The sequence below is a fragment of the Gopherus flavomarginatus genome, chromosome 19 (assembly GCF_025201925.1).
Source record: "Gopherus flavomarginatus isolate rGopFla2 chromosome 19, rGopFla2.mat.asm, whole genome shotgun sequence".
NCBI classification, from domain to species: Eukaryota; Metazoa; Chordata; order Testudines; family Testudinidae; genus Gopherus; species Gopherus flavomarginatus.
In genome coordinates this window covers 18715023-18787111 of record NC_066635.1, presented here as the reverse complement: position 1 = coordinate 18787111, position 72089 = coordinate 18715023, and the positions used below count along the sequence as shown (strand labels likewise).

Sequence of the window (72089 nt, the reverse complement as noted above, 5' to 3'; positions counted from 1 at the left end):
CATTAAGTTTCCTGGAGTCAGAAGTGCTTTGTGGACTGCTAAAGAGTTTGGAACTCTCTTTTTTGCAGAGATCATTGTAATTCATGTGGCTGATTCAGGTGTGATTGATGGGTACTCCCTACCAGTCAATCAAAAAATATAAGAAAAATCTTATCGTTAGTACTACTTAAGCAGTGTTTGATAACTTCAGTGCGATTAACTAATTCTCACAGTACCCCGATGAAGAATGCTGGTATTATCACTTCCACCTGGAAGTTAAAGTGAATAGATTTATAAACTGTAATTCTGAATAAGCCATCGCTTGTTGCTAAATTTACCCATACAAAGAAAGTATCTACATACTGGGAATCAATCTGAGGATAGTGTAGGTATGTTTACATACTATTGCCTGTACATTTTTATTAATGAGAGAATCATTTTATAGCAAAAACAAATCTAACAATTTCAGTGTGAATATAACCTGCATTAGTAAAATGGACATTAAAAAAATTAAAATCACAAAATATCAAAAAATCTAAACTTCCTCCAACTTAATTTTCTAGGGAAATAAATTAAACCCCAGTATAGTAACTAGAATCTACTTATTCACACCCCCCAGTAAGCAGCAGTTTTCAGTTTAATTAGAAGAGATTCACTACAATCACTTTGTTACTCTGATGTACACTCTGGCACATCTAGTCCACTTACATGGCATGTCTGCTGTTACTTTCAGGACTGTTAATTCAAGTTTGCAGACATGCATTGGTGTTGGGCAGTGTACATTTCCCTCTGTTCAGTATTAGTTCCTTTCAAGCTGCTTCCCTGCTCTATTATGTTGACTGAGCCTTTTCTTAAGTATAATATTTAACATGTTTTAATGTATTTTGCCTCTGCTTATTTCTAAATCTGTTCATTAGTCAATCTCCTACCTCATATGGTGGTGATGTTTGATCCTCCCACTGAAGAGTTTCTGAACAATGGTGTGAGGGAGGACTTGTGTCCATCTGTAAAGAATTTAACAAGCTCCTCTCATTTGTGATTGATGTATTTTTCAGGGGGGATAGAGCCATATCCTTTGTTACACCAGTGTAAATCCAGTGTTTACTTCACTGAAGGTAGCGGTTGTCTTACTTATAGTAGAATAAATTACAGTATAATTTAGACCCAAACAAGAGTGTTTTTTGGACTCTGACAATCTATTTGTCTTTTTTCTTTTTGGCTTTGTACACAGATTCCCAGTCCTGAGTGTTACACCTTTTATAAATTTTAACATGCCCCATACCAAAAGTTTTCTGATCTCCCAATTAAGGAATTTGGCCTGTAGTTTGAAAATAGGTCTGCTATCACAAGTCTCACCGCAGATGCATAAAAACTGCACTATTAAAAAAAAAAACACAAACCCCATCCAACTGAGTTAGTCATCTATTATTTATTAAATGAAAATCAAAGTCAGCACTCTATCTAGTAAGCTTAATTAATACTGCTTTACTTTTTATGGCAGAGTGTACTTTGAATGCATAATATATAGACAGCCAGGTTTTTTTTTTTAACACTTAAGCATAATGGTGCTATATAACAGTAATTGCAAATGGATAGTGTGCTACATAAAAAGATAGAAACAATGGGAGAGACTGTGGTGACCCTTTGGCTTTGTACTGAGAAGTCCATCCTCCCATAAATATTAGTATTTTTAATCATACACACGTCAGTGTCTATTTTCTATGTCCCTGGTGGCTCATCTAGTCCAATCTGCATCCTGACAGGACTGATTTCATTACCTCAGATTGTTTTTAAGTCCATAAATCGATATATAAAAAGAGAGAAGGTGATTTCACATACTCCTTTGGCAGGTTGTTCCATTTCCCACCAGGTCCATAGTTAACGTTTTCCTCTAAAATTATATTTAAACTGCAATTTCTTTGCTGTGGCATAAACCCATTATTTCTTGTTCTGCCTTCATTTACAAATAAGAATAATTCATCATGAGGAAGGATGGTCTAGTGCTTTAGTTCTCAACCAGGGAGACATGTATCCCAGGGGGCACATGGCTGTTTTCCAGGGGGTTCATCACCTCATCTAGATATTTGCCTAGTTTCACAGCAGGCTACGTAAAAAGCACTCTCAAGGTCAGTACAAACTAATATTTCATACAATGACTTGTTTATACTGCTCTAGATGCTATACACTGAAATGTAAGCAGAATATTTACATTCCAATACATTTATTTTGTAATTACATGGTAAAAATGAGAAAGTCAGCAATTTTTCAGTAATAACGTGCTGTGACACTTTTTTTTATTTTCATGTCTGATTTTGTAAGCAAGTAGATTTTAACTGAGGTGAAAACAAATCAGACTCCTGAAAGGGGCACAGTAGTCCGGAAAGGTTGAGAACTACTGGTCTAGTGACCAGAGCACTGGTCTGGGAATAGTGGTATGTGGTTCTTTCCCTGGCTAAACTACAGACTTTCTGTGTGACCTTGAGCAAAACCTGCCACCTCTGGGAGCCTGTTTTCTTGCCTAGAAAGTTGTCTCCATCCTTGTTGCTCTACGCTAAGCTTCCTAATTCCCTTAATCAGCCTTCCTATTATTTTCCCAAATCTTTTTTCCTTTTTCTTTTCCTTTCCTCTGAATTCTCCTACTTCTGTGTTTTTAGAACGTCTGGGAAACTCATTTTAACAAGGATGGCAAAGTGCACAGAGTCCCATAGTCACCTTAAACATCACAACTTGCATTTTTCTGAGTAATAAAATATGCTGTGAACATCTTAGTTTTATGAGGTTGGATAAATGTTAATATCAGTGTCCCTGACAGCCCATTGGTGAATAACAATATTTATACTGAGACTTGGTGAAATGTTCAGTATCACTGAACAGGGCTTTGCAGATAAAACACTCCAAAGTAAAGAGAAGATAAATCCTTTGAAACATTCATATCTTACAATAAAGCTTTTTAAGACTTAGTGAGTGGGAGAAGTACATATTGCATGCACTGTAGCAATAAAACATTTGTGCATTCTTGCTCCTTTTTTTGTATTGTTCAGACAACCTGGTTAACTAGCTACAGTTGTGAAAGTGTAAACAGACAATTCCCAGTTGTCCTCACCCCCACTGCTTTCAGCCTACAACCATGTTGTCACCTTTATCGTGTTATTTCACCCAGTTCTACAGTGCACATGCCTCCACCTCTATAGAAAACAAAGTGTTGCGGAAATGTATGGTCCATCTTTATGAGCAGGCACGATCTTCTCTCCTAGAGTCCCTTTTTTAATACCATTCCGAGTACAACAGCTTGGCCACTGAACAATGAGTCCTAAGAAAGGAGGAGATTCTCCTGGCTTTCCACAAATCTTCCCACATACTTGGCCTATGCAAGGGTATGGACAAAATTTTTCCCAAAGCTTCAAAAAGTGAAAGAGAGGTTGTGGCACATACAACATATCAGAAAAGTACTTAAAATAAACTGAAGTAGAATTGATTAATTCAGGAAAACCTTTGCATTGATTTCATTCCACCCTAAATCCCTTGTCTTGCAGGCAGCCAAGTTCTCAATTGGTAGGAAGCTCAAAACCTTTATTACTAAACCATAGTCAGCTGTAGATATACTGCTCCAAGAAGGGCTTTAATCAACAGAGCCCACTCAGTTCATTCCAAAGCAGTATCCTGGGAAGAAAGGAAGTTAGTCACCACAGAAGAAATCTGTAAAGCTGCCACCTGATCGTGTATCAGTGTGTTCATAAAGGCTTTCACTGCAGATGTCTTCTTTGGGAGGAAGGTGTTCTAAATTGTAGTCCCAAAATACAGTAACATTGTTGATAGAGTAGAGAGGACATTCTCTTCTGTTCAAGCTATTTCTGTCTCCACCACCTTCTAACTTTTCCTCCCTGCTTGCCACATCCCAAATGTCTGGAGGCGGAGGTGAGGATTTTCCAGAATGAAAAATTTACTTAATTTTCTTCTTTCAGGACTGAGTTCTCTCCCAATCCAATCTACGTCATGTAAAACAAGTTCTTTGGGAATCTTTAAGATGCCTTCTTAAGAGTCTATGCTTATAGCTGAACTATGTGTTTGCCTTCCATTGCAGAGGTGGAGAATAAGTGCCATAGCATAGGGATTTGAGCTACATAACTAAAATACATTCAAAGCAGGACATTCAACTGAATTATAAGTTTAAGCCTCCCCTAATGTCCCCTGCTTCCGGGGGAGGGGGGAAGATATAGGATACTGCTTATACAAATGTCTTAATCAAAGTTATTACAATATTTTCATTAACTTGGTGGCAATTATTTTACACAAACTTGTTGTCAGAGTCTTCAAGGGTTTTTTTAAACCAACATTACCAGCAGCAAGTCTATTTTACAGGTACATGACACAAGCACGAGGCATATTTTGGTCCATAAATGTTATCTGTTGATTTCAAATGTATGCCAGACAAGTGTGTGTTTTCAGACTCCATTGCAAAGTCATATTTAATTGACTAATTTTGGTTTTTCCTTATATCTGGTACAAGCATAAAATGGGTGTCCAAACCCCATGACAACTATGGAAGTCCTCTTGTTTTTGAACAAAGAGGCGTAGCCCAAATATTTTGCAATAGTAATGAGGTCTGTCCCAGAAAGGAAATGATCAGCTAAGAAAATTTTCAATTTGTAAATGTTTTCATTCAAAAAAAAAGTTACACGGAAAAATCAGTTGTCTTGGGGAATTGTTATGCCAGATTTAGAGATTAAATGCAATCATTTAAGTGTGAAAAAGGAATTTTAGTTATGCTTCAAGTGCAAATCTCAGAGCAACTTTACTCAAGGACTTATTGGCCCATAACTGGTGACTGTGTGCAGCTCAGTCATGTGATAGGATTGATAAGTCAATAAATCACAAACATTTAAAACATACACCACAAATTGATAACATTTGTACCTAAGGTAACCAACATTGTCATATTTCACAGGTACATGATGTGAGCATGAGGCATATTTTGGCTCATGACTGTTATCTGTTGATTTCAAATGTATGAAAAATCAGACTACCTATATCATATAAGGGGTCAGCTCAAGACTCACCAAAACCCTAATTCGAGAAAACTTTAGCATTTAGGAAAGTACCTAAGCAAGTTCAAGTCCTATTTAAGTCAAAAGGATTTAAGCACGTGTTAAGTGCCTTAATAAATTGAGCTCATAAATGTTAACTTTCCCTACAGTAAGATTTATCTGCACTTTTGCTAGTAGGTTAATGGTAGGTCTTCCTTGGGAAAATAAGGATATAATATGCATGGGTTGAGTAAAAGATGTGAAGAAGGCAACAGACTGGCCATTATGTACATATTTAAAATGGCTACTTACACTATTGTCTTGCCATTAGAGATATGTCAAGTAGGGCTGTCGATGAATCACAGTTAACTCATACAATTAACTAAAAAAATCATGATTTAAAAAATTAATCAGAGTTTTAATTGCATAGTTAAACAATAGAATACCAATTGAAATTTATTAACTATTTTTGGATGTTTTTCTACATTTTCAAATATATTTATTTCAAGTAAAACACAGAATACAAAGTGTGTACTGTGCTCACTTCATATTATTTTTATTACAAATATTTGCACTGCGTAAAAGATAAACAAAAGAAATATTTTTCAATTCACCTAATATACGTACTGCAATCTTTTTATCCTGAAAGTGTAACTTACAAATGTCGATTTTTTTTGTTTGTTACAGAACTGCACTCAAAAACAATGCAAAATTTAGAGCCTACAAGTCCACTCAGTCCTTCTTCTTGTAGCTTCAAGTTTGTTTACGTTTATGGGAGATAATGCTGCCCACTTCTTATTTACTGTGTCACCAGAAAGTGAGAACAAGCATTCACATGGGACTTTTGGAGCTGGCATTGCAAGATAGTTATGTGCCAGTTATGCTAAACATCCGTATGCCCTTTCATGCTTCGGCCACCATTCCAGAGGGCATGCTTCCATGCTGATGATGCTCATTTAAAAAAAAAAAAAAGTTAATTAAATTTCTGATTGAAGTCCTTGGGGGAAAACTGTATTTTTGGATGTTTTCTACATTTTCAAATACATTTATTTCAGTTACAGGACAGAATACAAAGTGTGCAGTGCTCACTTTATTTTTTATTACAAATATTTGCACTGTAAAAAAACAAATTGTTTTTCAATTCGCCTAATACAAGTACTGTAGTGCAATCTCTTTAATAAATGGTATACTATTATTGTTTAACAGTGTGATTAATCGCAATTAATTTTTTTAATTGCTTGACAGCCGTAATGCAAAATAATGTTGTTTGCTGAAAATACTAGCAAAAAATCTATGGTTGTGAAATAGTTTAAAGATTTTAATTTTGTTGCAAGTATTTCATATTTTTTTTGTACCACTAGACAGTGACACAGTTGGAAATAGAACCTGAGAGCCTTGACTGTTAGTCATTACAATCTAGCTACTAAACAGTCTTTCTTCCCAAGTTAGATGTGTGAAAATCTGTTTCATTATTAAAATAGTCACGTTTTTATTGAAATAACAGATTTCAGCATGGGATAAACTCACAAAAATTCACATGTTCACAAAAGTTTAGCCCTGCTCTTAATATTGAATAATAAATCTTATTTACTGGCAAGTATACAAAATCCCTAAGAAGAGACTAGACTGTTTGACTTCATTCATTTATAAATACAATTATTGTACTGTTGCAGATGGCGTGAATGTGCTGCCTGCAGCCACCTTTCCACCACCATCTTAGGAAATAAGATAGAATCTCAATGGGTTCCTTCCTGTCAGAGCAGAGAAGAAATAAACTGAACTGAGAAAAAATGTGCGTTCTCTTCACCACAGTCAGAATATTTGTGTCAATGGGAAGGTGGTCGTAAATTACACAAGCATCAAGTTTGTATAGAAGTCAAAATGTATTTAGCAATGCAAATTCCACAAGGGTGTTGGTTCATTGTTGTATTAAAGCTTCTTCAGCAAACACGCTGCATGTGTTTCGAATCTAGAATACAGATAGGATTTAATTATTTTTTAAAAATCTCTATTTGAAAAACTATAATGGTGGTATGTCTACTTGTGCAGAACTGTGCATAAGGTTGCCTCAGATTTTTCACTTCTCTGATATTGTACTGGCTGTATTTCAATTATATTTTCAGTACTACTTTGTGCATGCTACAGTCTATTAGAGATTGCTTACATGGGTGAGGCAAAGGCTATATTAATATATAATTTTCACTGAAACCATGGAAAGCTGTGGATTTTACCAAAGCATGAGGTGAACATAGGGGCAGAAATGAGAGTTCAAACTCAAACTCAGTGTTACTATTATCTTACATTAATTTCAATTTTGGTATAGACAGTGGCTGTTGTGAATGTGAAGACAGATTAATTATGCAGTGGAAAAAAAACACGTTAGGACAGTAGTTTAATCCAAGATTCCAACTATTAGTGGGTGTTTAAAATCTCATGGAATTTCTCAAAAAAGTAGAAGCCTTAACTCCAGTCGTCCTGGTCATAATCCAGCTTTGGTAACAACTGTGCAATCTACTTATCTGAGATTACCCCATTAGTTATAAATTGCATGGATTTATAATTTTCTCATGGAACCCACTGCATAGTGCTGCTGGCAGTGCTAATGTGTGTGTTTAATCTCAGGGGTTACAGCATTTCAAAGGTAGATCAATTGAATTTTACCGAGATGAAAATGTTGCACACATAGTGTCTTTCATCTGAGGATTTCAAGATACTTTATGTGCAATTTTTATTATCTGATGTCTTGAGATATGTCATTTCGCTACTGCTGCTTCTGGGACTATGCACCCATGAGCACATATTTTCGTCTTCCCTGTATACAGTGTTGAGAGATTTTCTCAGAGTTGGTTGAGAATGGGTTTGAGAGCCACACTGGAGCTACAAGCAGCTCTGCCAGAAACGAAGTCTGGTTGTGCTGGCAACTGGACCAAAGTCCATAATACAGCAGGTCTGACAGGAGGCACAAATGACATGTTTGTTTAAAATGTTGTCTAAAAGAGAGTAGCTGCATTTGGCTTCAAATTAGTCTGTTGTTCATTGTTTATGGTTCTTGCATGGATCGTTGTGCATCAGCATCACCAAGGAGCTTCTAAAGATGGTGCCAGAGAAGTTGGTATATTAGCTGACATATGGGACCCTCATGCTCAGAAAGCATGCATGGAAACATAGCTACAATTCATGTTAGTATAATCCACACCCCTGCTCGACGGAATTACACCAATCTAATCCCTGGTGTAGATAGCACTCTGTTGACCCTTCAGCCTGACACACCCTGGTGGACGGAAAATAATGGGGAAAAATTATATTAAGGGTCCAAAATATTTAAATAGCAATATTTCAGCAACAAAGCAACAGGAAATTATTTACTTCCAAATTATAATGCTAGATAATGTTGTTTCTTGGCATTCCAGCTTGTTTGCAGACTGAAGACAGGAAAATGTTCTTGGACCCATTTCGTCTATGGAACTTTAAGTGAGAATTTAGAGGGAAAGCAAACCTTAAAGCTTGAAATTACCATCCTTCTGAGCACATAAATTCCATTAATACTACTTGGCAGTCTATATCACCTTCCACCCCAGAATTACAAAATAAAATAGGTAAGTATTATTCTCCCAGTTTCTCAGTATTAGTTCAGTTCAAATGTTTAATTCCCAAACAATGTTTCTCAGTTTTGGTTTTTAGAAGGATGGGATTTCCACTCGAAACCTGCATAGGAAACTTGGCCCCTGAAATTCTGCAAAATCATTTTTAGCAGCCAAATTAATCACATCTTAAAACTTTTCTTGTGCTATGTGAAGATAGAGCCTTTATATCAAGTCCTCAAGGTTATTTAGGAAAAAGTTAATGGTTTGTTGCTAATCCACTAAAATAAATTGATCTACAAGAAATTTCCTTATGAATTCATAATGTGGACTAAAGTATTACAGAGCACTTAGTTTTTGGTATCTTGGTGGAAAAACTCCTATAGTAATATGTGAAAGAAAATCCTTTTGATGAGCAGGTGCCTTCACAAGGTGTTTGATTCAGATAACAGATCAATATTTGGCAATTTGCGCTTTCATGTTATATTAAAAGATATTTGCACAGTGCAATCCTCTCTACCCTCTAACAATAAATTTGCAGAACATTCAGTACAATCTTCAGATGTGGGATAATTCCATAGTGATATTCAAGATAAACATTAACATGTTGATCATAAATAATGACAAATGTGATTGTACTATTGTTTAAATCAAAGAATGCAAACGACAGTCAATTCTACTTTGAAGTTGCACAGATAAAGCTTTTATTTGTATTGAAATTAAAATATTGATTACGATTTTAAAAAATTAAACCTCCTGAATTTGTAATAATCAAGGATTTCTATGTGAATGTATGCAGTGCTTTTTAATAATAATATTACTACCTTAAATTTTATTTCAATGAATTCCAAGGAGGCCTCTACAAATATTCAGGAATTATTTCATTACCAATGAAATGCAGCTACCTCTCGTAATTAATGGCGTTAGCTTCCCCAGCAACACTACAAAAGATTAGGACAGGACATGAAGACTAAAATCATGACCAACTGGAAATACAAGGGGAATTATGCTAGGCATCATGTAATTAGCTATTCTGGAATTTTTCCAGGATACTTACATATAGTTTTTGTTGTTGTTCACTAACTCTGGGTTTGTACGAACGCTTTGGTTTTCCCAACTTTAATTAACCAAAAAATCTCCTGCTCTTCTTAGTGATCTGGTGGCCAGTATAAAAGCTAGTTAGTGGTGCTTCTGTAGGTATAACTTATGTCACTCCAGGGGTGTTTTCCACACACTCCAGAACATATGAATATAAATCCCCAAAAACTGGTTAACTATAATTGTTTTCCTTTGGGGCCATTTCACAATCCCAAACTCTACTCTTCTCATGGCTTTCATACTCTGTTAGACTTTCAAAAGTCAGATGCTTTTTAAAATTAGGTACATTTCATAGTTTACTGTACATCTATAACTGTCATCCTACTTATTTTTATTTTCTTTCTGATTTACAGCATACACACCTTTCATGTACACATCATTGCTTTCCTCCCCTTCAGCCTCTGGGACAGTCATGATCAAATTAATGTAATCATATAAAATAGAGGGTTTTTTTGCCCTATTGGTTACTGTTGTCTATGGACTGCAGTTGCATACAAGCAGCTTTTGGAACCAATTTCAGATTGAGTTTTTTTCTTTTAAATCACATGGTGAAGGCTGCATATGTTTTCGACTGTCAGTATTGAAACTGTGAAAACACAGCTACCATAGTCGGAGCTTCCCTGTCACACAATCTGATTTATTGACCCTTGCATGCTAGATTTTAACACCTCATTTAAAAACATAGTTACAGAACAAACAAATCTGCTTTGATAAAGCAAAACAAGCCGATGATGATTTATTACAATTCGAGTTATTTTCTCCCATGGGAAAAATACACCAATGTGCAATGAATTTTCATAATCTTTATTTTCAAAGGCCATCCCAACACTTTAAGCCACAACCTTAACACCTAAGCAATATTACGTTTTTCATAAGTGTCATTAAAGTTACTTTTTCAATGTGCTGTATTTTTATGGGGTGCAGAGTCTAAGTGAGATAGCGAGTGCTTATATAATTCTCCATGTGTAACAACTAGGCAATGAAGTTTTATAAAAGTAGCATTGACTTCAGCCCCAGTAATACACAGTATAAACTGTAATCATCCATTACAGCTGGTCAGGACTCACCACTGTTTTTTAGTATTTTCTGTTGGTTATTTTCTAGTTACATCTAACATATCTGGAAATTAAGTGGGTTCAGGTTACATGCTTCCTTGGATTCAGTGAGGTCTGCATTCCCTTTGGGGAGCAGAAAGGGGCTTCCAGGAGGCAGACCCCAACTTTCTCTGGTGAAAGACGCAATAACACCCTTTTGTTAACAAGTCTCTCTCTATCCCTTCCAATCCTGATCCCTCTTTTTTGAGTAATATACTGAGCTTCTCTGTAGTTAACTAAATGAAACATAGACCTTGTAAAAGTGAAATAGTAACTAATTTATTTTTTCTTTTTTTAACATACTCTAATAGTTGCAGGTTTAGTTGATATAAAAGTTGGATCACTCACTGACTATCTTCTCTTGCAATAACTGACCATTTATGGGCACGATGATACTGAAATATTGTACACTCTGTCTACCATAGGACCTCTCTCTGCACTTTCTAAAAATACTCTGTTTGGCATGTCAGCTTTCTCTGCTGAAGCCCATACAATTTAGAAGAGACTTTGTTTTTCCAGCTCAATTCCTTTAAAATCTCAACTACACTGCATATCTGAAAGCATGTCTTTTCTCCCTTACATGAGCTATGTACATACCAATTATCTTCAAGATAACTTGCAAACTAAATTATCCTTCTGGATCCAAGAGGTTAAATGACTTGCCCAGTCAGATTTCAGCTCTTTGTTTTAACTTTAAAGTCAGAGTGCTCCTTCCATTGGTGTTAATAGCTGCTACACAAAAACTGCACACATCAGTGGCATTGCACCATTTGTAACCAACCTTCTTAGTAATATCAAATACAATGCTTATACTTTCCCCCTAAACTCAGGGAATCTGGCATAGTCTCGCTGGCCTATGGCCCTGTTGAACTGGTAGAGGACAAATTGAACTGAATAGAAAAGAATTTGGTGACCTGGTGGTGGATTCAGTGCTGGTTGCTGTCGGAAGTTAAAAGAATAGCAGAGGCAAAGGACATCATGCAGATCTTAAGTTTATATGTAAAAAGAAATGGAGAGAGTTGGCTGTCCCAGTTGCACAGAAATTCTCAGGCCTTCCTTGTGTAAGAGGAGCTCAGACGTGCTACAGAAATGACCCTTTGACTCTTTTAACACCCCCAGCTGGCTGGTCTATGTGATGGCTTGCCTACAAGAGTTATCCCTTCTTTCCTATTAGAGGTGAATGTAGAGATGTGGTGGAGAAATGATGAATAAAGGGATGAGAGGCTACAGGAAAACCTGAAGAACCTTCCGCCTCAGCTCTCAAGATGTGGGGAAGAAGAGGGAGGGAAGCCTCTGCTCTGATGCCGGGGACAGGATCCAGCACCTCCACTGCCAAATTAAGCAGACATTAAAATAAACCAGGGAGCGTGCTCGTGGAAAAAAAACAAAACAGTGACACAAGGTGAAGACCAAGGAGATCTGATGCTATTTTTACTTCTAAGGAAGTAACAGCTACAGTAACAGCAGCAGCTGCTGCCTTGTATCACATTTCAGTACTAATGCTGCATAAAAATCTACTGTATATTCAGTAGCTCCTCCAGATGACCTCCAGCTAGCAATTCCTTGTGGGGCTTCTAAAGCAAAGCTAACTGCTGCTGAGTGGGCAGTTAACATGAGAAGGCAGAAGATTCTTTTAAGTTTTGCGCACACAAACGGAACACACACTTTGTTTTTCTGTCTAGGGTAACTTCTTTGTCTCTCCCTCTAGCAGTTATAGCTGCAGCTGCTCAGATTTTTCTGTTTTCATATATTGAATTAAACATCTTTCACATTGAGGTAAGCAGTTCCTGGTTAAAATGTCACCAGCAAACTGAACAGAAAGTTGAATGAAAGGGTCTATTACTGCTAAATCACCCATGCCAGAGATCACTTATCCCCTGGTCCATATGCAAATATTTTACTGCACCATATCAGCATTTTTAAAAAAAGATATGGGGAACGTGCACGCACACACACACACAGAAATGATACAAACTGATCATTGTGTTCCATTCTCAATCTATTCAGCATATTTTTTACTTAAAGTATAAGCATTTCCAGCAAGTACAATTAATAGACATTTGTTCGCCAAGTGCTCTTTCCTTGTTCCTCGGTTGTAACTATAACAATGTGTTCCTGTTTAAAGGACAAAAACAGAATAAATCCCTCAGCCTCCCACCAGTACTTACTGCAAACACTTGCATCCCCAGAATGTAATTTATCACAAGGGGAATTTTTGTAAGATCCCCTTGATAAAATATTGGCAGCATGTCACTGCACAGATCCAACTGTTCTTGGTCGGTGGCCCAAGATGGGATTGAGGGTATCACACTGAGTATTATATTCCATACCCTTCTTTCTACTTTTATTTATTTTTAATTTAAATTACTACTAGTGAAATATGAACCAGGGGGAAAAAGTAGCCTTTGAAGCATATAAGGTTTTCAGACAGAGCTCACCAATTAGAGAAATAATGAAGGATTGCTTTCATAATCTTCCAGGGATTTGATTACTCAAGATACAGGAGGCAAAGAAAACTGGCAGTGGCGTGGGGACATGTAATGAGGATTGTCAATGACCAGAAGAATATGGGGTGAGGTCTTGGGACCAAATCTGAAGGAATATGAAACATATGTTGAATTAAATATCTTTCACATTGAGTTAAGCAGTTCCTGATTAAAATGTCACCAGCAAACTGAACAGAAAGTTGAATGAAAGGGTCTATTACTGCTAAATCACCCGTGCCAGAGTGTGCCTCTAAATATGTTTTCCTCCCCAAAATAAGATCCAGAAGTATTTTTATGGACTTAAATCATTCTCAATAGCTACGGCAATTCTATCTCAAACAACTTAATGCTTGGTATACGTAAGTTTTACACAAGAAAACTAGAGAGAGTTCAATATAACACAAACTTCAGTAAACGTTTTTGTTTCAAGAGGCAAGAGTCTGAGTCATGAGCAGAGCTAGTTTATGCAAGTCCTCATTGCTCGTGCAGCTCGGGAAGACGTATGGCAGATTGGAAGATACATATTCAGTTCTCAGGCGAGCTGGATTAGCTGTTTTCCTGAGGATTTTACACACTCTGAAGTGTGGTGGTTTGTTTTTCTTTTGGTGGTTTTGTTTTTTAATACTCTTCATGAATGTTGTTCTTGCAATGACTATTATACGTGTTAGCAAAGAGGCAGAACCAAGTATCGCAGGTTAACAGAGATGACAGTAAAAACATAATTAATTATTTGATTTGTAGATGAAAGCTAAGAAAACATCCTCTCTGGTTCTAAACAGTCAAATTCTCAGCCAAGGAAACAATCTGCATTCTCTGTATATGTTTGTAAATAATGTATGTGCTGTTTACTGCCATTTGCAGCTTTGAGGTTTTTGCGTGGTTCCAGAAATTGCATATGCAAATTACCAGAGAATTCTTTAACAATTGCTATTTTAAACTGTCTCTAAAAACATCTGACATCCAAGTAGGATCTACAAAAAGGAGTCCAAAGCACATAACGCAACTTTTGTGACTCTAGTAGTGACCATATGAAAGGGGCTGAGTAAGAGTTTGGGGGAAGACCAAACAGGCAGCTAAGAGCTTTGAAAAGCAAATCTCAAACACATAAAGAGCATTTTAAGTGTCTCCAAGTGGCAATTTTTTCCATCAATTTATTCCGCTTGGTGCTGTTACTATTGTCTGAAAGGGGAATCTACCATTATGCCATCTTTTTAGATGAGTTTCTTTTGTCTCCCAATGTCGAAAGTCTGCATTTAGAGTAGTCAAATGGCTTGCAAAGTGTAAGTTTAAACAATAATATGGGATACAAATACAAGTTAGACTTGAAAACGTGACTTCTGCTTTCACTTCAACACAAGCCTGGGTAGGACAAAAAGTAATTTTGCCTAATCTGAATCAAGGGAGATTTAATAATAATAATTGGAGATATACCAGTCTCCTAGAACTGGAAGGGACCTTGAAAGGTCATTGAGTCCAGCCCCCTGCCTTCACTAGCAGGACCAATTTCTGCCCCAGATCCCTTATATTAGATACTAGGAAAAACGTCTTGACTGTGAGGATGATTAAGTAGTGGAATACATTACGAAGGGAGCTTGTGGAATCCCTGTCACTGGAGGTTTTCAAGAACAGGTGAAATAATACCTGTCGGGGATTGTCTAATATACTGAGCTCTGCCCCAGGGAGAGGCAGGAGAAAAGGATGGATTAAAAGCCCTCTGGAGGTCCCTTCCAGCCCTACATTTCTGTGATTTTATTAATTTCACACAACAAATGGCATAGGTTGATTAAGGAGAGGGGAGAATTAAGTGTAAATACCCCAGGAATCTAGAGTTAAAATAAATGCAGGCAAAAGGGCTTCTCTAAGTTAGAGCTCATCTTATGAAATAAAAGGGAGGCCCACAGACACAAGCCTCTGTGTCTGAATAATTCACATTAGCTGAGTTTGGCCTCACATCCACTTTTGACCAGGCTTCTGGCTCAACAGTGAGGCCAGACACTGGTGGTATATTCTCTGTTCAAGGGGAAAGTGTTAACTCTTTCCCTTGCCACCATTGGATAGCGGACATAAACCCTGTAGCGCTATTTTTCACCTTATGTATAATTCTTAATGTCCTTTTCAAAACAACCATAGGGCAACAGAAGGAAATAAAGTTATCAGTGAAAAAACTGACATGCACACAGCGTAAGCTCTGAATAATGCCAGTAAGATAACCAAAGAGCAAAGAAAAGGAAGTTTATTTTCAAAAAAATAAACACCCTGAATGTATTCTTAGCTGGATTCTCTGTCTCATGGTTTAAATCTAAATTACTTGCTGGAAAAATGCCACAGGATGGGGCATACAGTCAAACTTAAATGAAGGAAGAGCCTTCTTTATACAGATACTCACCTGCAAACTGTATTCTTATCAGTAACCTTAATCCTTGAAGACTTACATGTCCCAAAGAAAATATCTTTATCTGACATTCCCTTGACCGAATTAAAGAGAGAAGGTTTTCCTACCGTTCCAAACTTGCACAGTAAAAGTTGCCTTTCCTACGTTTGTAAAAGATGTTTTAGATTCATATATATATAATGTTAGTGCTAGTGCTTTATCTTCCTTCTGCTAATTAGATATCTGCCATATCTTCAAGTTAAAGTTTTCATAGATAGACATGTGAGGAAGTCTCCCTAGAAAAAGGAGCATTTCATTTTTGGAGCCAGATTTTTTTGGTGTGGCCTTTTCTTCTTCATTAAATCTGCCAGGAGTGTGAAGCGTTAAATCTGCTGCAGAGCAGGCCAGTGTGCTATTAAATTAACGAGTTTGAGTGGGGAGGATGCTGCAAAAGGAGGAAGGAGCAGCAAAGAAAACCATAGCTATTTAGTGTTGGAAGAGCTGAGCTGGAAAATTCTGAGGAGTTTCCTGCATTAAGGTAGTGGCTTGGGCCGGGGGGGTGGTGCTGGTGGTGGAGAATCTTGAGGTGGCTGAGGGAGAGGGTTTGGGCGGGAAAATGTTGAGGAAGGTTGCATGGGCAGCTGCTGAGGGATGCCATGGACAGGCAATTCCTAAGGTGGCTTGTGGGAGTGTGTGGCTTGTGCTTGAAGTTGGGTGGCTCTGATTGGAGGGAAGATAGAGGTGGGCTCCCCTAGGGGGAGGAACCGGGGTGCAGTTGTTGAGCTGGAGCGACGCTATTTGTGGTCTGGCCGCTGTGCGGCTCCATTATCATTAGCAGCTGCTCAGCTGCAGCAGATGGTTGAGAGAGAGGGTGACCAGATGTCCTGATTTTATAGGGACAGTCCCAATATTTGGGGCTTTGTCTTATATAGATGACTATTACCCCGCACCCGCTGTCCGGGTTTTTCACCTTTGCTATCTGGTCACCCTATTGAGGGATGAGGGAATATCGTGTTAGAAGGAAAGCTATGTAGCCTTGGCTTTGCAGATGATGGGCTTTCAGGTTGCCCTACCTGATGTCCATCTCCAAAAGAGCTGCTACCAAGATACAATCATCCCCTTCCCATTATAATGGGCAGCATCTTCCTGCAATATCTGAAGGGAGAAAATACAATGAAAACTTTGGTGTTGGATGGATAACACCTATGCGTTTTATGAAGAGTACTAGGGAAAAAAACACCTCTTACAAGTAATTAGGAGAACAAATCTGCTTCCACCCCCAATTTCCATCTTGGAAATGTTGGGGAACTTGGAATTGCAGATCAGAACGCAGAGACCACCACAGAGAGTCACATTTTGTAAATCTAGATAAATGCAGCCACTGGTGGGATGAATAGCAGCCAGTAGATGTTGCAGCTCTGACGTTTCGGTCAAGCATGCCAGAGAAGCCACTTACAGTATGTCTACACTGCCAGGTGAAGTTGTGATTGTTGCATACCTGTGTTAGCTTTAATCTAGCTAGCCTGGATAACAGTAGCAGTGTATATGTGTATGTGTTAGCAACCTAAGTACAAGCTCTCAGTGTCCCTGCAGCACAAGCATGATCTCCATCTAAAGCTGAATCTAACTCGTAGCAGATCAGGGTTTGAAAAGGATATTCTGAAACCCTTGCTCTGCAGTAAGACGTTTCCAATACATGTATTGCTACACATCTAAAGGTTCCCATCAATTAAAATGTGAGAAGTCAGTCACAAGCACAGTCTGACATACAAGGAATACAACTGCTAGTCCATGCTACCCGCATTAGCTGGACAGCCCCTGTCTACCATTTCCTCAGCTTCCCCCATCCTCTCCCTGATGGGGAGGCCAGCCTCCACCTGTTTGACGGGGGCAATCGAAGTTGGCATCAACCTGTTCTGCTTGAGGAGTTTCCAGCTTCCACTTTTCTCCCAAGAACAGATCATTTGTTCAAGAAGTTTGAGGAGGAGATGCTCAAAACACGTTAAAACTGTTTGTAGCTTTGCATTCCAGTTTCCTTTTATATCATACCATGTCTTTTTACTACGGTTAGAACCACAGTGCAGGCTTGGAACACCAGTAATGCCCCTCGTGGCAGCTGCTCCTACTTCTCCCCAAGGTTTGTGGGTGGGTGGGAGCCTTTGAGGCAGACAATTCCTCCAGCATTTGCTAATTTGGACTTTCCTGCCCTGTCCCCAGGCCTGTGGGCTAAGCTGCCTGCAGTACCGCCTGTGGTCGCTAGAGGTCGTTGTACGGCTTGTTCAGCGGTGAGCAGCTGTTCGAGATCTGCAGTTCCAGGTGTGAGACCCGCAGACTAGAGCCCAGGAGAGCCTGCAAGGCGAATTCTCAGGCAGCCAAGGCCTCACCCCTTCGGCAGTGGTGCACAAAGCAGGAAAGAAGGACCTCCCTGGGTAGGGAACCTCAGCTTTTCCCTGGAGCCTGCAGCCTGCTGGGAAGAGACTAGGGAGTGGACCCTTGGGGCTTGCATGAAGAGATGGGAAGCAGAGGCAGGAGTCGGCTTAGGGGAGTTAGTGGCTGCAGTGTGTGCATGGGAAGGGGCACTGGACTGGGCAGAAGCTGCATGGTGAGCCAGGCTTCAGGAAGTGGGAGCTGCAGAGGGGGCCTGGTTGGGAGCCATGTCACGCCCGAGGTGCGTGAAGGGTTGCCCTGTTTGTCCCTTTCAGGCTGACGTTTAACATCTCATTTGTTTTAGCTGGTGGTGTGATTATTGTGGGTCTTTGTCAACTCCTGCGGATGACAGAACTGAAGAGAATTCCGTTCTCACCTCAAAGTGCCGTGTGCCAGTGGGGCCAAGGTCTCTGAGGTGTGTCTGGAGACAAACCCAGGTGCTAATTCCATTTGTCCCAGGTATGTGTGCTGAGCAGCCAAGCCTTTGACTTCTAGGGTCTCTTTCCCTGCTGACCCCCCGCTCCCCCTGCACTCATTTGTACCAGACCTGGTATCTTCTTTGTGCAGGTCACTAGGCCGCGTTGCCCCTGCTGGCATTCTAGGGAAGCATTTGGGAGGAAAGAGGGCAAACCTGAGGTTTAGCCTACTAAGCCAGCTCCTTGTACAGGGTTAAGGGATTGTCTTGTGCCTAGAGCTCTGTATTGCTAGCTACCGCCGCAATGGGCCATTACAAAGGTGATGACTCAGAGAAATTGCCGATGGAAAGAAAGAGAGATCTGAGTGATAGAGAGAATCTAGACTTTACTTTAGGTGAAGTGTGGCCTTGAAAATACAGTGTTGGCCTGGGATTTGGGAGACTTGCATTTTACTGCAAGCTATGCCCTGCTAGGTGACCTTGAGAAGGTCTCTTCTCTTCTCTGTGTCTTTTTTTTCCCATCTGTAAAAGGAGAGCAATGAAATTTACCTGCTTTGTAAAACACTTGGTGATTTATGGGTGAAAAGGAGTATGTAAGAGCTAGGTACTTTTATTATTATTAGTTTGGGTTTCTGGCTTCTGCTCCCACAATCATCACTGACTTGCTGTAGGTCCTTGGTCAAATCACACCTCTTTTCTGTGTCTCACTTTATCTGTGAAGATGATACACTAGTTGAAGAGTATACTCTCTCATAGGGGTGTTTTGAGTTTGTGTGTGTGAGAGATGTGTGTAAAGCACTTTGAGAGACTCGTGTGGAAAGCACTCCAGAGGGGCAGAAATATTACTTTTTTGTTCTTATCATTGTACATTATTCATTCACTAGTAAACTCAAAGGTGAATACAAACCCCAGTTGTCTATGAAAATTACTTTTGTTTCCAGATTCCTCGTTTTCCATTGCCTGGTCTGACTGCACGGCACTGTTGTGTTTCTTGTTTTTCTGTTTTTCTTTTAATCCTCTGTAAAGTGAAGTATTTTATGTTTTAGTCATGAATTCAATAAAAGATGACACCACTGAGATCTATTTCTAGCTGTATTAAAAAGAAATTTACCTTTTTCTCTCCAAAGTGTAACAGTTTGGCTTGGAATGTACCCCCCCTTTGCATGCATAGCAGCAGAAAATATTGACATAGTCTATCTTTGTACTCTTCTATATAAAATCTGATAGTGATTTAAAAATAATGATTTATTAAGCCTTGTGAGCAGCATGTGAGATATGTAAATACTTTTGATATCCCTTTATGTAATGGGAAAAATTGAAGCACAGTTCACATTGAGACCGCTGAAGAGTGTGTAACACGCATGTGCTTAGCAGAAAACCTGATAGCTGCGTTGTCATTTCCATGTGCCTCTTCTACCCTGAAAGGCTAGATCTGGAAAGAAAAAAAAAGGTCAACTTCAAATCTTCCTAATGCTCACATGAAAAATGCATTTTGTGTACTTGAACTCCTGCTTCAAAAGTCCAATATCTATAAGGATATGACCAACACAGCGGCACTGACATGTTCCTTTCTAATGCCTTGCCGATAATCCTTGATGGGTAATATAAATATGTGCCTTATGAGTATTGTCTGGCATTTCTTGTCTCTCTCAGCGTCCTGGACTGCTGTGATCTGATGGGAAGCTTAACTGCATTTAGAGTTGTTTGCAGTGGCTCTTTCAGTGAAGAACTGACTTCATTTAGCTTGTCAGTTAAGTGTGATTTGCATTAGAAATTGAAACGAAAAGAGGACCCAAGTTAGTATCTCAAATCTGCCACCCATGCTCAAAATTTTGAGAAACGTGGTGGTTTCAAATGCCGGGGCCCAAATCCAAGTCTGATCCAAAATTGGAAGGGGGTTGATTTCTGGATCCATAATTGATATAATATATATATAGTGTGTGTATGCCCTAATTGGAGATTCCTTTAAACAAGGAAAATAGAAGATTCCGTGAAGTCCAGTAGGGACCTCAATTCTCTATACAGTCCTAAAAAGTATATGTGCAGTGCTTCAATGCTACAGTGGTAGCACTAATAGAAATCCCTAAGAAGAATGATTCAGCTGTAGTTCCAAAACGGCAGAGGTATCGTTAAGAACATCTACATCTAATCTGTGGAGATTTTGCCATTCTGGGCCATAATCGCAATAGAGAGCCTTAGAAGAGTTTTGTGCTTTCAAACCTGAATATTAACCGTGTTTCTGTCTTGAACCCAAACTCTGACCAGCCACTGAACTGATCTGGATTCAAACACCTTCTCCCTGACCCTTTTTTAGTTAAGATCTTGTTCTCTCGATCAATAGCCTCTAACTCTAAAGTTGCCCCAAATGCCCATTTTTTTCAGATAACTTCTGTGTATAAATCCCCTTTAACTGCCATTAATCCCTTAAAGGAGAATGGATTAAAAAAGACTGATGCTAACTTGAAGGGGCAAACATGGGGCTGTAATTTCATAGTTTGGCTATTAGAACTGTGTAGAAATTGGTATCATCCTTGCAGTTCAAGGAGATGCACTAGCTAATTCATTAGAGAAATAGAAATGTAAGATGATAAATGGTTATGTATGCAGGGGCGGCTCCAGGCACGCCTGCTGGAGGTCCACTGGAGCCGCGGGACCGGTGACCGGCAGAGCACCCCCCGTGGCATGCCGCCATGCTTGGGGCGGCAAAATGTCTAGAGCCGCCTCTGTATGTATGTACAGCCCCTGGAGCCTGCAACAGAAATGAACCCGGGAATAACAAATTATTTTTCCTTAACTGTCTCTCTTTTAAAGAAAAACCAAAGATCCTGCTTTAATCTTTTATGTTTTTTTAATCAAATAGTCCTTGCTGTAGCTTTCCTTGGGTTTAAGTAACTGACGTGTAGCCTTGTAATTAGCATACTCAGATGTGCTAGTACAGAATATGCCTGGCTGCTTGCACTTGGTGATTCTGGCAAAAAGAGTGTATTGGGCCAGATCTTCAACAGGCTTAAATCATTATAGTGCCATTGGCACATTAATATCTCCCCGCTTTGCAGATGGCACCAATTTCCAGTTTCGTTTCAGGTGCAATTCAAAATATTGTCTTTAACCTAAATAGCCTTTTGTGATTTAGCTACTGGTTGTCTAACAGACCTTGTCTCTCCTCCTCTTCTACCAGGGTAGCTGAGAAGAGCTGGCACACGTCCATCTTTGAGAATGCCTAGATTTTTCCATGTGCGGGTGCTGATGTTGGTGGATTCTCTGTTAATGGCCTTGGACTCTTGATTTTTCACCCCTCCTCCTAGTCTCTCAGAACATGCATAAATAACTTTCTGTATAAGTTGCAAGGCATTATATATAATAAAAATACCTAGCAAGACTTTTTTCCTGAGAGGCAGATAGAATGGTGAAGGGGTCTTGTGTTTTATAATGACATGTAAAATTAATTTAATTGTTGTAATATAGGTGTTTTCAGTACTGAGCTTCGTGGAACTAGGCTTCTGTGATGGGTGCATTGTATAAATGGAACAGAGTGCTTCAGCCTTAATTTTTTTTAACGAAGCAAGAATAACGTGCGCTGCAGCCACATGCCAAGTACTGGTGCCAAGAACTCAAACTCATTGCTTGGAAGGGAACAGAACATTCCTGAGCTTGCACTGACCAAAAAGATGCTGATGCAGTGCATTGCCCAACAGCTGATGAAAAATTATTCTTTAAATAACTGAAGACACTTAGGGAGAAATGCACCCTAGTGCACAAAGAATGCACAAGTCTCTTAGCACCACTTAAGCCCCACTTTAAGGGCTTGAAGTTCAGCTTTACTCTGTACTGTGATTGCGAATGTTGCACCTACTCATCCAATAGGTCTTTGTGTATATGCGGAGTCATATCCACTTACGCTGCTTACGGTACATTTTTATTACTTTTCTTTAATCCTCTTACCATTTCAGAGCCAACACAACCCTGCAAGAGAGATCTGGATTCTATTCTGTCTTAAGCATCTTGAACAAAATTATTAATTAAATTCCCATTAGAAAACCATTACTGTTGATGTGTGAGCCAGAAAGAAGCCAGTATAAATTTCAGCATATGATGGGCTGGCCATTAAATAAATAACTCTCTTTTTAAATGTAAATGGAGTGCAGATGATCTGGCCTTATTAGGAGGAACCTCCATAATGTTCTATCCCCCCTGTCCTGCAAAGAACTCCGGAACCTACACAAAGTTCCTTGCAATACTGGGGCTTTACTTCTCAGAGTATAACTGCAGTTTAGATGATAAGGGGATTGATGCAGGCCCTCTACCCTGCGGTAAATCTCACCCTTCTAGAATAAGAAAATATCCCTAGAGTAATGCTTGAAGTCTTCCACATTGAGGCTTGAATATGAAGGACTATTTTGTACAGAGCTGAAGCTGACTTTGCCAGCAGCTTTTTGTCTTCCCCTCTGTCCAGCAGTTAAAATATTTGGGAGTGAATGAGTGTTGTCTCCTTCACAGTAAATCACACTTTCCAACTGCTTGCTGCTATAGTGCAATTAACGTAGTTAATTAATAGCACTTTGTCCATTTATATGAGAAACTCAGTGCTTTGCGTACAGCTAATTCATTGTCACAGAACCTTCTGAAGTGCTGAAGGAATACATCCATTTTCCAGTTGGGTAAACTGAGGAACAGCCAGGTGCCCAAGGAGCTGAAAATAGACCCCCAGGAATCCGGGCACTGTGGTCTAGCCATTCTTCATGCAGTGTGAGAGCCCACCCTTCTGTGGATATGGAAATGAGTGTGATTTCAATGAGCATGATGATTTCAATGAAGAAGGCTGTGACTACACCTTCAGCATCCTCTCATAAGATGCAGAGGTGTCGTTCCATGAACAGAGCATTGTTCTTGGCGGGACCATGCTGAGGAGCAATCACCTTGCCAAAGTCTTAAAAAATGAAGATGCATGACTTTTATACAAGACTGCATTGTTTCTGTTGTTGCCTGGAAGCCTGGATGGGGATGGGGCAGCAAAACGTGAGGCTGTCAAATAACTTTCGTTTACTACATGTTGTAAAACAGCCACAAAGCGAAATATCTTTGCCCCACAGCTTCTCAATAGTGTTCCTGGTTTGGGGAAATGGACGGTAGTGGAAGCAGGTAGTAGAAAGCTATTTAAAGGGTGGATGGATACCTAGCTAGCTAGCATCCCACTAAACAGTACTGTGTTCGTGCTGACATGAAGATGTACTGGGTGACCCTATGGTTCCATGTTATCCAAAGAAAGCAGGGCACTCCCCATTTCAACAGGAGTGGAAGGGCGCACGGCACCATGCAAAATCAGGCCCTCTAGTCAGCATAATGCCAGTGTGTGCAATTAGTAGCTCAGAGGCCAATGTAAAGAAGACATTGGGGACCATCGACGACATAATGCACAAATGGAACGGGGAACACCTCCAAAGATACAACCTAAATTGTCTAGAAGAGATGGGAAAAATATCTTCCTCGTCTTAGCACTTGCTGTGAGGACAGAGAGAAAGAAATGCCAGGCTGATGAAAGATTCAGACATCACAATTCAATCACAAGCTTTTATTTATATTCAGTTCTCAAAATCTCTTAAATAATATAAAAATACAATTACAATCTTGGATATTCTCCTAAAGGTATAAATATCAATCTGCCTTTCCATTGTTGTTTTCAAGTCTTCATAATCGACTATTAAATAGATACAGTAGCGAAGAAAATAATTTTCCACCCTGCCATTCACCCTCAGTAAAATGTGTCCAGGCACCCTTGTACATCTCTCATATGAGTGACTATATGGATGTGATATTGTAGTGTCCTGTACACAAACATAGCCCTAAAGAAAAGGGCATAACTCTGCACTCCCAGTATAAAATCTCTTTTTGAGATAGCCAAGATTTAAATTCACCAAGAGGCTGCAACATGTTACATTACATTGGCTCAAAGGATTAAATCAACTGGTTTAATCCGAGACACTGCATCTCTCTGCATGTTGAGGTGATCAGAATTTAACAGGAGAAACCCATCTTCACAGTGTATTGGGCTTTCCAGTGTGTGATTGGATAAGCTCTGAAGATATCAACACAAAGCACAGAACAACCCCCTTCATATATGTATGGGTCTTACCTACCACACAAGTGTGGGACTATTTTATAGAGCTGGTCAAAATGTTTTCATCAGAACATTTTTTTTCAACAGAATGGAAATGTTCAAAAAATATCAATTCTAAACCAAAAAATAGGAGAGTTTTGATGAAAACCCCCCAAAAAAATTCAAAGAAAAATTCCACAGGGGGAAACATCATTACCTGACCAATTCTAGTATTTTATTATTCAGTAGAGACAATAAAGGATCATCAAACCTCACTCTTCAGATTTAAGCCTCCAATGGGATTCAGGAAAGAATTTTCCATGTGTGTGAAGCTAGATGTATTGGGTGGAGCTCTCCTTTTCCTCTGTAGCATCCGATACTGGCTACTACCAGAGGCAGGATGTTGAACTAGATTGGACTAACAGTCTGACCAGTATAGTAACTTCTATGTTTCTAAAACTCAAGAGCAGTAGATATAAAAAATAATCAAACCCGTCTTTAAAAATTAACCTTAAGGAGAGAGAAGCAAGAAAATGTCCCTTCTGAGTGAAGCATGCCATGTATCCTGCAATATGTAGGCTAAACCCTGTATTGTTTACTGATTGATTGATTTCTTTTAAACAGGTTGGGTTTTGCCTTAGTGTTGGAGGACATAGCGGATGCTATGTGTGACCAAAGCAGTTTCATGTCCCTGATTTGTGGTGCAGTATAGAACTATATTGCATTCAGAACCTCACTTTGGCACTCTGAGTAGAGATTCCTGTAAGTCCTCTGGATGGCTCATTAAGCACACTTGCAGTGTTGCTTTAAAATTATAGGGTTGCGACCAATACATTTTATTGCTGTCAAAAGAAAAGTCTTGTGATTTTAAAGAGGGCTTCTCTATAGCTTTGTATTATATTTGTCATGAGCACTGAGGATGTTCCCTGAAATTAATTTTTATATATTATATATTAGGGATGTCAAGCGATTAAATAAATTAATCTCGATTAATCGCGCTGCTAAACAATAATAGAATATAATTTATTTAAATATTTTGGATGTTTTCTACTTTTTCAAATGTGTTGATTTCAAGTAGAGTGCAGAATACAAAGTGTACAGTGCTCATTTTATATTTATTTTTATTACAAATATTTTCACTGTAAAACCCAATAGTAATAGTATTTTTTAAATTCACCTACTACAAGTACTGTAGTGCAATCTCTTTATTATGAAAGTTGAATTTACAGATGTAGAATGATGTACAAAAAATAACTGCATTCAAAAACAAAACAATGTAAAACTTTAGAGCCTACAAGTCCACTCAGTCCTACTTCTTGTTCAGTCAATCGCTAAGACAAACAAGTTTGTTCACATTTGTGGGAGATAATGCTGCCTGCTTCTTGTTTACAGTGTCACCTGAAAGTGAGAACAATGGCGCAGTTGTAGTCAGCATTGCAAGATATTTGTGTGCCAGATGCGCTAAAGATTCATATGTCCCTTCATGCTTCAACCACCATTCCAGAGGATATGCTTCCATGCTGATGATGGGTTCTGCTCCATAATGATCCAAAGCAGTGCGGACCGATGCGTGTTCATTTTCATCATCTGAGTCAGATGCCACCAGCAGAACATTGATTTTCTTTTTTGGTGGTTCGGGTTCTGTAGTTTTCACATCGAAGTATTGCTCTTTTAAGACTTCTGAAAGCATGCTCCACACCTCATCCCTCTCAGATTTTGAAAGGCACTTCAGATTCTTAAACCTTGGGTCGAGTGCTGTAGCTATCTTTTGAAATCTCAAATTGGTACTTCCTTTGTGTTTTGTCATATCTGCAGTGAAAGTGTTCTTAAAATGAACAACGTGTGCTGGGTCAGCATCCGAGACTGCTATATCATGAAATATGTAGCAGAATGTGGGTAAAACACAGAGCAGCAGACATACAATACTCCCCCAAGGAGTTCGGTCACAAATTTAATTAATGTATTATTTTTTAATGAGCATCATTAACATGGAAGCATGTCCTCTGGAATGGTGATCGAAGCATGAAGGGGCATAGGAATGTTTAGCATAACTGGCATGTAAATACCTCGCAACACCAGATATAAACGTGTCATGCAAACATTTGTTCTCACTTTCAGGTGACATTGTAAATAAGAAGCGGGCAGCATTATCTCCCAAATATGTAAACGAACTGATTTGTATTAGCGATTGACTGCACAAGAAGTAGGACTGAATGGACTTATAGGCTCTAAAGTTCTACATTGTTTTGCTTTTGAGTGCAGTTATGTAACAAAAAAAAAATCTACATTTGTAAATTGCACTTTCATGATAAAGAGATTGCACTATAGTACTTGTATGAGGTGAATCAAAAAATACTATTTCTTTGGTATATAGTTTTTACAGTGCAAATATTTGTAATACAAATAATATAAAGTAAATGCTGTGCATTTTATATTCTGTTGTAATTGAAATCAATATAATTGAGAATGTAGAAAAATATTCAAAAATATTTATAATAAATTTAAAGTGGTATTTTATTATTGTTCAACAGTGTGATTAAAACCGCGATTAATATTTTAATAGCAATTAATTTTTTTAATCACGTGAGTTAACTCTGATTGACAGCCCTATTATATATATAAAAATTCCTATTGATAAGCATTAAGAAAAACACCAAGGCTATGTTGTACAATCAGCTGTAGTCTAGGGCTCCTCAACTGGAGAGAGGTGCTTGAAACAAAATTAACCCCCCAGAAACCTGGTACTGGATGGCAAGTGTTCACTGGAAAAGAAGACTCAGGATGTAGCTAAGTGTTGGGACCACCAATAAAGCCTTTGCAGGAGGCTGTACGACACTGGCATCAGAGCGGTACACGATTCTGTCACTGAGAGGTTGAACAGGTCGGAAATTGTCAGTCATGTGTAATGTTTCATCCTTACTGAAGTAAAGCTTCTTGGAGAAGTTCTCCACCTGCACACCACCATCCAAAAAGAGTTGTTATTTTTTGAGGGAAAGAAAAGAGAATTGTCCTATCTTAAGTCTATAGTTCCTCACATTGTAGTATTGCTCTGAACCACAGGAGTATAGTAAAGCTTAAATGGAAACAGTGCCACCAAAACTTGTCCCCTAGATCACTGACAGATGCTTCCTTCTAGCCCAGGCAGACTCCTTAAACTTCCTGCCAGCTAAACATCCTAGTCCTGTCTAGCACAAGCCACCCTGGAAAGACAGGTCTTTTCTCTATGTTCAGCTCCTGCCCCCATCCCTCAAGTCCCTATGACACAACTTGCGGTGATCAAGATTACATGCCTCACCTCCTCTGGTTCTCTTCTAGAGCCTAACTCCTGGCTACTTGCAGCAGGAATTTAGCCAGCAGCTGCCAGCTGTGAAGCACACCCCCAATTTCTCATTTCCCCCCATGGCACTCGTTCACATCTGGCTGGGTGTTGGGTTCTCAGCAAACACTGAGCAACTATCATTAATCTTACGGATTCAGTCTGATGGGATATCACACTGACCATGATCAGTATGTCCACATTGTTTGCCGATGAGGAACTGTCCCAGAGGGGTTGTGACTTGTCCAAGCCCACTCAGTGATTTTGTGGTAGAGCTGAGATGGGAGCGCCAACAGATCATGACCACTGGACCGCTCTGCCTCAAGGTATTATAGTGGTAAGTACCCCCATGACCCCTTGCTTTATAGAAAGCAGAAATAAATCCATTAGGTTGAAGTTGAAGCAGTACAGAATGGTGTTTTTGACTTGATGGATGCAAAGATATAATTTTTAAAATATTCTGTTCTATTAAAATAAAATTCTAAACGGGGCTAGAGTTAAAAGGCCAGTCACCCATTATTCAGTTCTCAGAAACAATTCAGCAACACATTCCAAAGCATCTGAAGTTAGGGGATGATTCAGACCCTCATTTAGAGGCACTATGGGGCATTGGATAGAGCACTGAACTAACATTCATCTGAATTCAGTTCCCACTTCTGCCACTGATTCACTGTATGGCCTTTGGCAAATCACTTAATTACAATGTGCTTTTGTTTCTCTACCTTTAAAATGGCGATGATACTAACATTCCTTTGAGAATTGCTCTGAGAACCTTGTATGCAAAGTGCCATATAAGATACAGTATACATCCATCCCGTTTTTTGGAGTGGGGAAGGATTCTGAGTTTTGTTTTGTTTTTTCACCAAAATGAGTGGTGGGACAGATGGCAAACATGCTGGGCAGTGTATGATCTGTTGTGGTGACATTGATTTGGAGTCTCTTAAGATTGGACTGCAGAAGGTAATGGAAAAGGGGACAATCCTATATTGGACTTTGCATGTGAGAGAGCATATGTGGGAGGGAAGAAAAGAAAGTGGGAGTGAGACAGACAAAATGACCTCATTGGAACTCTGTTCAACCTGTAACTCTATGAATTACCTGACTGTCACTCAGTATGATTGGATCCTGAAATATTGTCCAGACGACAGCCTGGTGGCAGTTGGGAGTGGTCAGGGAGCCACTGTACCGATAATAATGTGTGAGATTCTCTTTAGCTGGAATGAGCGATTCCAGGGGCAAAGACGACATATTTTTTTGAGACCCTGGGAAAACAATGGCGAAACATCAGCTGGAATGGGCATGGTTACAGGCTCACAGTTTACAGCTCCCTTCAACTCTGGCTGCTACAACCAACTCTGTTGCAGTGCCACGCTCAGAGTCCCCCATCGCTGGTTGTGGGGGAGGCAGGGGCTACTGGATGGGCCTAGCCAGGGAACCACTGTGCCTGCCCTTCTCAAGAGCCCCTGCACAGCACAGCTCTATAGCATGGACACCTTGTGTGAGCGCACCACACCCTGCTTCCTTGCTTAAAATCACTTCCAAGTTTCCTCTGAATTGAGGGCAAGTCTACACTTAAAACGGTGCTGCACCTCTACAGCGCTTTAAGCCAACAGAGAGAGCTTTCCCATCGGCTTAGTTAATCCACCTCCCAAGAGGCAGTAGCCATGTTGGCAGGAGAAGCTTGCCCGCCGATGCAGCACTGTTGACATGGGGGGGTAGGTCGTGGATTTTTCCTATCCCTTAGTGACGTAGTTATACCAGTGTAGCTCTGTTGTGTAGACCGGACCTTAGGCTTGATGCTCCTGTCTGTGAATTCAAGTGCGGATCTCACTTGAATACCAAGAGGAGGACAGGCTGCTTTACAACTCCTATGTATAATGATTATCGTGTTAAATAAATTCAAATTGCCCAATGATAAATCCAAGCTCCTTACCTTTGAAAGCAACTTCATTTAACATCTCTATTAGAGGTTCATACTTTTCATTTTTTGCACCGATCTGAAACAATATTTTGAGTCAGAGAATGTTCCCATTTCCTCAGACATATGCCCCCCATGTAACTTTTAATTTAATTATTAATGAAACAGAAAAGAAGTAGGAAAGAAAGCAGAACAAAAATCAATTAGCTGAACATAACAGAAAGTCACTGCGGATATGTCTACTCTACAGTCAGAGGGTGACTGCTGCATGTGTAGACGTTCCCAAGCTAGCTTTGATCTAGCTAGCTTGAATAACAATAGCCGTGAAGCTGCAGTAGGATGGGCTTGATGGGCGAGTACATACCCAGGGTCCTGGGTGGGCTTGTGTAGCCTGTGCTGTTTGCAAAATCAAAGCTAGCTCAGGTGTGTCTACGGGTGATGCGATGCAGTCGCATCTCTCTGATCGCAGTGCAGACATGCGCTAAGTACTAGAGGTGAGTCCAGACTTAAATGGTTGATCCGGGCCCCTGAAAACATTGGGGAACTTTGGGTCCTGGCCAGTTCTATAGCCAAACTCTGCAACTTGGACCAAGCTTTGGTAGGTGCCAGTCTGAGGTGGCCAACTTAAAAAAAAAAAAAAAAACCTGGCAACTTACCTTTACCTTTATAAAGAACCCCAGCACGGCCAGACCTTCTTGATCGGCCACTGCCTGCTCTGTAGTGGAGAAACCCTCTTTCCTGTGGACTATATGAAGCTGTAAAACAGGCATTAAAGGTCAATTATTACTCCCTTTTCTTTATAGCTATTTATCGTTGGCCAATCCTGGCCCCTTCCCTGTGCCCTGGGTGTGGAGAAACCACTGCTGTTCTACTGTGGAGGTGGGGCAGGGCCACTCCCTGCCCGCGGCTGGCTGTGGAAGATATGGAGCTGGTGGATTTGCAAAGACGTGTACCCAAAGGCACTTCCACCCTCCCCCCCGCACCTGTATAAGAGGAGCTTATGGGCTACTGCCGCCCTGAATCTTCAGTGGTTCCACTGTTACTCTGAGGTGGAGGGTGATTTCCTCCCACCAACTCACTTGGGACCCTCCTGCATCAAGCCCACCTGGTTTGTCTACGGAGGGTAGGATTTGTTCTCTCTGCTATTCGAGGAATTTATACCTGTCACTGCACAGTCACAACAGAAGTGTCTGAATAAGCAAGTGTGAGACTGGGAGATACAGGCTTTATAGCCTGAACTGCTACTGCCTCCTCTGAAGGCTAAATAAGCCTGGGTTTTACTGCCTGTCTTAATTTGCCTTTGCCATGCAAAACTTCCAGATCCTGATTGTTTTTCCTCTGTGATCTGCACAGGGCTCAACAAACAATACATTCAATAAACTCTCAGTTCTTTAATTCCCTTCCTGGAGTCTCGCAAAAAAATCTGTTGGTTTATTTCATTCAACATTAGGTTAAGAAGTCAGAGTTCTTGGACCCGCCTGCATTAACAGAGAGAGAATCTCACCTACCTCCATAGCGTATCTCTCTCCATCTATGCTGTGTTCCGATCCAGGGCTGAATCCTTCGCTTATCTTAGTGCCCCAGTGGAAGTGAAACTCGATAGCATTATATTTATTTCGAAGACCTCCACCTCCAATCTTTGCTGATCCGCTCAGAGATACTTTAACTGGTAGAAACAAGTAGTTAAAAAGAAAAACATTGTTTGGCTCTTATTTTAAAAATAGTTGGAACTAGCGAGGGGCATTGGTTGTGAAAGCTCTGGATCCAGGGTTTCCCAGAAGTTCCCTGGGTTTTGGATTCAATGCTTTGGCTCAGCCCTTTATATTGAGTGACCTAGATTAATGAACTTCAGATCCAGATCTGACTCTGAGCACTCCCGAGTACTGGTTCAATGTGATTAAAATGAGGAACAGTCCAATCCCCCTATATCCAGGGCACAGGACTAGGAGTTCAGATACTTGAGAGTCTGATTTCCTAATGACCTTGTGCTAGTCACTTAGGGCCTGATTTGCCAAAGTACTGAGCACCTGTGACTCCAGTTGAAGTCTATGGCAACTCCAGGTGCATAACACTTCTACAGCTCAGGCTGTTAACCTCTCTGTACCTCCGTTCTCTCAACTGTAAAATGGTGATAATGATACTTACCTCTCTTTGTAAAGGGGAGACCTATGGATGAAAAATGCTACGTAACAGAAGCGAATTGTGTACTGCAATCTGTGGATTACAGTTGTATTTATTTTGGTGAAAGCCAGTTAAATGAGCTCGTGTGGTAGCATCTTCATTGGCCTTTCTTTTAATCAATCTATTGTTCTCATCAATTTAATTTTTAAATAAATCAATACTAGCTTTTCAACGCAGTGTAAGGTTAATAGACAGTCTCTTCCTTGCTGGAAGCGTCTAAGTGACTGGTTTTGTCACCAGGAGAGAAGCAAGAGCCTGTGCTACTCTCACTTTTAAGACAAACACTAGGTTTCTTCCTCCGTTATGTAGACAGGAGATGTTGGAACAGGGATTTTTCCCTTTAAATGTACAGAGTTGCATTCTAGAAGGTGAACTTGGTCCCAAGAGGTTTATTTGTTGGTTTATATTTTTGTCTCCTATTGTGTGTACTGCAATATTTATTTGCTTTGAGGGTCTTGCAGGGTTTGTAGTTAAAGACACTGTTACTATGTCTCAACTGTAGGCCTCACTTTCACTTTACACCAGTCTAGCTATAGAGCTGTGGTTTTCAACCTGTGGTTTGTGGGCTCGTGGGGGTCTGCAGACTATGTCTAAGATTTCCAAAAGGGTCTGCACCTCCACTCGAAATTTTTTAAGGGGTATGCAAATGAAAAGAGGTTAAAACCGATGTTATAGAGTAAAACTAGGTAAGCGAAGCCCATGTAAGAGCAGAGTTTGGGACTGATATTAACAGGAGAATAAAATGTATCTCTGGGAAGCATAAAAATGTTTTCTAGTGATAATTTCTCTTAACCTTTCTCTGCTTCAGAGATTTGTGATGCATTTGAAAATGGCAGTCTTTGTGCTCTCTGAGACAGAGGCTCTGTCTGGTAGATAAGGCCCTGGATTGGGAGATGGAAGATATGAGTTCAATACCTGGCTCTCAAAGACTGGCTGTATGTCCTTAGGTGAGTCATTTCATAGCTGTGTTCCTCACTTCCATGTCTGTAAAATGGATTAGTAACATTTATTTTGTCTGTTTAGATTGTCAGGTCTTGTGGGTCCTGACTCTCTCTTACTATGTGTATGAAAGACACCTAGCGCAATGAGGCTCCAATCTCGGAGCATATAGGTGCTATTGAAATCTAAAAATAATAATTACTCTCCCCACTGCAAACCCCCTTTTGCATGTCGGGGAAATTAAAGTTCTAAGCAGTTTCTATGATCAATTATTTTTTATACAAAGACACTTCTATGAGCATCAGCTATGCTTTGAAGATTCCACAATTTTATATGTACCAAAAAGGCTCTTAACTTTGTTTTTTCTTACAAACTTCTTCTGATTTTTCCACTAATGTGGACAATCTGCCTAAATATTGAATTTCAAAACAAAAATCTCATTGGCCAATCCATCTGTAAAATCCATCTGCTTTTTTAAATTTCAGCTGTCTCCAGGGGAGCACTTTTCTATGGGGCCATTTAGGTTAGGGGCCTGGCTCTCAAGCAGCCGGTTCTCTTGACAACAGCCCAGTTTTTTCAGCTCTTCTTATGCTTTGGGGGTGTCTCTGATAAAAATGGATGCACAGAAATATCAATACACATTTTTATGCCAGTCCTGTACCTCTTCATATATTGTTGTCAAAGTAGGAGGAGGTCAATCTTTCTGCATTGGTTTTATCATCCTACTTGTTGTGGTTTTAGCATAGCAAAAACAGTCACTTAAAAGGTATTTGAGCCCCAGATTAATTATGCAGGTGTTCCAGCATCAGATGATTTTTATTTTGAGGCAGCAGTTATTATATGATTATATGAATCCTCCGTCATTGGTTATCATCACAGTTTCAGTGTTTTTTTGTTTTTCAAAAAAACAAAGCACTGAAATGGTCTGTTGGTCTGTGAGCCCCCAGAGAACATTTGCCTCATGTATCATCACAATTGTAGAGCAAATTGCGTTTCTTTGAAGATAGTGCCATCAAACTGATTTTCTGGGAAGCCTGCACTTGCTAGGAAAAGTTTCTGGGGAAGCCACAATTTGTCAGATACATTTTCTGGCAAGTCCACATTTGACAGATGTTGTTACTAGGGCAAAGACTCAATGTTGCATTGCACACGCATGTTGCATTTTGGAATGCATATATTGTTTGGATTTTGTTGGATTGCACATGGCACAATAAATCTCTGAGTCAGTGATGGATGTTTCCCAGGGACCTGGGTACAGAAATGGTGAAACCACTGGTGCAAGGAAAGGAGCGATGCAGCCTGGCCTCAGGCTTCTAGGGAAGCAGCATCTGTGTGTGCTGGGTACTGATCCAGAGCCAAATGGGGAAGAGAAATGGGGACGATGTTACAAGATATTACATCTGGTCCAGAAAACGAGACAGAAAAATATGTCAGAAATGTGTGAAGTGTAAAAACTTTGTATGTTCAGAACCTGTCACCTATTTTTGCTCCATTTGTTCCAAGTATTAGGCCATTTAGTTGCTACTTGGCTGTATCTGTGCCTTTTATATTATTGTTGTTGCTATCTATTTTCATTGTTCAAACGTGGGGTCAGTTAGACCCTGACACTATTATGTAGCTTTCTTTAAAATGTGTTTGATCATGGGGTCAGTTAGACCACAAGTACTGTGTAGTATGTATCTGCATCTAGGAAAGTTTTAACTTGTGCGTAGTTGTATAGTTCACTGGTTACAATAAAACCAGCTTTAAATGTATCCCAATTCCCAATTTTCCCCATACTAGGTGTCTCCAAGACCCCAATACAGAAGTAGTTGGGTGATTTTTGGTCCAATATGAGGGCTAAATCACCACTAAGTGTTTAAAAAAAATACAAATAGCTTTTGAAGACTTAATAACCTGACGCGACACAGCACTGCCACAGAGTATCCCCAGTAATATTTCTTCCCGATAGACAGCTGGAAGAACATTAAACCTGAATCAGGAAATAGCTAATTAATCAGCTCTTGCCAATTAACTTCAGCGTGTGAAGAAAATAATCTCAACACTGAAAATGTTTCTGATAGCAGTTAAGGAGCTAATAAAACCCAGCAAATAGATAAACTCCATGCATTGCCATAACTTACCTGTATGCCCATTATTTTCTATGTGCCAAAGGGAGGACTGATTGGTATTATAGCCTTCAAAAGTAAATGGCTTTAGGTCCTCTTTGTACTCCACTTTGTTGGTGACAATATTGATAGGTGACTGTTTCTCTTTTCTACACTCCTCGTTCACTTTATCCCAGAAACGGGGTTCTGTTTAAAAGGAAGGAAAAAGTGACTTCATTCCAATAAGGCCGAACTACCCCTTGCTAGATCTACATTCGCTTCAGAGGTTGGGAAAATTTGCTTCAGAGATTGACAGAGTTTAATAGGGAGGTTCCTTGACATGTTTACAAAATATTTAAAAATGCAAAACAGTGAAATGTGCCCAACAACAACTGATTGGTGCAACTGGAAAATGTAAGCAGATGAAGTGTGTAACACAATGCCCTCTTAAATGAGAAGTGTGCCTGTGTCGGACTTAGCTAATTGATCGTAAACAGTAAAAATTTGTAACGTGTATCTTGGAATGTATTTAAAAAGGAGGGATGCAGATCTATGTTCTCGTGTTTGCTGAAGGCAGCACGGGGAGCCTGGAATGCCTGAATTTTATTCCCAGTATGTTACATCTCAGCCTAAGTGAGACTAGACGCTATGACTAGTGTAGGAGCAAAGGAGCGAATGTGGTACAGCTGGCTGTTATATCACTGGGCTGAAGTAAAACAAAAGGTACAATTCCAGTTAAAATACAAAGATTTTTTCTTAATGTAGGCCTCAAGTATTTTTAAGAGATTGCCTGCCTGGTGCCTGTGACCTGCTGGGGTGGTTATCTTTCGGATATGTTGTAAGTTCCTTTTATATTGGCAGGAAAACAACAAGGAGTCCAGTGGCCGCCTTAAAGACTAACAGATTTATTTGGGCGTAAAAAACTCACTTCTTCAGATGCACTTCAAATCCACTTTTTCTTATATTGGCAGCGCTTTCTTCAGCCAAAACAAAATTGGTAGCCAGAACAAACATTGGTCATTAACATATCTTTGTCCCTTCTCTTAAATATCCTAATAATCATTTAACTCAATTGGACTGGGCTTTCCTCTTTCTGATGACATACAATCAGATTTACTACATTGACATCCATGTTCTTGCACCTGTTTACCGTAGTAATGAATTTGGCCCTAAAAAGGGGGCTGGTGGGATCTGAAACGGTTGTGGGAAGATTTGTATCACTGCTGCAAGTCGGCCTTTGTAAAACAGCACAGCACTAAAATGATTTCAGAAATAAACTGCTTAGAATTACCTGCACAATTGGACTGAGTGCATAGTTGTGATAGGTAGCACCATTCTTTGTCACCTGCAACAGAGAAATTAACATTTCAGACAAACTGTACAAAATTGTATTAAAATGAGAAGCTGTATGATTCATTGATTAACTTCAGAATGGCCAGATACAGATATTGGCTCTGGTATGGTGATCTGGGGAGAGAGCTAGCTGACCACTCAGCTTTGACTCCTCCTCCTTATTTCCAGCTGCTAAATTGCTTTAAAAGAAAGCTAACAGTGCACAGGTACTTTCCCACTGTAAGAAACTGCGATAGTTGACAAAAGTATGTTAAGTGATCATGCATGGGAGGAGAGGTGGTCCCTGGAGGAAAGGAGGTCTCCACAAGACAATCTCTCTATTAAAATGTGTCCCGCTCTCCAAAATATGTGAGAACCCCTGGCTGATGACACACACAAATGTTGTGATTGTACAAAGAGCTCATTAGTGAATATTCCCCAGCCATAGTATAAATCAAGCTGAAAGCTATGGCAAGCCTTGTTTTTACTAAAAGATGCAAAACCAGAATATAGGAATTGTTTTAGTGGATCAGACATGCGTCTAGTACTGACAGTGGCCAATCCGAGATGCTTCAGAGGAAGATGTAAGAATCTGCTGCAGGGAGAGGTTGGATAATTCCCCCCTTCATTAGGTCTGATACTGGTCTCTGATACAGATGGCTTCAACCGTGAAACATGGTTTAATATCCCTTTCAAAACCTATGTTAGGATTAACTATTATAACTCTGGATATTCTTGTGTAAATGTCCAATCCCTTTTTGAATCTTGCTAAATTCTTGGCTTCAATGACTTCATGTGGCAAGGAGTTCCACAGTCTGAATATATATTGTGAGGAAAATGTATTTCTTTTTATCAGTTTTGAATTTGCCATCCATTAATTTCATGTAATGTCCCCTTGTTCTTGTGTACCAGAAAACTCATATCATCTCAACCTAACAGGGATGGAAACTTTTTTTAAAAAAGTTAGATCTTTAAAGATGATATGGTGGAATCAGAAATTTTCTTTAGAAAGAAAGCACTCTCCTCATTCCAGCTCTCTCAGTATGCCCAAGAGTTTCCCTCTGAAGCTTCTTATTCTTGCTATCTCAGGCTCTGTGCCACAAAGTTAGGTCAACGTAAGCTGCTTGGTGTTGACCTGGTTGTTATCTACCCTTAAATTTGTCTCCACACCTGTGGAACACCTGAGCCAGATGAGGAGGAGAAAGAAGAGGACTCAGGATGACATTCAATGAGATCCTGAAAGCTAATGCTGCATGACACCGTGCACAAAGGGCCTGGAGGGTGAACATCGCAGACAGTCTGGAGACGGAAAGAACGTACAGGAGAGAGGCCCAGGAATGCCAGCAGGAAAAGCAGAGGAAGATGCACAAGGACATAATGGAGCTTCTCTATTAGCAAATGCAGATGTTGCAAACTCTTGTGAACCTTGGGCTTGTCCCCCTTTGCAGTCCCTGCAGACCTCAGTATAGCACCTCCTTTCACCCCCCGCCCCTCCCCCCTCAACACTGAGGGCAGACATTAAGGACAACCACAGCTTCAAATACACTGTCCTCCAAGAAATCACCATGTTCCCTGCTGATTTGGTTTTTCTTATGGCAGTTTCCCAGGAAAATCTAATTTAAGACAGATCGCTGGTAAATATCTTTTTAAACTGGAAAAAGGGGGAAATAATTGCATCAGTGTCCAGCAAGCATAGATGAAGTTGGTATCCTGCTACACAATGCAGCATGGCAGAACAGACCTGGACTGGTAGCTGAAACTCTGTTGCCTTCTGATTGCTTAATGCTTCATGTGCACAACTCTACATTATTGTCTTTCATATAATCAAAAGGTTTTAACTTTTGTTTATATAATATTGAAAACTGAAATATGAATCATGCCATATAACTTCCTTGAGAAAGTACTGAACCGGGGGAGGGATAGCTCAGTGGTTTGAGCATTGGTCTGCTAAAACCAGAGTTGTGAGTTCAATTCTTGAGGGGGCCATTTAGGGATCTGGGGCAAAAAAAAAACTCAACCTACCACAACTGTCAGGGACAGTACTTGGTCCTGCTAGTGAAGGCAGGGGACTGGACTCAATGACCTTCAAGGTCACTTCCAGTTCTATAAGATAGGTATACCTCCACATATGTGTGTATACATTCTGATGTTCAATATTATAATTACATACATTAGTAGTACCCTCACTGCAGTTTTACTTTTTATTTGTACAACCCTAAATTAATCTATGCCTTATGTACCCACAATTTGAATATGTAACCAAAACTAAGTGTAGTGTGGTATGCATTAATGGAACAGTTTTTAAAATAGAAAAATCCTTAAACTGGGACTCACTAGTTTTTCCCAAGGTGGTAAAAAGCATCGATGGTAAATGCCGTGCAATCCCATACTGGAGGATTGTGCATCTTGTGCTTGCAACACTTATGACAATAGTGCAGAGCTGGGCAGACTTCTTGCTTCTGTCAGAGATGGCAGACAGCAAGGAGGGCCATGCTGGTTTGTGGGGATTTTTAAAAAGATGTGAAAATTAAGGGATATAGATGACATTAGGGGATGAATGCAGTGTTGCTGCAGCCATGTCAGTCCCAGGATATTAAACAGACAAGGGTGGGTGAGGTAATATCTTTCATTTGACCAACTTCTGTTGGTGAGAGAGACAAAGATTCTAGCTTACACAGAGCTTTCCTTCAGGTCTGGGAAACTTACTCAGAATGTAACAGCTAAACTAATTTAGTAAAAAAAAAATACCAGTATTCATGTTATAAGAAGAATACATTTTACATTTTAATTAGAGCTTTTATAATAATATTTTGCATTGACATTTTTCATGAAAAAAATCGGGGTTTTAACTAAATCTTAATTTTTTGGCAGGAAGACTTTCTGCATGCAAAATTTTTGATCAGTTCTACCAAACATTTAAAAATTTACCAAGTGTTTAGCTCTGGCTTTCTCCAAACTGATTGTATCTAGGTTTTGATTCCAGCCCATCTCCATTGAAAGAATTGCCACACCTCCACATTTGATAAGCAACACATCTTCTATATTACGAGACAATAAAATGTGACACACTAAATATGAGATGGCTGGCTAACTTAATCAGAAGAAGCTTAATTAATAAATGCCTAGCAGATGCTGGGCAAGTCAACCTGCATGGCATTTGACAATTATATTTTTTAATTTTCATTATCGTTGCAGAGATGAATGGCTGCCAAGGTATTTTTGGCATCTCCAGCTAGCACAGTGGCTCAGCATGTGCTTTAACAATTACTGCCCCAGAGTTACATAGTGCAGTGAACTCAAGCATGCTGCAGTGGCCGTTTTCTTTAGAGCGTGTTTCCCAGGAACCGCTCAAAAAGAACTACTTTACCTTGAGAGCAACCTTGGTTCAGACATTAAGTGATTATTTTCCCTTTGTCTGCCCAGAAATGATCTGTTTAAGGCTAATATACATGTTAGGTAGTCAGAGCTGGGAAGATTCCTATTTTGGATTTTGAGGGAATACCACAGGGGGAAACTTTACCTGTCCAGGGACTTGAACCCTGGACTCTCAGATTAAAAGTCTGATGTGCTACCAACTGAGCTAGCTGGGAAGGTAACGTGTCAAACTAAAGTGGGACTCTCTGGGTCTGTCTACACTACGGGATTATTCCGGTGTTACAGAAACCGGTTTTGTAAAACAGATTGTATAAAGTCGAGTGCACGCGGCCACACAAAGCACAATAATTCGGCAGTGTGCGTCCATGTACCGAGGCTGGCCTCAATTTCTGAGCGTTGCACTGTGGGTAGCTATCCCGTAGCTATCCCATAGTTCCTGCAGTCTCCTCTGCCCATTGGAATTCTGGGTTGAGATCCCAATGCATGATGGTGCAAAAATAGTGTCACGGGTGATTCTGGGTAAATGTCATCACTCAATCCTTCCTCCGTGAAAGCAATGGCAGACAATCATTTCGCGCCCTTTTTCTCTGGATTGCCCTGGCAGACGCCATAGCATGGCAACCATGGAGCCCGTTTAGCCTTTTGTCACTGTCACCGTATGTGTACTGGATGCTGCTGACAGACGCGGTACTGCAGTGCTACACAGCAGCATTCATTTGCCTTTGCAAGGTAGCAGAGACGGTTACCAGCCCTATATCACCGTCTGCAATTGGAAATTGGCGATGACGGTTATCAATCCTTTTGTACCGTCTGCAATTGGAAATTGGCCATGATGGTTATCAATCCTTTTGTACCGTCTGCCGCTGTCATGGGTGCTCCTGGCTGGCCTTGCTGAGGTCGGCCGGGGGCGCATGGACAAAACTGGGAATGACTCCTCAGGTCATTCCCTTCTTTATGTTTTGTCTAAAAATAGTCAGTCCTGCCTAGAATACGGAGCAAGTCTACCAGAGAACCAGAGAGCACAGCTGCTGCAGGTCAGAGCCCCAGATATCCCGCAGGAATTATGAACTGCATGCCATTCTAGGGGGTTCCCCTGCAACAACCCCACCCATTTCTTCCTTCCTCCCACACCCCTCTTGGGCTACCGTGGCAGTTATCCCCTCCATTTGTGTGATGAAGTAATAAAGAATGCAGGAATAAGAAACACTGACTTTTTAGTGAGATAAAATGAGGGGGAGGCAGCCTCCCGCTGCTATGATAGTCCAAGCAGTATAGAATCTTCATTAGACATGAAAGCTGGGGGGAGGCGCTCAGCCTCCAGTTGCTATGATGAGGACAGTTTTCAATCCTTCTGTACCATCTGCTGGGAATAACAGGGAGTCATTCCCATTTTTGCCCAGGCGCCCCCAGCTGACCTCACTGAGGCCAGCCAGGAGCACTCACGGGATGATGATGAAGACGGATATCAGTCATTTTGCCCCATCTGCCACTGGGGAAGGGAGAGGATGCTGCTGTTCAGCGCTGCAGTACCCCGTCTCCCAGCAGCATGCAATAGACATAGGGTGACATTGAAAAAAGGCGAGAAACTATTTTTTTTCCTTTTCTTTCGGGGGGGGAAGGGTATAAATTGACGACATATACCCTGAAACACCCGGGAAAATGTTTTTGACCCTTCAGGCATTGGGAGCTCAGCCAAGAATGCAAATGCTTTTCGGAGACTGCGGTGACAGTGGGATAGCTGGAGTCCTCAGTCCCCCCTCCCTCCCTCCATGAGCGTCCATTTGATTCTTTGACTTTCCGTTACGCTTGTGTCACAGCACTGTGCTGAGTCCCTGCTGTGGTGTCTGTCTGTCATAGCCTGGAGATTTTTTCAAACACTTTGGCATTTCGTCTTCTGTAACGGAGCTCTGATAGAACAGATTTGTCTCCCCATACAGCGATCAGATCCAGTATCTCCCGTACGGTCCATGCTGGAGCTCTTTTTGGATTTGGGACTGCATCGCCACCCGTGCTGATCAGGGCTCCACGCTGGGTAAACAGGAAATGAAATTCAAAAGTTCGCGGGGCTTTTCCTGTCTACCTGGCCAGTGCATCCAAGTTCAGATTGCTTACCAGAGCGGTCACAATGGCGCACTGTGGAATACCGCCCGGAGGCCAATACTGTCGATTTGCGGCCACACTAACCCTAATCCGACATGGCAATACCTATTTCAGCGCTACTCCCCTTGTCGGGGAGGAGTACAGAAATCTGTTTTAAGAGCCCTTTATATCGATATAAAGGGGCTCATTGTGTGGACAAGTGCAGGGTTAATTCAGTTTAACACTGCTAAATTCGGTTTAAACGCATAGTGTAGACCAGGCCTCTCACACATACCGGTTCAGATATTGTGAGCTCGTGGGGGCATGAGACTGTTTATATACACCTGGCACAGTAGGATCCTGGTTCATGACTGGGGCTTGTAGGTGTTGCTGTAGTCTAATAATATACAAAGTGATTTAGCTCTGAGGGATGTATGTATCAAATGCATATTTAATTGGCTAGAAATGCAGAGGCTGCGACATGGAGCTTGGAGACTATGGGGACAAAAGCCATGAAAGCGGGATCATAGAGGGACATGGGAAATCCCCTGGGGTGCAAAAAGGCATCATCAGGACAGTGTTAATCACAATCCACTATCCCCACACCCCTATGCCAGGGGAGCAAATGCCTCTGGAAATGGGTAGTGGGATATGGATGGAGCCTTTCATCACGTGTTTGAATCCAGCCTAGTTCACCAATGTGATCAAATGTCCTTTGACACCCTGCTTGGTGGCCTGTGTGTCAAAAGAATTTGTGGGTCTCTGTCCAGTTCTCAGTGGGCAGGTGAATGCATCAGAAAAACATTAGATCTTTAACCAAGGAACCTGCACATCCAGATGCTGAAAAATAACTAGAGAAGATGAGAGAAACTCCAGTTTTTAGGCAGGCTCTGCTGCTTTATATTTACTACAGGTGGAATGCACTGAGGCATATAATTTAGATTTGTATAATTTGTATACAAATTGTATAATTTGTTTGTACAATTTGGACCTGTATCTGACCCTGGAGCACTTTCCATGAATGTTTTAGAAGTTCAGAAATTACTAATAAGGATGTAGCCTTCTCCTAACTGCGTATCACAGCTGCGGTTTAGAATGACAGATCATATTACAGGCTAAATACTCAGGAATTCTTCAGGAAAAGAGTCAATAAATCTGAATGTGGGTTTCACAATGAACAGGTGACAAGGATTCCTTAGTAAACAGTAATTTTAATATTGGTTGTGAATAAGACTTTTCTTCTTTATTTTCTTAAGAAACAATCGATAACCAGGATGTTTAGTGTATTTAGGACTTAGCCAGAAACCCGCCTAGGTTAGTGAAGAATTTGCATTATGAAGCAGTATTTGATAAAGGCGTGATTTCTCCCTGTGTATGTGAACTTTGAGTTGTAAAAGTTCCCTTCACCCACTGGATTCAGTTTCTGAACCTTTAATTAAATAAGATGGAAATGATGATGAAGATCACTTCCAGCCTGTTACTCATGGACTGTGGCGCAATTATCCCCTAGAGTATATTGTCTAGTTCAGTTTTAAATATCTAAAGCAGGGGACTCCTCTCACTTTACCGTCAGGAAATATTTCCTGGTGTACAGTTTACATTTTCCCTTTGCTTATCTGTATCCCTCACTCCTAGTAACACTCTAAACAATTCCTTTCCTTCCCTGGTGTATACAGCCTTTAAATATTGCATCTGAGGAAGTGGGTATTCACCCACGAAAGCTCATGCTCCAAAACGTCTGTTAGTCTATAAGGTGCCACAGGATCCTTTGCTGCTTTTACAGATCCAGACTAACACGGCTACCCCTCTGATCCTTTAAATATTGTCTCTCTGGTTTCCAATTCCTAATCCTGTTTAAACTATCTCATTCTGGTTTCGCTTGTGATCCCAGTTCCCCAGTCTATCCTGCCACTCCCCACCTCAAAGCCATGTCCAAATCCTTTTCTGGGTCTTTCCTCTCTCTTAAGTCCTCTTCCTTCTCGCAGATCCTTCTAATTCTCTGCTCTTCCTCCCTCACTTCCTCTGAACCCCCTTTTTCTCCTGTGCTCATTTTGTCCATCTAACTGTTTCCTCTAGTCCCTCCCTCATTCTCTTTCCCCTTCCTCTGACCTCATAACTCCTTTTCCTACTGCCATCTCTTACCTTTTTTCTTGTCACCCTTCTGTTGTTGATCATATTAGCAATTAGTGGGCAGATCCAGGAGATTCTTGGCCACCATCTGTTGCCTCCCCACTGCTTCTGCTTCCTGCTGGATGCAACCTGAATGCTTAGGACAGGAGCAGACAGGCTCAGCAACAACAGAAGGGAACCCCTTCTCCCAGTACAGAATTGTGGCTTGATTGGCTACTTTGAAGAGTCACCCCATTGGTGGTGGAACAGTTACTCTGCAGCTGGTAGTACTGTACTATAAATGGAGAATTGCTGTCCCCAGAGTGTTGATTAGATATCTTTCACTAACACTAGAACCCATTTAATTTCTTTTCAAGTCACAAAGAACTTGAATGAGTTTCTAATTCCCATTAAGTTATACAGAGTTTCAAAGGGAATGGAACCTGCTTCCTAAAACATCCAAGGCCTAAAAGCCAGGAGGTGATGGAGCAGAGGTTGTAGATAAAGGTTTCCCTAGTCTTATTTACAATAAGATGTCTTTTCCATCAGCCTCCACTTTTCCAAGGTTGCTGTATTCTTTACTGCCTCTGCCCAGGACAATGCAAGGAAATGCTTCTTTGTAACTGCAATGCTGATATTCTCTCCCGCAAGCGTCTGCTTCAAGGATGCCTGCTGATGCTGTAAGAACCCAACAGCCGGGTTAAACTCTCTGTTGGAGGGATTTAAAGCCTAGTTTCCCAAACTTTTCCAGTTTGATTGGCACAAATGGGCTAAGCCATGAGCATCCACATGTAGCCTGAGTCTGGCCAGGATCTCAAAAGCCATGTGCCCAACTGGTCCAGAATGGAGCAGTTTGCAATTATTCTCTTTAGTGACCTCTTTAGTGACTCTTCGAGCAGAGTGACCAGGTGTCTGGTTTTGGACCAGAACACCCAGTCCAAAAGGGATCCTGGCAGCTCCAGTCAGCACTGCTGATCGGGCCGTTGAATATCCAGTTCACTTGGTGCCGCAGCAAGGCTGGCAGGCTCCCTGCTAGCCGCCGTGCCACGGACCACACAGCTCCCGGGTCGGGAAGCAGCCGTCTCCTAGCCTTAGGGGCTGCCAGGGGTGGGGTCTGCTGCTGCCCTGCCCTCAGGCGCAGCTCCCATTGGTGGGTCAGGGGGCAAGGGAGGAACTAGCGCCACTCAAGCACTCCACAGGCAGCTGTTGAGGGGTCGCATGGTGCATGCCTCTCCCGCTGCTGCCTGGCCTCTTCTCCTCGCATGGCTGGGCTTGAGCTGCAGCGTGTGCCCTGTGGCGAACCGCAGTCTGTTGCCCCATCACTGGCATCCAGAAGTTGGAGGTGTGTGTATCCCCATTTCTGAGTGCTGGGAATGGGGCTGCACCCCCATCACCCTCACTGCATCTCTCCCCCATCCCATCCCATCCTGCCCCCCACACCTACCCATGCCAGCCCTGTACCCCATTCACCTCCATAGACTGCTGCACTCTCATTATGTCCCTATACAGCCCTGTGCCCCTCGCATCCTCATGCACCTGTAGCCTTCTGCCTCCCCCTGCATCCTCATCAACCCCACATACTCCACACACCTGCTCCTTTCTCCTTCCCTTTCCCCTCTCACCCCCTCCTTGCTCTCGTCCTTGGCCTCTTTCCCTCCCTATCCCCTACCCCTCTCCTCCACCCCCACCCTCATCTTTTCCCTTCCAGCCAACCCTCCTTCCTTCCTAGCTCGGTGATTTAGGCAGCCCCTGCAAAAGTGTATGAAAAAGTGTCTCTTAGGCACGTGTGTGCATGCATGCATTGTATGTGTGTAAGACTGTGTGTCTTTGTGTAGGGAGATGCGTGTATTGCCTTATGTGCGTGTACCTGTGTGAATAAAATTTGCAGCCCAACTCTTTGACTTTTATTCCTTTTGCTGGCTTGAGCACAAAAAAATTGATGACATAAAATATGTGTGTATTCATTTAATAACAAATTTTTAAAAGAGAAGGGAACTCTAAAAGAGATGTTATTTCTTAAAAAGTGAATGTTGTTGACTAGTTTTTGCAGAAGAGCCAACGGATCATACATTTCTCCCCATCTTTGTCTAGCTACATTTTAAACTCTTTGTTACAGACTCTCTCTTTTTATGTGTGTGTCCAGCACCTATCTCCCCAGAGCCCTGATCTTAGTTGGGGTCTCTAGACACTAAACAACAGTTGCAGTAATAAATAATGTGGTAGTATCTGTGTTAATGCCTGTTAGATGTGTACACATGAATACACGTGTGTAGCTGCATGTAGGTATGGGAGTCAATTTCTACAGATTTATTTATACAGGTATCTGGACAGGTGCATTTCTGTGGCTGTGCTCTATGGATTTGTATTTGGGCTTCAGGGCCTTTAATAGACCCAGTGCAGCTGTGATAATGTGTGGTCCTAATTCCACACATAAAATTACAGTAGTTTTAATGAACAAAAAACTTGGAGCTGCTTACAAAAAATGGGAAGAGGAGAGGGAAAGAATCATAAAACCTTTGTGAAATTTCTTTTTTTTAAATTGCTCTTTTTGACTATTTTGCTGCCAGCTGTAGTGTCCTGTAACAAATAAAACCTGAACATAGTATAATACATCTGTCAAAACAATAAATATGCCTGTTTGGGCCTTGCAGTGAAAATAAGCACGTGAGCAAGGGTGCGGGAGAGCAAGCGACAGAGGGAGTGGGGATGGAGTGAGCAGGGGCGGAGCCTCTGGAAGGGGCAGGGCAGGGGTGAGACAAGGGCATTTGGTTTTCTGGAATTAGAACGTTGGCAACCCTGTCTTTGAGATGCCAAGGCCTAGCCCGCAATGCTCCATTTTGAGCTGGGTGGCTGTTATGAGATCTGTAGTCTGCATAGAAGGACCTGCATCTTGTAACAGATGAAGGCAGCTGAGGCTAAGAACAGCCCAAATGAACCATATTAGGCCCTTGTGCTGCATTTTGGCTAACCCTGGGTCAAGCTGTGATGCAACACATACAGGGTGTAACTGCATTCACTTCCTTGGTGTTTTACACCAGAGGGTATTGTGCCTCGGGGCCTCTTCTTCCTACACAAAGTTCAAGGTAGCAGCCACCCATTAAATTCAAGGAGTCTTGTTTGTGCATTTGGCAAATAAGTGCTCACTTATCTCTGTTTCTACTCTGTCCAGTTTGTCCCTAGTTTCCTGACTAAAAATACTTCTTGGCTCCAAAGCAGCCATGAAACAATACAGTTGTTTATTGTTTTGTTTTTTATTGTGAACATTATCGTTTGTTTTAGCTACCAAGGAAGGCACAGGGAAAGGGGCAGCTCCGTTTAGTCAGAACCCCACCCTCTGCTGTTTAAGCAGTTTAGTGGATACCACACTTGACTGGGAATCGGAATACCTAGATTCTAGTACCAGTCCTTGCCAGTGAACTACTATATGACCTTGGGCAAGTCCCTTGACCTCTTTGTCATTAGTGTACCCACCTATAAAAGAGAGAGATTAAATGAGCGGTTACCCATCTTTGTAAGGTGTCTGGAGATCTGTGGATGAAAAATGCTAAGTGGTGTTATTTATTCATTATTGTTAAACACAAGGATTAAATCTCTGAGATTTGGAAAGCCTTTATGGCCCTAGGTGCCCCAAAGTTTGAGGTGCCTTTGGGATAGTCCCTTACATCAAAGATCACAACAGTACTCAGGCTACTTCCTGCCCCGAAAGACCAGTCACTTACCCCAGGACAGTTGCACGTTAGGTCTCACAACAAAGACAGTGCTTATAGCCAATCCTATAATAATCTAGCTAAAGATTTATTAACTAGGAAAAGGAAATAAGAGAATTGTATGCAAAGTTAAAGCAGGTAAACATACACACAAATTAGTTAGTCTAAAGTTTCAAAAGGCAATAGAAGCTTCTATAATAAGCAAGCTCTATATGTTCCTTAGAGCTCCTCCAGCTAAACACTGGGGAATCTGTTGTTTATCCCTCAAAAATCTTGCCCTCAGGAATCCAAGCAGTACAGAGATACAGTTTCTTCTTGTCAGGAATTTTTATTTCCTTTCCCCTTTCTCTGAGCTGCCAGCTCAGCTGATGGGAGGAAATCACTTGCACGTCTCCTCTTCGTGGCCAGGCTGGGGTGGCCGTGGGGTGGGGAGAACAATCAGCAAAGTCTTTTGTCCTCCAATGTTCCACAATAGTTTGTCTGGTGTCAATTGGCCTTTTCTATTGTGCAGGGCCTAACACTTTCTGTTGGAAGCCAGCATTTCACACTAATTCATATCACTGTCCTGTCTGGTGATTTACACAGTTAGAGAGAATTGCAATACAAACACTGAAATGTTACCTTACAGTACGGGATACAGGTATTGTAAGTGCGTTTAAAGCACGCAGCAACTTACAAACATTCTATAAAGTCTAACCGCCAACTTCTTTTTTATTACTCTATATATTTTATAACTATATATTTTTTTAACAATACTAACACCCAGGTGAGGCAGTCTAATTCCAGCTATGTATTTGTCAGTATCCAAGTGAGACATGAAGACCTTCGCATAAGCTGGTACCTGGGTTGCCAGCATCACAATCCAGGAGGTACGTTTCCCCAAGGTGGTTCCCTCTGTCATGTCTCTTGGACTTTGGCAGCCCACCTAGGGAATTCCCCACAGCTCCAGTTCTTCCTTCCTTATTGACAGCCTGGTTCTTCATTGCCTCAGCTGCTGCACTGCCCTCTGAAGTGGCCAGACTGGGAGCACCTGTTTGAGCACAAGGAGCTGGACCTGTTCTTTTAAAAGGCATCAGTGACAGAGAGCTATAATACACACCATCCAGATCATTCAAGAGTGGGTGCCTGAAGAAAAATGTTATCATAGTGGTGGAGCTGTACATATATTTATCTAATCGGTCTATCTAGCTAATCATCCACATACACACCCATACACTTATCTCATATGACCTACAAGAACTGTAAGCCCTTCACTCACTGCCAGGTGAAGAAAGAACCAAATCATCTTGTCACTTTAGCAGGAAACTCTAAATATTTCTAAATGTTTGCCTGTGTGAGGGGCGAGGGAAAATCTGTTTTCCAGCCGTGACCTATGATCTTGTCCCATCAATAAAATTCCTTTGTAATGATAAGCTATTGTGTTGAGGTTGATTGGCTTATCAAAGAAGGAAGCTGGCGTTAAATAGATATGCAGGGCTAAGGTGAATTGCTTCTCTACAGTATCTTGTTTCTCTTCCTTTATTTAGGGTTAGTACTAGGTAAAGTTTGGGAGCCCTATTCAACACTATTACTACTAACAACAAAGAGAAGGAATAGAATTCTTTTGTAACATTCGGCTAGTTTTGCAGTTATTTTATGTACATGTTGCAACTTGCATAGAAATGCGACTGAAAAATCTAATAAGGGGCCTCTGGGCATAGTGTATCCTTTAAAAACAGAACATCCAGTAGAGCTCATATATGGAGAATGGTCAGTAATGACCGCCAATCTGTCACTCCAAGCAAAAGAAAAATCCCTAATACAGAGCCCAAAGTCTTGGACGTGTTTACTGGGAAAATGAACCTTGCGACATATGCTGAAGGCCTGAACATTTGGGCTTCGTGAACAGTCAAAGGGAGTGAGTTTCACATGCCCTTCTGCCTCCAGAAACTAAATCTAAGCACTGTGAGCAGAAGTGCCTCCAATTGCTATAGCTATCATAACGGTGCACAGCATGTGCTCTCTCTGTGTTGAAATTATGCTTCCTATGAATGGTGTATCTGTCTATCCAGGTTCTTGGCATTGGCACCCTTTGCTGTAGCAGAAGGTGCTTTCCGGGGGAATAATCTTTGAAGTGAAAACGATGGGAAATGTCATTTTCCCCCTGAATGGCTAATCTGATGTTCCCTTTCCTCCTGCAGGATGAGTGTACTGGATTGAAGAGCACTGGGGAGACACCCCGTTGTGGATGCTGGAGAAGCATGTAACGTGCTGCATGCAGCTGACTGCTACTGGAGAGAGAGCTAAACAGGGTGAGTTAATGCAAAATGCTGACGGTGCAATGTACTGACAACAAGGACGCTGAGCCTTAAAAATTAGTATTATTATTATTATTATTGATGTTGACTCTGCTTTGTACAAGAAGCAATTCTGCCCAGTCTTTAAATATTACCAGAGACAACTGCTAAGCAGTGAAAAATAGCCTGTGAACTTTAAACTGTGATGCCCTTGATTGCATTGGCACAGCAAAGAATGCATTCTCTTGCGATCTTTAATCCCTTCATTGTCTTAGGAGGTAAATTGTATATCCAGCAAGGGAGGATTTGTAGTGGTCCATTGACTGTGGGGTCAGGCATCCGCTGTTGCACTATCAGCAATATTTGTTGAGTGGTTAAAAAGTCATGAATGTTCCAGAGCTGCTGGTGTGGCAGAACTTGTTTCATACTGTGAGGGAGGCTAAGGAACTGATCCTGTCTAATCTTTTAAGCACTTGTCTACATTTGAAAATTAATTCAGATTAAGGTGCAGTGTGAATTTAAAGCACCATAGCTATTCCAGAATAACTCCATGTGTGGATATTCTTTCTGGAATCAGAGTGCCTTATTCCTGTTTAGCTTAATTAATGAATGAATTGATTAATAAGATAAACAGGAGCAAGGCACTCTGATTCCAGAATAAGAGCATCTGCACGTGGAATTGTTCACCAATAACTCCATGTGTAGACAACCCCTTAAACAATGGGGCTTGCAGGAGGCTTTGCAGAACCAGGCTCTGAATTCACTCCTGAAGTTTGATGGGGACTGGGGTATCTGGAAGATTGTGCTTTGAAATCCTTTTACAAGAAGACTGCCAAAGAGGGATATACAATGGACTTATCCGAAGATACATTTTCTTGCTTCTCTGCCATATGTAAGGAAGCCATGTCTGTCTGGCTAGAGGGGTGTGGCTTGTAAAGGATCAAAACAGTTCAAGGTTTGATTCATACATGGCTATAATACCCTTCCTGCCATACTGCCAGTAAGAACACACAAAACACTCCTTAATGAAAGAGCAATTGGAGAGTCTAACCATGCAATCTAGCTGTAGCCTGTTAAATTTTAATTCAGTACACTGAAAGTATATTCATTTCATATTGTGCCTGAATACGTGGTACACCTGGTAATGGCTGCAAGTGGGGACAACTTCAGATACATCAGGTAGTGCATAGTGTTGTCTCCTTGGCTGCCACAGTTAAGTTATCTCATAAAAATGGAAGCGACTAAGTAAGAACAAACCGTCTAGGTCTTTGTCTCCACTGTATGAAACTCTATAATGTCTGTGCTGCTTTGTTTTATCTTTCGTTGGACTTTTAGTATTAAGGAGTGAATCAGACTGAAGTTGCTACACTTCCATAGCCTCCAACTGTACCATAATCCTAAGGAGATGAACAAATATGTCCTAACTTCCCCTGTATTCCTCCCCTCATATTCCTCTTCTGTCTCTTTGCCATGCACTCCGTCCATGTCTTTCTTTTGCTCACAGAAGCCCTCAGTTGTGGGCCAAATCATCCATCCCAAGTGGGGTACGCTGCTGCCTATTCTGCAGGCTTTTCCAAAGCTCAGTTATTACTCCCTTAATAACCGCACCTATTAGTTAATGATTAGTTGCAGGATTGATGTTTAATGGGAATTTTGATGTGTTAATATTTTTACAGCTCTTTGGTACTGTAAAGCACTATATAAATGTTAAATATTCTCATCGTCACTGCATCGATTGTGGAACTCTCAATTCCCATGATGACTGAAGCCTGGGTTTCAGGCTTACAGGGCCATGAGAAGAATTGTGAGGACAGTAAAATATTGGGCTGAGAGTCTCCGGTTCTTGGCACATGCTCAGTAACCTGCAGAACGTGGGCCTTTCTTCCTTCATTCTTACAATGGGTCTGCTGAGTAAGAGTTAGTCAAGCTGTAGATATGTATGAACGATCACAGGCCAACTCAGATAAGGCTTTGCAAGTATGCTAGCAGCCACTTGCTGTATGCTTACAAGGAAGAAAGAAAAGGAAGCACCAAAGAACATATTCTGCTTAAGAATATAAACTTAAGATCAAAAGTCTGCCTGTGTTGTAATGGTCAATGTAACTACTGGGAGAAGATCATGTTTTTTATAACTTGTTAGTGATATTTAATCGTGCGTTGGATGGGAGGATAGGCAGGGAGGGCTATGAGCAATTTCTTTCCTCCCTGGCTCTCCGTCGCTATCGTTCTTTTCATGTACCTCTCTTCTTAGTTTTAGATTAAATCTTAAGGTGACAGCATCATGGTTCTGCCATCTCCTGAGCTGGGTCTGAAATATTAATATGTGTCTGTAAAGAGTTCTTGCCACAGTAAGTGGAAAAGGGAAAAGTTAAAGAATTCTTCTGCCTTCATTTGTTCTGCTCTGTTCTATTTTTTTTGTCCTTGCAACTCTGCATTGCATTGCTATAAACAGCACATACTTTGCCTTTGCTTGGCCCCAGAGAGACAGTGTAGCTTACAAAGTTTTACCTCCATGAGAATCAAAAATACATAAGATATAAGTATAGAAAATTAGAGGAACAAGGTCTGCCACATGTATATCCTTTGGAATTCCAGAAACTAATAGTGTGAGGTGGTAAATCTGTAAATGGTTGATTCCTGTTCAGTGCTCAAGGGAAATGTGAAGACACTCCAAGGTCCCTGCTAATATGCCCTGGGCTGACATTATTTCCCTATCCCCACTTTGGCAATTGTTGTATCCCTGTTACATAGCGTCTAGACCATAATGGTGATGGTACTACAGATGGTTTTAAACAATCCTCTCTCAAAAGGTTTTGAATGTCTCTGTTGGAGCTGCCCAGATCTCACACAGATCTGTCCTGTTCAGTCTTGTCCCAATTAGTGGTCCCCAGGAGGCACCAAAATGGGATGCTTTGGGGGCACATTATGCTGCTGTTGATGGTGGAATAATGATAGATATGTAGGAGCCAATTAACATCATTAAATTATTTCTGATGTTTCATGAGATGCTACCATACTGAGAGACCGGGGGCCGGGGTAGGATGTTTGCCATAGAGTTAGGACTGCTGGGTTTTATTCTTGGATCTGCTCCTGGCTTCTGGTTGACCTAGGGAAAGTTGCTGCAGCTCTGTGCCTCAGTTTCCCCATTGATAAAATGGGGATGATAATACTTACAGTACCTACTCTGTAAAGCACTTTAAGATATATGCATAAAAAGAGCTTGGTATTGGTGGTGTTGTTATTATTCTATTACCAAAGGTCAAGGCTTCCTGCCACTTGGGGTCCCCAAGCTATGGCCCCATCAAACCTGCTGTTAGTCCAGCTCTGATCACTCATGTTTAGGGAGACCCCCTAAAAGTATAAACAGAGCCCTAGTAACTTAAGCTCTGTCTTGTGAATACAGCAAACTATTCTAAATTGTCTTTCTTATTTAAAAGCACAACCCTCTTTTATAAAAAACAGCTCTCCAAGAGTGCAATCAGAGAGATGTGTGTTAGTAGCTGTGGACTTTGAACCAAGTGGGAGATATATTAGTTGCTGAATACTTTGAAAAGCAGAGGCTTCTTGTGTGTGTGCATTTGTACTAGATGTGGATGGGGAGGTTTGTAGGAAGGTGGTTATTGGAAGCCTTAAGTGACAGAAGATCCACACTGGTCACATTAAGCACCTGCAACTGCACTGCGGTGTCATTCTCAAAGGATGGATGTGGAAAAGGTAAATTACTGGATTGTTGATTTGGAGAATTAAAAAAACCCTCATTGGGGTTAAAAACTCTCCATTTCGGTAGCGTTCTATTCAGGTTTTAACACTGTCATCGTCACATTCAACATTTGCTGCGTTCAGCTACTCTTGCCAGTGGCTCTTGAGCTGGGTTATCTTGTTAAAAGCTGTATCCCTTTAACAAACTCTCTGTCATAGTGCAGCAAGACGTTAGATGCATCCGATAATATTGAATCTTTTTTCTTAATGATGCAGCCTACTCCTTTTGAGGACAAAAACTCTCAGAGCCTTCATCACTACCTAAGGACTGTTGTGTTTATTTTTAACTTTGATATTTACATGGGAAAGGATATTATTGAATAGTACTGCATTCCTGATCCAATATAAGCATACAAAAGCCATCTGACATTTTTGAAGTGCTGATTATAGATCATTATCTGGTATTAATACAGTCATCATCAGTGGATAGCAAAATTTAATTAAATACATAAAGAACTATAAATGTTAATTTTTAAACAAATATATGGCTCTATCAGGCTAAAATAACATCAGACAAAGAGAGAGAACCTGAATACTTTCATTTTTTACATTATAAAGAGACCATAGCATTATTGGAAGAAAAATAGAATAAGTAGGCTACTTATAGTTGTATGTCATTTAAATCAGCATAGTACGCAGGCAAAGAAAATACATTTTTACTGAATCTTTGGAATTTCTAATTACATATAGAGGTAAAGTAAAACCTGTTGGATTTTCTTGGGGTGAACAAATAGTATAACCATAAAGATAAAATAAAACAAAACAGTCAGAATAAATCCACTTATGATACCAAGCCATAAATGACCTGAGAGAGAAACAAACACATACATACCTCAGATTTATCATATAGAACCATTAAAGAGTTGGAACAGAATGCAGTGGTACTCAAAATTCAAATAATCAAATATGAGTAACCTTGATACCCAGGGGTGGGCAGAACAGCATGGTCTTCTTACCTTCTGTTGCTGTCTTGGCAATGTGCAGAGAGAGCAGAACAAGGAAAAGCAATTCCATTATCTATCTCCTATTTTAGATAAGATCAGTGAGGAGGCTAGAATCAATTAGTATGTGATCATATTTCTGCTCTGGGAGTTTTTATACAGGAGTAAGGAGTTGTGGTCAGTCCTGATAGCCGTAGTCAGGAAGGTGAACTCCTCCCCTTTTTAATTTCTCCAGGTATACACTACTCCTGATTTGCTTTAATTTATTAATTTCTCCCAAACTGGAATTGTAGAAGGGCTGAGATTTTCCAGCACTAAATAAGTGTCTGGAGCTAAATGACAGATATTTTACTGACTGGGCAGATATCTTGTAGCCTATTAGTTTAGTGTTTCATTTCTATCCACTGAAAAATAACAGCTTCTCTGATAGTGCACATGACCTTCAGATTAAGTGAAAGTATGTCCATTATGATCAGTGCTTTGTGAAAATAAGAAGTTACTCAGACTTGGAGCAGGGTAAAGAGACTGAAAAAACAAGCTCTGTGCACCTACAGTCAATGTTTTATCAAGTGCCCTGTGGCTTTCATGCATTTTGCCAGGCACCTTATGTGTATATAGCTTTAACTTCAGTTAAATGAGAGTGAAATTTTTTCATTCAATGTTCCTTTTTTTAACTATAAAAAAGTGATGCAACTCTTCTGATTGCTGTGCTGTGCCATGCTATGCAGGTTCTTATACTGCTTTATCACTGTAGTGTTGGAGTACCCTGATTCAAGGTGCCTGATTGACAGACAGGCTTTATGCTCAGCCAACAGAGGTGTGATGAAAAGTCTACTAGCAAACAGCATTTCCCTTCATACGGTACATGTGTTATACTGTATTGTATGCAACTGAGTTAGGGCCAGATTATGACCCAGCCATGCATGAAAATAAAGAGGTAAAGAAGAGAAGATCCTTCCTGTGGCCATCTTAGTGCCCAGTGCATCATGGCTTGGATATAAGGAGAAGAGTAGGAGTTGTCTGCCCGCTGCTTGCTCCATCAAGCAGAGGTGTAGGGAGCAGCTGGAGATGAGTATGCCCTGGCTCTGCCCCTGAAGTGCCATCCATCAGAACTGAGCTGGTTTGAAGGGAAAAGTAAGGGTTACCCAGTAAAGGTCTGCAATAAATTTCTCCCCATGCACCTTCCGGTGCAATTGCTTGCCCGAGCATACCCTGTGTGAATGGAACCTTTACACTGGAAGCCCCTGGTGCAGGGTTCCTCTGTACTGGGGCAGTACACAGTAAAAAATAATAATGGGCCAGATCCTGCAGACTCTTCTTAGTCTGTACTTGGGCAGATCTCCGTTTGCTTTCAGTTGGTATCTTTCCTGAATAAGGTTTGGGGCCAATAATAACAATTTAATATCTCCCAGCTGATCTGTGATGCACAGGCCTTTGTTTTCCCCCCCGAGAGATGATGACTATAAATAAAGTTGTAACAATGAAGGGTTGCTGAGTGCTATTTTTCCATCCCGGATTAAGTAAATTTTAGAAACATGACAATAATGAGCCCAGCACCTGGTGCGGAGCTGAATTGTTACTGTAGTGACAATAACAAAAAGGGGTGGGTGTGTGGGGGGGTGTTGGAGTTTGGAACTTCCGAAATTTGGCAGCCTCTGTGGAGTTTTCCGAGTGCCAAGTCTGATAAGCACGTAGTCAGAGATGGGGGCGTCGAAGGGAGGGAATGGGTCGGTGTCAAGCGGAGGCCTCGAAGGATGTGCAGAGAAGTTTTTGTTCAAGCTCTTTTCAGTTGGGCTAGGTGCAGGAATAAGGTCTTTGGTGGGGAGAGAGCGGTGGCTCTTCCGGAACAATTTTCTCTCACTGTTCTGGCTGCACTCCCTGAAATCCAAGAGGTAACCTCACATGCCCCCCGGTTGTCCTTATTTAGGCCCAAAGAATCAGAGGTTGAGAAACTTTGGCCTTTAAATCTGACTTTTATCTTTTTTTCTCCTGTGTACCCATGTTCATCCTCTCGTTATTTAATTTACATCACAGTAGCACTTAGGGTATGTCTACTCTGCAGCCAGGAGCGAGCTTCCCAACACAGGTAGATGGACTCACACTAGATCAGCTCGCACTAGCGTTGCTAACAATAGCCATGTGGATGTCATGGCTCCGGCGGGGAGACAAGCTAGTCACCCAGGTTCAGACCCAGGAGGTTGGGTGGGCTTTTAGCTGAGCTAACATGAGTCTGTCTACCTGAGCTGGGACCCTTGCTCCTAGCTGCAGTGTAGATGTACCCTTAGAGGCCCCATTTTGTGCTAGGTGCGGTACATACATATAGTCCCTGCCCCATAGAGCTTACAGTCTAAATAGAAAAGATAGGCAGAGGGCAGGAGAAATTAAATATTGTGATGGGGGAATTTAGGCATAGAGAGACTCAGTGACTTACCCAGTGTCACACAAGAAGTCTGTGGCTGAACTGGAAAATGAATCTGGGTCTCCTGACCTTTAACCCCAAGGCCATTCATCCCCTTCCATAGCTGTTCCTCTGCAGAATCTTTTGGTTTCCATGGCCATGGGTGGGCTAAGAGCTGGGGACATTCAGAACAGTGAGATCCCTCCACACTTTGTGGTCTCTCTGCAGAGATTCTCCTTACCCCAAACCCTGGACTCAGAAGACATTTTAAGTTCTCCCAGTCCAGATTAGCCCTTCCACACTCTTGTGAACCCCTACAGGACAGGATAAACCCTGTATTGCCTGGTAACCTGAGCAACAAGCATCTTAAAATGTGTGCCATCATGCTTGGCGCTCAGCAGCAAAGACTTCTGGGGCTCTCCTGCTGGGACCTGGATCCTGGCCTCCAAGAGATCTGACCTTAGCCAGCCACTCCCCGCAACACTTCAGAGGATGTGCTGCAAGAATTGGTGTGATGTTCTTTGTAACGTTCCTGAGAACTGTTTGCATATGACTAAGCCAGTCTGTTTCGGCAGAAGCTTGGAGCCAGCAAGTAAGAGCAGTTTGCATCCTCTCCAGATGAATGGCTGGAGGCTCCTTGGATATCTGAGGAAAGGAGCCAAGGGAGATTAAACCAGGATCCTTTGGATCAGAGTCTCACGGCTGGGGGAGGGTGGGGACCAGATGAAATAGAGGCAGAGTAGCGGGCAGCAGGTACCGTGCTCAGAGCATTGCCTCCAGTCAGCTTCCTGCTTTGGTCAGCACCTGTCTCACTTTGGCTAGAGATCAGAGAGCACGAGAGTGACATGAGTCCATCGGGGGGACGGTGCTGGGGGCATTTAGAGGGACTAAGAATGTTGGGGGATTAACCCTACATCAACCAGTGACTCTGCAGTTGGGAAACCTGCCCTCAAGAGTGAGAGAACATGTTGGCATTGCTCCTGATTACACTGTGTTAAGGCTTTCTGCCTACTGGCTGGGAAAGCTAAAATATCCCTACCAATAGGTGCGGGGAAACCAGGAGAGATCCAAGCTCCCAAGGTATCGTGTCGCTCCATTGAGTTAGCTTTTATCCTTCCCAGCAAGTCTGCTCTGCAGTGCTGCTCCAGTACTTGTTCTGGGGTGAGGAAGGCTGGCAAACAGTTCCATCCAGACTGTGCCAAACACATTAATTTGCTGAAAGATGATGCTGGTAGAGCATCCCCTTGCTGGTTTGCAACAGGTCCTTTCCAAATGTGCTCATGAACTTGGGGTGTGGGGGTTGTTTGTCTGATCATTTATTTTTGGAGGGAAGTGACTTTTTAGTGCTGGTGGAATGTGCCAATTGACTTCCCTAGAGACTGAAGTCCTCTGTCTACAGAAACTGGCACAGTATAGGTGGTGGCAGTAAAAGGCCACACAGCCCCATGGCTGCCCCTTAACCCTGTCCTAGCAATCTTAGATGGCCAACATATGTGCCAGTTTTGGAGCTGGTTTTTGCAGTATGGACATACCTTCTCCAAGAACAGAACTAAGACCCGTTAACCACTGAATCCGTTAGATTCACTACTAGCCTCTGCCAGATTTGAACGGGTGATGAACATTAGCAGCTCTTTTCACTGTGGGGTGGGGAAGCCTATTCCAGTAACAGATCATTTTAAGTGGGGCAACCAGAGAGATTTGTGGGGGTTGGCTTCTTAAGCCTTTTGGCTCAGTTTTATGTGTTACCTGCTTAATATTTGTTCTGTGTTATACCTGAGAACTATATGCTGCATTATGTGCTCCAATGGGTCTTTACCATCCACTACTCTGATTCTATACCCACCTCCTTGCAGTCTTTCTGGTCTAGGGCATGACTGTGTGTGTATGAGTGATGTTTCCTTCTGAGAGATAATAAGGGAGCTATAACAGAAAACGTCTTCTTTAGCTCAAGTGCTAGTGGCCTGTGTTTTTGAAACTAAAGGACAAAGTTTCTACTTCTAGCTCCTCAGGTGTGTGCAGGTGGTTTATCTAGGCAGTGTGTCAGCCTTTTACAGTACATAGATTTGTTACACTGCTTCTATTTTAAGACCAGTCCCTTGTGCCAAACATACCTCTAGTCTGAACATGGGTATTTTGATTCAGACACAAGTTGCAAAAAAGCAGTGATGTTGAGACAGATGGGTTTATGACTGCAAATACAAGAAGCATTCAGTCTTCTTTGGAGTTAAATTATAGGTAGGGGACTTTGTTGCATGACACCAAGTTCTCTTTTTCAGTGCTGTATACATCAATGTCTTTCTCTTTTTAGACAACCTCATAAATTCTACGCAGGTTAAAAATTATAGCCCTGCATCTGACTGAATTGTACAGGCTGCACCATACCTAAATACCTGTAAAAATGTGAGCTTTAGTCTCTCTCTGCCTCAGTTCCCTATCTCAAAAATGGAATAATAGTACTTCCTTCCCTTACAGGGGTGCCGTGAGGATATGTGAAAGATATGTATGTGCAAGATTTTCAGATGCTCTGATATAGCAGTAATGGGAGTCATATACGTACCTAAATTAGATAGATATATTGTACGTTTTCCTTCTTTTGATCTCTAAATCTATGTTTGGAAAATTCTTGATGAAGTATAACTGTGATTCTTGTCAGTTATAATAATTACTATCATTCATTGAGAGCTGATGAGTGACAGCATGCTGTATAAAACATGGTACAGGTAGTATAATCATTGCAAACTGTAATAGTCCAGAAAATGTTGTTGTTGGTTTTTTCCTGTCCGTGTCCAGGAGATCGAAAGGTAAAAGGAGTTTATTCATGGGGCCTTCCAAGGCCATTTTAGTGGATTTGTAGAGCTGGGACAAGATTTTCAGTAGGAGTCTTTGGCTCTATAAATTCAGCCTTCACTCGCACAGTGGTTTGTAATCTTGTCTTAATCCGGTTGACTCTGCAATCCTTCCTTGTAGTCTTCAGAACAGAAGTATGTAGTTAAAATAGGGAATTTCTGTTGCTTAATAGAAATACAGTAAAGACTTGGGAGTCTGCACTGGCTCCCATTGTAAAGGAAAACCATACCATTCCTGCTTGCCATGACCTCCAGCACGGTTTTGACACAAGAATACACATCTATTCAGCATTTCAATCTAGATCCAGCAGGCCTGCAAAGAAGGAACATTCAGCAAAGTAAAAGCAAGAAGCCTATTTACCCAATTTTTGTTTTAATTAATGTGGATTAAAGCCTCCCTCTTTGGATAGGAAGACCAAGAGTCGGGTGTATAATCTCTTTCCAACATTTTTGCTGCGACTCTTTCAAAACAGAAGGTTTTGCTCCTCCCCCACCCCTTCCCACTGAAGAATTTCTATGTCCTAGTTTTTCAATTAACTGAAAATGTTCTAGCAGGAATTTGAATCCAAGATGATTATCAGGCTTTAATGTCTCAGGATATTGTTCAGCAGCCAGATAACAGAACTATATTAGCTACAAGCCACAGACGGAGAAGCAAAAGAAGGAAGTAAAAACCTTGTGCAGTCAAAGTAGCACGTGACTCGATGCTATACTAATCTAGTTATCAGATTTAATATTCTCTAAATGTGCCTAAGTTACTTAGGAGTGCAAGTTCCATTTTTAAAAGTGATGTAGGCACACATGAACCTAAGGACTCCCATTCAGTGGGAATTTTGCAAGATTGGTCCCTTGATCTAGTGATACTTGGGGTAGAATTTTCAGAAGTGCTTAAGTGACCTAGGAGCTTAAGTACCATTTTTCAAAAGTGGCGGTCAATCTGGCCCTTAGCCTTCTAAATGACTAACAGTGCAGACAGGTATCTAGAGGGAATTACAAAACTGCTTGTACAGCTTAGGCACTTAACTTCCACTGAAAGTCAATGGAAATCAGGCACCTAATTCACACAGTTTCTTTTGAAAATCTCACCTATCTGTGTCTTTAGGTGCCTAAATATCATTTTAAATGTGGCCCTGTGTCCTACTTACTTTCAGTCAGATGAAGGGTTTTTCTACACATAGAGTTAGCCCCAATGAGCTCCGTGTGTGGACACTCTATTCTGGAACAAGAGTACCTGGTTCCTGTTATAGTTAATCAGGAATAATTCCATGTATAGACAAGCCCTTAGGTTCATGTGTGCCTACATCACTTTTAAAAATGGAACTTGCCCTCCTAAGTAACGTAGGCACATTTAGAGAATATTAAATCTGATAACTAGATTAGTATAGCATCGCGTCACGTGCTACTTTGACTGCACAAGGTTTTTACTTCCTTCTTTTGCTTCTCCGTCTGTGGCTTGTAGCTAATATAGTTCTGTTATCTGGCTGCTGAACAATATCCTGAGACATTAAAGCCTGATAATCATCTTGGATTCAAATTCCTGCTAGAACATTTTCAGTTAATTGAAAAACTAGGACATAGAAATTCTTCAGTGGGAAGGGGTGGGGGAGGAGCAAAACCTTCTGTTTTGAAAGAGTCGCAGCAAAAATGTTGGAAAGAGATTATACACCCGACTCTTGGTCTTCCTATCCAAAGAGGGAGGCTTTAATCCACATTAATTAAAACAAAAATTGGGTAAATAGGCTTCTTGCTTTTACTTTGCTGAATGTTCCTTCTTTGCAGGCCTGCTGGATCTAGATTGAAATGCTGAATAGATGTGTATTCTTGTGCCAAAACTGTGCTGGAGGTCATGGCAAGCAGGAATGGTATGTTTTTCCTTTATAAGACCCAGCCTGCTCTTTGTCTTTCATAATTTGGGACAGGATATTTGCTGTCCACAGTTTGTTAATGCATATTTTTAATAGAATGAGGGGATGGTTGGGAAAAATTGTTATTGTATGTTGGGACTGTGGAATTTTATAGCAAGAAAGGTCTGGGGCTCAAACATAGAATGGTGAGTCAGACCTATTTCTGCCACTGTCTTCCTGTGTTTCCTTGGACAAATCACTTAACCTCTCAGTGCTTCACTTTTCCTAGATGTAAAATAAGCATAAACAACTGGAGGGATAACACTGGGTGATGTGAGGTGCAATAGAGGCACAAAGTATTATCTTACTCATCACATTGCAGTGCAGCATCTTCTCCCATAACTTCAGAAACAGTTTTTGCACATTTATTTAAAATCATAGGGTGAAATTCTGCAGTCTTCAGACAGGCCAGTCTCCCACTGGTGTCAGTGGAAGTTTTGCCTCAGTGAGGACTTGCAGAATTTGTCTTAGATATTTTACAAACTGCTTTTTGTTTTCAACACAAAACTCAGGATGCATGATATTCCCCCATAGGACAAATTCTGAGATGCCTTGTGCTAATGTACATGGACAAAACTGTGCATGACTTCCCCATAAAGTGGACCCCTCTCAGGAAGCACGCCTAAGTGATTCTATCCAGATCCCAGCAGACAGTATTACTGTCACTTATTATTTGTATTACAGCAGCACATAAAGGCCACAACTGAGACTGAGTAACATTATGTTTGACACTGTACAGATATAGAGCAGGAGATGATCCCTGCCCTGAGGCGCTTTGGTATGAGGTGTGAGAAGCTAGTTGTGCAGGTGTCTGCACAGAGAGAATAGGAGGTATCTTCAGGGGGAAAGTGAGCATGCTTAGCTCCATTGCACACTTCCCGCAAGCATGGCCCCAGTGACATGTGTACATGTTGTTCAAAACTCTCTAGTCCAAGCTCTTTCTTGGTGTCATTGGGCATTTTGAGAGTATTGAGCCTTCCGCGGTTGAGTGGCACAGTTTCAAAGTGAATGTTTCAATGTAAGACCAAGACTAAAGGGCTCCCTTTGAATTATTCAGCACTGGGTGGCCTAATATTCTAACACCTAAGCTCATGTATACTAGAATGTAGCACTTAAAAGTCATGTGACGCTATGGAGTTAAAGGGTTCGTTGTTGGAAAGTGACCTCTCTCACCCATAAACGTGCCACTTTACATTCTCATTTGTCTAGCTAAAAAAATTATTGTTTATTGGGACTGTTTTTTATCTGCAAACTTCCTGCAAGCATTCCTGAGCTCTATTCTGTCAGTAATAAAAAGGCAGTAATTTCCCATCTCTTTATATCTGTTTACTGACAGTAAGAATGGTTAAAGTCACAAGATGATCTTTCTGGTGTCATATATCTTCTACATGGTATAGTCCAGTGGTTCTCAGACTTTTCTACTGGTGATCCCTTTCACACAGCAAGCCTCTGAGTGTGACACCCCCCCCCCCCGTACACTAAAAACACTTCTTTTCATATTTAAAACTATTATAAATGCTGGAGGTGAAATGGGGTTTGGGGTAGAGGCTGACAGCTTGTGATCCCCCCCCCGTATAATAACCTCTCAACCCCCTGAGAGGTCATGACCCCCAGTTTGAGGACCCCTGGTATAGTATATTCCTGCAACACAAAATACGGCCTTTAAAACAAAGCAAAAAGCAGCTTGACTGATGGCTGGACAACTGGCCTCTTAGAGATTGATTCAATCTCATATTCATGTACATATTTTTAAAAAGATTGAAAGCTGCAAATTATGCACATAGCTAGTCCAAGTAATCCTGTGTTCCTAGAACCACTACCCTGGTCTTTCACCGCCTGCCAATGACCTCTCTTATAGGCTATACCTGTTGTCTCATGTTTCGAATTAGACTGCAAATTCTTTGGGGTGGGGACTCACTTTTTTTTGTGGATTTATACAGCACCCAGCACAATGATGGTTCTGTCTGACTGGGGCCTCTGAGTGCTACTGTAATATAAATAATTTCTTAGATTTAGAAGAGAGCTGGAGAGAGAGGGGCCTGGTCCAAAGGCCTGACCTGTATTTTTTTTCTTGTCTTGCCACAACAAAGTTGGGAAATTAAATATATAAGCAAACTCTTTCCCATTTTAAAAATTCAATTAATATTTTTAAGTTAGGTTTTCAAATGGATCATTAGCCTAACAGACCTGAACAGAATTTTTCCCTTTATAATGCTAATAATAGACGGTGTTGTCTAACGGTTATCATGTGGGGGCTGAGTGTCATGGCTTCTGGGTTCTACTCCTTGTTTGGAAATTGACTTGGTGTGAGGCAACTAGGGCCTGATTTTTCAGAGGTGCAGACAACCCACAACTCCAGTTGAATACCAAGGGATCTGCAGGTGCTCAGCACGTCTGAAATCAGACCCTAGTTGTTTCAGGCTGGCACTCAAGAACTGGGGCACCCAATATTAGTGGACACTTCGAAAAACGTACGCCTCCAATTTCTGTCTCTCACTTTATCTGTAAAATGCGTACATTAATACTTCCCTGCCCCACACAGGTAACAGGAAGCTTAATTAATGTTTATAAAACACTATGATATCCTGGGGGGAAAGGTGATAGAGAAGAGCAAAATATTGTTATTACTTGGCATTTGTTTTCACACTATAATATAATACCACCTAGCTCTTATATAGTGCTCTTCATCAATAGGTGTCAAACAGGTAGATATAAATCAGCTACTTCCTGGTAACACCAGGTCACATCTGAACCTATTGAGCTTTTGGCCAAGGGAAGATGAAAGGAAGGATGCTCTAATGGTTAGGACATTAGCCTGGGACTTCAGTGACCTAGGTTCACTTCTCTGCTGTGCTACAGACTTCCTGTGTGACCTTAAGTAAGTCACTTAGTCTTTCTGTGCCTTAGTTACTCATCTGTAAAATGGGGACAGTAGCACTTCCCTACTTCTCAGTGGTGTTGTGAGGCTAAATAAAGATCATCAGGTGCTCTGGTAATCATAGAACTGGAAGGGACCTTGAGAGGTCACCTAGTCCAGTCCCCTGCACTCATGGCAGGACTAGGTATTATCTAGACCTTCCCTGACAGGTGTTTGTCCAACCTGCTCTTAAAAATCCCCAATGATGGAGATTCCACAACCTCCCTGGACAATTTATTGCAGTTAAAAAGTTTTTCCTGATGTCCAACCTAAACCACCCTTCCTGCAATTTAAGGCCATTGCTTCTAGTTCTTATCCTCAGAGGTTAAGAAGAACAATTTTTCTCCCTCCTCCTTATAACAAACCTTTTAGGTACTTGAAAACTGTTACCTTGTACCCTCTCAGTCTTCTCTTTTCCAGACTAAAGAAACCCAATTTTTTCAATCTTCCCTCCTAGGTCATGTTTTCTAGACCTTTTATCATTTTTGTTGCTCTTCTCTGGATTTTCTCCAATTTGTGCACATCTTTCCTGAAATGTGGCGCCCAGAACCGGACACAATACTCCAGCTGAGGCCTAATCAGTGCCGAGCAGAGCAAAAGAATTACTTCTCGTGTCTTGCTTATAACACTCCTGCTAATACTTCCCAGAATGATGTTTGCTTTTTTTGCAACAGTGTTACACTGTTGACTCATGGGGGAGGCCCACGATAGATGTTCAGCTCTGGCAGAGTAGGTGGTCTCCTGTCTTGCATAGCTTTCATCCTCAGCTTTAAACCATTCCTTATATATATTTTTGAAAGTTCAAAACTCTCTTGCAAAAAGCTGAAAAGATAGAAGTCTGGCTTCCTCTACATAAATGCATAATAAATCAGCACTCTCTACTACTTCACTAATACCTGTTTTCATCTAGTAATATTGGATGGATTTTTTAAATTTTATTTTATTTGGCAAATCCATTAGAGAATTAGGAAGATCCCTGAGCTTTTCACAAAGAAGCTATTTATGCTCTGTTTGATATTACTCTTTAATCAGACCACTGCTTCACAGGATATTTCACCCCAGAACTCTAGATTCCCAAGAGACTTAAGGTAACATTTTCAAAAGTGTCTGGTTCACTTTGGAGCCTCAGTTCCATTGAACTTAGGTGCTTTTGAAAAATGTACCCTTAATAGCTTTACTGCTGCTGGTCCCACTATTCTCCCCTTTTGTCTGACCTGTATGTCGGTGGATCTAGTGAGATGCTGACAGGAACTGCTGCCCCCTCCGCGGTACTGCCAGAGAGGTGGTGTTAGTGGCCGAGATAGCAGAAGAGTACTCAGCAAAACAACACGCCAGCTGCCTGGATGATGAAGTAGTAAGAGGACAAACAGAGTGTATAGAAAAACATTAACACACAACTTTTGGTGGGTCACACTTTGCATTGAGTATGTTTATAAAGGGTTAATATATCAGAAATATATTTTTAATAAGGGGTTGATCAACTGTTGTAGAGTCAAACAGGTCGATAGTTTGCCTATAACCGTTGATAACACCTTGACTGATGTTCTTATAACCCTCTATAATGCACACTATTTACATTTGTAACATGCTTACAGCACCTGTTAAGCCTTTAGCAACTTTATAAAGGTATCCTTAGTATAAAGTGGGATTATTTTGGTTTCCTTTTCATGTCCATCCAGCATTTTCATATGGATTTCTTACTTTCGGTTTCCAGTTAGCTGAATGTTGTAAAATGCTGGCAGAACTATTATGTGATTCACAGATTCATAGATTTTAAGGACAGAAGGGACAATTATGAGAATCTAGTCCCTGACCTCCCATATAACACAGTCCATAGAAATTCACCCATGCTAGTAAATCCTACACCAAGTCCAAAACTGCTGTTTGAGTTACAGTGTAGCGATATTACCATTTAACTGTAATAAGATGCTTATTTTTAATAAAAATGAATCCTATGATTATAGAATAATGATGCAAACTCATGACTTGGTGCATCATCAGCTGGTTTAAAATTATTCTGTAATTATTCTGTTCTAGAAAGTTTTTGATATAACCCAATTTGGTCATTTTGCTTACAGGAAACTTGCATCATTGGGTCCTCAGTTTGGACAGCCAAATAACAGCATAAATATTTCACCAGGTCTCTGTCCAGAAGATTTCTTGTGATAAAAAGAGAGGGCTGTATATAAAAAAAGAAACAGTTTTATGAACCAAAAGCAGCTGTTTGGGTGTAGAAAAGGTACTTGTGTACCAGTGCAAATTCACTTATTGATTTACTGTTTGAAATGGCTGATATGATGTTTAAAAAAAAAAAGAAATCCATCAGACTCAGCAAAAACTTTCTAAGGGGGGATTTTGTGGTACTCCCAGAGAACTCTGAAATTGTCCCAATTTCTTCATTTTTCCCACTCACAATGTGTATAGCTGTAGAACATTCTTTGTAACAACAGTGACCTCTACTGTCTAACATGCATTTTTATAATGTACATTCAACACCAGCCGTTTTCTAACTAGGCTGAAGCACTTTAAACCCGGTTCTTGGAACTCATGTAGCTTTTCAAAAAAAAAAAAAAGATCAGAAAGTAGTCATTAATTATACTGGTACCACGTGGAATATCCCTTAATGAATATATACAAATACAGATGCTTGTCGTTTGCCTTTTACAAACTTGTATCAGGACTAGATAAATACATACGATGGGATTTCAAAAGCACCTAAGTAGCTTACGTGCTTAACTTCTCTTGATTTCATTAAGAGTTAGGTGCCTAACTTGCTTGGGTGCGTTTGAAAATCCTACTAATAGACCCTCTTATTCAATATATGTTTTAACTTCAAAAAGAAAACAGTAGGAGGGGCTCATGATTTACACCACTGTAAGAGAGATGAGACTCAGGCCTTATAGTTAGCTATTGGTCATGAAGCATTTTTGAATGTCCTTCCTGAAAATGATAATTCTGCACATATAGGTTTCAGTTCTGTAATCAGCTCTGTGTGGGCAGACCCTTCCACCTGCATGGAGCCCCTTTGGGACTTTGCAAAGGGATTTGATTGCAGGCTTGGGGATCTGTTGTCTTACCATGTCTGTACTGTGCTTAGAAAAATTGAACTGCTACTGTTCAGACCAGTTGCAACTGTGAGAACAACAGGCATTTAGCTACTACATTGTTGATTCTGTCTATCAAATTGCTGCTAGAGATTCTGATGTATTCCCTATGCAATGTGTTAGGCATACGTTAACTATATATATTTTTGTGCATAAAATAATTTTTAATTTTAACTCAGGGGACACTGTTGTATTGAAGCTTTAATGGTTAGGAGCATTTTTGGTAGGTGTAACCCCTTGAGTATAGTTCTGAGATGAAATTACAGCTCACAACTCTGTGTGAGAGGCTGGATTAAGAAATTATCAGCCCTGACTCTCATCAGATCTATAGAGAGGCAGAAAATGGCTGATTTCAATTAAGAACATAATACTGGAGGTCTGTAAACAGCCAGGATATGAGACGCTTTAAGATTCACTCTGAAATGAAAGCTGAGCAATAAATTGGAATCTTTTTCTACAAAGAAATTGAATTGAAGACCAGGGCCCTGAACCAGCAAAAGCACGTAAGCACATGCTTAACTTTAAGCACATGAGAATTCCACTGAAATCAATGGGACTACACACAAGTATAACTTTAAGCATGTTTTTAAGTGCTCTACTGGATTGGGGCTCAAGACAGTGAAACTAAAATGTTGTTTTCCACATTTAATTTCTACCCAGCGACATGCTCCGCTAAATATTACCATACTAGCATATCTATCTCTGTCTAATCTATCTATGAATTAGGGCCTGAATTCACATTAGGTTTTTTTTTTTTTTTAGGATACCATCCAAGACTTTATAATTACTAATCTGATCATATAATGCCACTGTAGGCAGTGAATATTTACTTCTTGATAAAGATTGCTGTAGGCAGAGGAAGGTTGCCATAGGGAGATGAATGATACTTTATTGAATATGTTTGCCACCTTTGATTATCCTAGCAACCTGACGGGGTTTAGTCATGTCCCTGAATTGATATCCAAAGTGCTTTAAATGCACTAAGGGTTGAAGTTTAATCCATTATTAGGATGATATTGTGGCAACAGAAATTCCAACAAAAAGATAAATTTTTGAACTGCAGAGCAGGGGGACAGTAATACATCTTGTATTGTTCGCTCTCACGGGATATAGGATATGCAAAGCAGTGTTTTTTAGCTGTTTAAAACTGGATTTTCCACCATGAACAGACACCTGAACTGCTCTGTCAACAGCACTGAAATCTGGAGCTCGCATCTAGTCCTTGCACTGGGTATCCCTCAATTGATCATTAACGTAATATCTGTGATCTTCAACTGTGCGGTCATCATTACCATATTATCTACAAAGGATCTGCATAAACCCATCTTTATTCTTTTCTGCAATTTGGCATTTTCTGATCTTCTCACCAGCTCTTCAGGCTTTTGGATTTCAATGCTGTTCATCACTAACCCAGAAAGCACAATCTTTGGATCCAAGGATATCCTCATAGCGTATGCCTTTTATACTATGTCTATTCTGTCTACCATCTATAACTTAGTCAGCATTGGAATTGAGCGCTACTTGGCTGTGGCAGAAAGCCTCAGGATGAGATGCAGGGTTTCCCGAAACCAGTCGCTGGCTGCAGCTCTAATTAACTGGGCACTTGCTGTCTCTTTGAGCTGTATACCTCTAATGGGGTGGAACTGCTTGCATAACAAAGAAAACATGTCTGCTCTCTACAGCCCATTTTGTGTTGACTACCTCATCTTAATCACCATCCCCAACTGTGCGGTGGCCTTTATCTTGCCTCTGTTCACCTACCTTAGCATCATTGCCATATTGAGGAAACAGAAGTTCACAATGGGAGCATGTGGACAAGCCAATGGCACCTACAAATCAGCTGAAGTCCAGGTTGCCAGAACTAGTGTCTTTATCTGGCTTCTGGCACTGGTTTCCTATGCACCTTTCGTTGGAGGAGTCGTGTTAGATGCAGCCAACCATCTGTGCCCCACTGACCTGTATCCAAGTGTCTATGTGTTTCGAAACTGTACTGCTATGATGATAACCATTAATTCTTTGGGGAACCCCATCATATACACGCTCCAAGTTAAAACATTGGGGAGTAAGCTCAAGTTTTTGAAGTGCCCTGCCAGCAACCGGGTGCAAGTCATTGGGAATATCTGACCTACTCTGGAATTGCATATGACTAACATAAAACTGTCAGTCTGTCTAATAATTTTCTGCATGCATTAAGTTCTTCAGCTGGACTGTGGTTCTCTCTTGCAAAGCCACACACAGGTTCTAGCATGCCAAAGATTGGCCTACAACCATGGGTCAATTTCAGAACTAGGGCAAGTGGACAGCTCCCTGCTGCTACTTTGGCAGAGGTAGTGCTGGAACTGCTTTTAACTCTTCCGTAGGCACCAACATCACTGATTTGAGATCTTCAGGTCCTTGCTTTGTAATGCACTTGTGGAGAAATTCAGACTGAGTGTTTGGGGGAGCAAAAAACACAAACAAGGAGAGCTTTTTTTAATGAGCAAAAACAGATTGTGAACATTAGCCTACTTCAGTTATTGGACTATAGAAATGCAATCACCCAAATGTTAGGTGCTTCTCTGGATGCACCCATGTTTGTCTTGCTCTGATAAAATAGCAATGCTGCTGTTTTGAAAGGAGAGTTTTGTGAGTTAAATCAATTTTCTTTACATTATTTTAATTTTACTTGATTATTCAGATAATCCTTGACCCTGAGTATGGGAATTGAGAGTAGCAGTTATTTGACGGCTGACAGTTCTGTGTATGCCTGATTTGTCTGTCCCTTTATTGGAAACATATGATTTATTTTTCATTAAGAGATAAAAATAAATCCATGGATACTATTTACTTTGCATTTGGAAATCGGCTTCTGCTGTGCTTGCATTACTAGCAAACTTTCTTACTTTTTGTATTGTTTCATGTTTTTAAAGGCAACTTTGTGTTCATTTGCATGAAAATTTTCAGAAATAGTAGAAAAAATTAAAGTTTCAGCTATTTATAATCAGTCTTTTCTGTGTGCAAAAATTTTTCTTTTTCTATTAACATAGCACTCACCTTAGTTTACTGTAGCCCTTTTAATTGCAAAATGTAGACTGATTGTGTCTTTTTTTGTGAAACATTTGTGATTGTATACTTTCTACCTTTTTATTTCTTCATATTTCTACTTTTCACACTGCACCCACTTTAAAACTTGAACTAAAAACACACTTCAGTTTCACAATATCAAGACTGCAGTGGAATTCATCATGTACCAAGAAAATTGCTGGGGTTTTTAAATAAAAAGAGCAAACATTTTATAATTGATATTAAACTTTGTTCATCTGCATCTAATTAAAAAGGACAGTCCCTTTCCCAAAATTACATGCTTGAATAGTTTATTTTTTCATATTTCCTTACGTAGACTAGAAGATGGAAACTAATTTTTCAACTCTGCCCTTTATTGTTCAAAATAAACTTTTGGGATACATTTTTGGGGGTGATTTTTGGGATAGAAGTTTTGAGTGATCTGAGGTAGCTCTAAAGCACTACATGTATGGTTGTGTCTTCAGAAATCTGCACTTAGAAATCCTCATTTCACAAGCTCACCTTTTTGATCGAAAACATTACTTAAATGGACGTTGTCTGGTGTGTGAAAATACAGTAATATGGATTCATAGTCACAAAATGAACACACACATCACATAAGCCAAACAAAATGATCATTTGAAAATCAGCCCTTGACTCGCTGGTTTGGAGTTTTGAAAACAAAGTTATTTGTTTTTATACATTTCAAGGTGGTTTTTGTTTGTGCTTTGTTTGCTTTTAATTATTACTCTGAAACCTGTAAAGACTTAGGGGAAATTTTTCTTAAACATCATCAGCCTTTTATTCAGAGGGTCTGAAACAACATGTTTAGTTTAATATGATGATAACATGTATCAGTTAAATTAACACATAGGCAAATTCAACATTTACATACTGGTAATTTAGTATTTTATGGATATTGGTAACAAAAGCCGTCTTGACTGTGACGGTAAAGATGGAAAATCTGGCAGGTGTTTTTATATTTTTTTAAGCAAGCATTTAAAAGTCATCCATTACTTTTAAGGAAATGACAGTACCAGGTAAACAATAATGAATAATGCATTAAAATAAATGATGTCTTGTAGATCAAGTAGGACCAATTTTCTTCCACTCTTTTAAATATTACTGTATTCTTAATTGTATTTCAGAAATTATCTGCAAACATCTAAACATCTGTTTCTTGCTAATTATATTTCAACCTGAGTTGTAAATCAGGAGATTAAAAACAAAACCTACTACTAAAGGGCAGATTATAAAGATTAAACTTGGGGGGTGATATTTATTTTGCTT

General features: G+C 40.8%; 2 protein-coding genes across 4 annotated transcripts; one reads left to right on the top strand and one right to left on the bottom strand.

Moving 5' to 3' along the window:
• Positions 1 to 27087: 27087 nt before the first annotated feature.
• CA4 (carbonic anhydrase 4) lies at positions 27088 to 54702 on the bottom strand. 3 transcript variants are annotated; one of them, XR_007770376.1, is made up of 9 exons: positions 54604 to 54702; positions 36302 to 36355; positions 35047 to 35217; positions 31312 to 31469; positions 30460 to 30558; positions 29819 to 29882; positions 28984 to 29147; positions 28069 to 28245; positions 27451 to 27520 (listed from the first exon to the last, which is right to left on the bottom strand). XR_007770376.1 is itself a non-coding variant. In XM_050929337.1 (8 exons), exons 1-8 carry the CDS (start codon positions 54659 to 54661, stop codon positions 27329 to 27331), a joined length of 960 nt encoding a protein of 319 aa, XP_050785294.1. In that variant the 5' UTR covers positions 54662 to 54702; the 3' UTR covers positions 27088 to 27328. The 3 variants fall into 3 exon arrangements, 2 of the variants coding, with proteins under 2 accessions (XP_050785294.1, XP_050785295.1); XM_050929337.1 differs by lacking the exon at positions 28069 to 28245 and having other exon boundaries at positions 27088 to 27520; XM_050929338.1 differs by lacking the exon at positions 27451 to 27520 and having other exon boundaries at positions 27528 to 28245.
• Positions 54703 to 68918: 14216 nt separating this feature from the next.
• LOC127037675 (lysophosphatidic acid receptor 1-like) lies at positions 68919 to 69881 on the top strand. The gene has a single exon (XM_050929689.1). It carries the CDS (start codon positions 68919 to 68921, stop codon positions 69879 to 69881), a length of 963 nt encoding a protein of 320 aa, XP_050785646.1.
• The last annotated feature ends 2208 nt before the right edge of the window (positions 69882 to 72089 follow it).

Bases quoted from the DNA above. Each gene is read 5' to 3' on its own strand.
- CA4 (XM_050929337.1), bottom strand. From the start codon at position 54,661: ATGGAATTGCTTTTCCTTGTTCTGCTCTCTCTGCACATTGCCAAGACA. The intron at 36,356-54,603 runs GTAAGAAGACCA...TCTCTGTTGCAG, and splicing joins TGCCAAGACAGCAACAGAAG to GTGACAAAGAATGGTGCTAC. The intron at 30,559-31,311 runs GTAGGTGAGATT...CCTGTTTTACAG, and splicing joins GAGAGAGATACGCTATGGAG to CTTCATATAGTCCACAGGAA.
- LOC127037675 (XM_050929689.1), top strand. From the start codon at position 68,919: ATGAACAGACACCTGAACTGCTCTGTCAACAGCACTGAAATCTGGAGC.